The following is a 52,917-nucleotide window of genomic DNA, read 5'->3' on the forward strand; positions in this document are numbered from 1 at the left end:
CACAGTGCAGTGGTTTCCCTGCGAGGCTCCTGGGTTATTCCCGATGATTTGCTTTGCTGCCCAGCACAAAGGCTAGCATTTATAGTCACTCTCCAGAGAGACCCCTAAGACCCAACTAAAGCAGAATCACAACAGAAGCCTAGAGAGGTTGCCTGGCAACGACTCCCTATTGTGCCTATTGTGACCTCGTCTTCCCCGGCCTCCTGCAATGCCCCTGTGCATTGCCACTGTCATCGGCCTGAGGTGCATGCCAGTATGGGCCTTCCCACAGTTCTGTGCCCTGTCCCCTTCCTCCCAGGGACTAAAGACCCTGGAGGAGCTTGGAATGCCAGGCTTCCAGAGCCTGACTCCTGCCCGTTACACACTGCACAGCAAAGTCCGGGTTCTATGTTCCATTGCCGCCTGGTCACCTGGTCCCTGCCCTGTTGTTCCTCTTTTGCAGGACTTGCCTTGGCTCTCTTGTCCTCAGTCTACGTCTTGTCTCAAACAAAGGCCCTCCCCAGACACAGTGCGCTCCACAGTAGTGACATGTGAACAACTACACATCCCTGATTTCCAGGAACACTTGTGAATTCACGTATTCACCCTCCATTTTAAAAAGTCACATTTCCCATGCAGTGCTGGGTACAGCATTTAAAGCATATCTCCCGGACTGCTGTGTGCTCTGGGCAGCTGCCGGAGACCATGGCAGGATGTGTGCCACTGTCACAGATGAATAACCCCTTCTTAGCATACTTTGCAATATAATCAAATCCCATCATGCTTGTTTGGTGATGTTAATTCCAGGATTCTATTCTATTCTATTCTATTCTATTCTATTCTATTCTAGTAAGAACACATGAGATCTATCCTCTTAAAATGCTAAGTGTCCACTGCAGCATCATGACTATGGATGTGATGTTCTGCAGCGGATCTCTAGAGCTCATTCATTTGGCTTAATTAAAACTTAATGCCTCTCATTTCCCCTCCCTGAGCCCCTGGCAGCCACCTTCCCACTCTTGGGTTCTATGAGTTTCACTGCGTTAGCCAGCTCGTATAAGTGGAATCCTGTAGGATTTGTCCCACTGTGACTGGCCTGTGTCACTCATCCGTGTTGTCGTGGTTTGCAGAATTGTCTTTGGTAAGGGCGAATAGTATTTCACTGGCTGTACGCACCATGCTTTCTTTATTCGTTCACGTGTAGATGGACGTTCAGGCTGACTCCACATCTTAGCTGTTGGGAATGAACGTGGGAGTGCAGACATCTCCTGGAGAGCCTCATTCCAATAATTTGGATAAACACCCAGGATAGACTAATGCAGCTGTGGCAGGGGTTCAACAGCAGGCTTGGTGGGGCTGGGGGCAGGATTCTGCGTAGAGCTCCAGGGCAGGCACAGGGCACGAAGAAGGAACGTGGGCGGGGGGTGAAGAAGCAGCTGTCTGAGGGTAGGGCTCTGGTTACACCTGGTCCCCCAGCCTCAAACCAGCATTGTTGCAGGCTCCTCCCAAGTCCAATGAGCCACAGGCCTGCCCTGGATGCCGGTGTCCATACCATCACCACTGTCTTGTTCAGGCTCTTTAATTCCTTCTTGAAAGCATTGCAGAAGGCCCCCACCTCCAACCCCGCTTCTAATCTCTTCCTCTCCTTTGACCTTCCACAAGGAGAAGGCTTGTGGAAGCCTCAAAACCTGAACATGTCTCTCCTGATTGTGAAACTCCACCCAGTGTTCTTGTTACCCAAGGGGAGTCCAGACCTGGGCACATGTGCACAGAGGCCCCTACCTGTCCATCCTCAGCCCTCACACCAGGTCTCCAGCTGGGCCCCAAACCCTCAGGTCCAGAGTGTCCTCTAAGCCCTATGCCAGGCTTTCCATCTAGAACTCCCGTCCCGATGTCCATTCTTTCAAGTATTCACTGAGCACCTGCCATGTCCAGGACCTATCTTAGGTGCCAGGGATACACCATGGAACTGAAATTTGGGTGAGGTAACTGACGGTAAACAAAGACACAAGAACGCAGCAGATATTGGTAAGAGCTACAATGAGTTATTCAGGATCAAGATGGGAAGAACTGACTGAAAGAAGGAGACATAAGAAGAACAAAGAGGAAGGATGTCCCAGGTGGAGAAAAGAGGCCACACAAGGCCCCTGAGCAGGAGGGAAGGCAGAGAACAGTGCAGCTAGAGGTGGTGAAAGGGACAACAGGCATGGTCTGGGGCTGGGTGCTTCCTGCAGGAGGTAAATGAGGGCTTGCTCTAGGGCTCAACACCTGTGGATGTCCACAAGCATGGAGACTCCATGAGGGCAGGAATCTCTGTTCTGCTTACTGAAGTATCCTAAGGGATAGAACCATGCATACAGTGTGTGTAGGGGGTGCAGAACCATGAGTGATTGAATGAATGAAGACAAATACATGACTCTGGATTTGGTCACACAGAGGCCACTGGTGACCCTGACAAGTCGTGGAGACTCCAGAAGACTGATTGGCACTCGGGAGGTGAGATGCAGACAGGGACACATAGGCCTTGAAGGGAACTCAGCACACTGTGTTTAAAGTGTCTGCATGCCCCTTGGCTGGTGTGCTCCTTCGGGTTGGGGCCTGAGTCCCATGCCTCTCTGCACCCTGCCAGCCAGCATAGCGTGCAGCCACCACTTGGTACATACTCAGTGAATATTCATCAAATGCAGGTATCACGTTGATGAGCAATCAGGAGCTGACCAATGTCACTTCTCAGAATCCACCAGCCACCACTGGTCACACAACCTACCTAAGGGCAGGAGGCTGGCCATGTCACTATCATGACTGCCCTGTGGGGAGGGAGATGACCCAGAGAGAAGCACAGAAAGTCTCTGCTGCTCTCCTCAAAAGCAAATCCCATTCCACCCGCAAATACCACAGGAGCCCTCACTTGGGGCCAGGTGCACACTGGCCTAGAAGCTCACGGTCTAGAAGTAGAGACAGCTAATAAGCCAACATTCCAGCCCAGTGCTTTAACAGAGGTGTGTCCTGGGCCCCCAGGTGTTGGTGGCTGCTGCTCCAGTTGAGGGGATCAGAGAGGGAACTACAAGGCAGTAACACTTGCCTGTGGCCCAGAAGGATGGGCTGCAGTTCTCCAGGCCACCTGCCCTGGAGATAGGACAACGCTGGAGCCCTAGCGTGTTACTGACTTCTAGTATTGCCTAGTGGTAACTGCCTTGCCCAACTGGAGGATCAGAGAAGGGCAACAGTAAGGTCTGTCTTCTACACTGTAAAATCCTTCCACAGAGTTCTAGATTTTGCATGTAAAACCTTCTGAGTCATTAACATATTAGAAATCTCTGAAAGATAATTTAGAATTTCCTGATTATCAAAGAATCTACATCTCCCCTCCATTATTACAACCCAATGGTCAAGTTTTAGATCCTCACTATAATTCAGTAATGATTTCCACGACCAAAAATGATTTTGAGATTGTTAACTGAGCGAGTATCATTGGGGTTAACTCAGTGAAGCCTCGAGCGATTCGTCTCAGTATTGCTGATTGCCTTCAGTCACGTGCTGCTGGGCCTGTGCTCCAAGGGGCTACAGTGACAACACAGAGCAGATCTACAGTGGGGATGACACTGGAAACCTCCCGTTCAGATCCTGTGACGCGTCAAGTGAAGCTTCTTCACTTCCAATACAATTAATATCAATTCTTGGGCCTGAAGGCATTTCAATTTCAAAGTGCTTTGCAGTAGTTCAACTTTGCTCTGTGATATTTTGTCTTTTATAATATATTTGATGTAATTTTTGCTTGTTGATGGTCTTTTGACATTTTTGCACATATTTGGTCCTATTCAGAACATCTGAACAATGTTATTCTGAAGGGTAGCTTACACTTGATAAAACAATTGGTGTTTTTTTACCGTAGATTTATTGTCATGGTGGCCACCTAGTTGTTTCTTTGGTTGTTGTTGTTTTTGGTACCTGAATCGAGGATAGGCCACTCACTGTACTGGCCAGTAAAAGACAGTGAATGCAGAAATGGGGATTTTAGTTTTAACAGAGAATTCTGCTGAACTAACTTCAAGCCCAGGAGAAAGAACACAGGGCTTAATTTTAGAATAAGTATTACATTGCTGATAATATAGTCTAGTAAGAATACTACCTTGATAACTATGCCACCATAATGAAATCAAATAAGCACTCCAGTCCACTGATTGCAAGGAAAAAACTAAAGTTAAAAAGGAAGTCAGATTTCATAGAGATGTTCAGATGTTGTTCTCCCTTACCGCCCTTATCACATGCCCTAGTCATCTCATTTTTCAAACTTAGTTGATTTTTATAAAGCACAATTTGGGGGAATATTTCCAAGAATCATTTGAAAATTCCAGACTTAGGCTGAGCGGGGTTGCTGATGCCTGTAATCCCAGCACTTTGGGAGGCCAAGACGGGAGGATCACTTGAACTCAGGAATCCAAGAACAGCCTGGGCAACATGACAAAACCCTGTCTCTACAAAAAATGCAAAAATTAGCCAGGCATGGTGGTGCACGCCTGGGGTCCCAGATTCTTGGAGAACTGAGGCAGGAGGATTGTTTGACCCAGGAGTTGGAGGCTGCAGTGAGCCATGTTTGCACCACTGCCCTCCAGCCTGGGTGACAGAGTAAGACCTTGTCTGGGGAAAAAAAAAAGAGAAGAAAGAAAATTCTAGAGTTATTATCGTCAACAATATGTAAAACAAATTGAATATGCAAACTTTGTGAAACCTCAGAAGACATCACTGTGGTTCTTGATCATTGGTCTTCACCAGCTAACAATTTTTAAAGTGCTGCAACATCAACAATCGGCCTACCTCAGAAAGAAAGCATAAAGAGAACTCAGTTTCTATTTTTAGACATAGTAATTTCACAGATATCAGAGAAGCAGACAGTGTACCAAATCAATTGAGTCACATTTAAAAGGAGGGGTTGGGGGACGGGGAGAAAGTCTCCTCTATAATGGAGAAAACAGATTAAATCATTTGACCCAGTTTTTGTGAGAGGGCTTTATAAGCAAACCAAGTATAAGTTCTATAATGTTTTATTAAATCTAGTTCTAAAATGGATGTTTTAATTCAAATTTGAGGGTGTATATTTATTAAGATATTTAAATGTATCAAAGGTATAATATAAGCATGCCAAATATAAAAAATAGATTTTGGAAATAAAAAAGCACAGTAAATGCTTTTTAAATCAAATTTAAACACACATTCACGTCTTTCTCAATAAGGTGATTCATGAGTCAACAAGGTTGACTCTTAACAAAAGGAGTAAAGCTCTAAACTCTCCAAGATTTAAAAACAAAAACAAACAAAAACCAGCTATTTGTTGTTGTTGTTGTTGTTGTTTTAATAGCTTTCGGATCAGATGATTTAGTGAGCACTTTTCACCACTGATGCATTATGTGTGCAGGGGCCCATGAAGCTTGATGTCCAAATTGAACAAACGGCCTTGGCTGCCCTGAACACTGTGGGAAGGAAACACCGCCGTTTGCCTTGCAGATGCACCATACATGCTGCCATTTGGAAAAGGCCACCTAGACTAATGCCTTCTGGTGAGTTCACATTGCCCACAATCTGATGTCCCAGCCTGTGAATCCAGAACAGCCACTGTCAGCCCGCTCAGGCCTGTCCAGGAATCAGCAAAGCCTTTGTCTGGGGCAAAGCTGCCTCCGCTTTCTTCGTGGCCATTGCATGGAAGGGGGTAACTGATGGACTCCAGTGCTTGTCCTCGTCAGGCCCTGGCCGAGGGAGCTCAATGCACTGAGAGGACCAAAGCCTGGCACCACCATCTGCAGGCTCAGGCCAGCTGGATCTGGGTCCCTGGGAGAGGCAGAATAGTCTCCCCTCCTCTGTGCCTCATAACCTTGAGCGCACACGTGTCTCCAAGCATTTACCACTTGTATCGATAGTTCCTGTCATGTCTATTTCCAGGAGACAGAGCTGGTGCCATTTCCTTGAGGGTAGAGATCATCTGGTAGTCACCTTCACAGTCCCAAAGCCTGGGGCCAGGACACACACGAATAACAATGATGAAGACAGGAGGAGCAAGACAAAGATGGTAAAAAGGTAGGCGTGGTCCACCTCCCACGTACCTCACTCTTTATGGAATAAATAACACGTAAACAAATTCACTGATCAGACACAGGACTTGGCGTATGCAGCCTTCTGCTTCCAGCCTCCTTTCAGCCTCTTCCCAGCTGCACAAACCTTTCACCTTCCCGAATGATCTAACCAAAGCACTGTGCTCCACGTTCACCACTTCCCATTTAGGAAAAAATAAGATAAAGGGCTGACCAGTTAACAAATTCTACCATACACATCTGAAATGCTTTCAGAGCAGCTGGCTATATTTGGAAGGTCAGGGACACTGACAGGGACACTGATGTCAAATAGTTCCAACTTCCCTTCCTCCACTTCCCAGCTTTTATGAGGCCCCCTTTCCTGGTGTTATTCCTAAAAAGCAGGATCCCAGTGCAAATGAGATCACAGTCGAGGACACGCAGCAGATGCTTGTAACAACAGAAGCAGTCACTCTTCACCCCACTTCACAGTTTTGGGGATGTGGAATCCATCTTTTTTTTACCAAAGGACGCCCATGGTGCAGATCTGAATGCAACGGTCCTCCTTACCTTTCATGATAGCAACTTAAGGAATAGCACATAAGAATTTTCTTAATTCATACAAAGTTTATAATCATATAGAATTACTACTATTATAACACACACACACACACACACACACAGAGTCCTCTCCCAATCTTAAGACAAAAGGGTTTCTTAGAAACTTGTGTGGATCTAATGCAATGCAAGTAATATTTGTGGCATTTGTATGCTGAACTGGAGGGATATCCTCCAGGCATTTGCCCTTTAAGAATAAGGATGGAGTGACCAGAAGAGAGAGGAAGAGGCAATTAGGCCCTTTGGAGAAAACCAGCACTAATGCTTCTGGCTGGGAGATCCTTAAGCTTAGTACCACTTTTCTTTTATGCTAATGTTTACAGACGGCTTCTCAATTATGAGAACCCAGTGTGATCAACACTCAATCCCACCCAACTTCAACTATGCTGAAGAGGCACTATGACTCAGGACACTCCAGTTCTGAGTATGCGGAGTGATATTCACTGTGAAGGTGGTTGTTGGAAACCATTTACACGGCAACCCAATGTGTTCCTATTTCCTCACTTTCCCCACTTCCCATTCTCTTCTCTTTTCTCTTTCTCTGTTTCACATACCTTTCAAAGGCCTTCCCATGCTGCTACATGCACACAGGAATACTGTTCTTATCTGCAGTAGGCTGAATAATGACCCTTAAAGATATCAAGTCCTGATCTCTGAAACCTCCAATGTTACCTTATATGATAAAAGGGTCTTGCAGATGCTAATTAAATTAAAATATCTTGAGATGGGGAGATCATCCTGGATTCTCCAGGTAGGCCCTAAATGCCTTCCCAAGTGTCCCTTTATGAAAGAGGCAGAGAAGGTCAGGTGTGGTAGTGCACACCTGTAGACCTAGCTACAAGGGAGGCTGAGGCTGGAGGATCACTTAAGCACAGAAGTTCAAGGTTACATGAGCTAAGAGTGCACCACTATACTCCAGCCTAGGCAACAGACCAAGACTAGGTGTCTAAAACAAAAACAAAAACAAAACAAAAGAAAGAAACAGGTAGAGGGAGATTTTACAAACAGAAAAGAGGCCACGTGAACACAAAGGCAGAGATCAGAGTGATGCAGCCACAAGCCCAGGAATGCTGGCAGCCACCAGAGACGGAAAGCAAGGCACTTTCTCTATATCCTCCAGAGGAAATGTGGCCTTGCTCACACCTGGATTTCCATCCCATAAGACAAATTTCGGACTTCTGACCTCCAGAACTGTAAAATAATAAGTTTTTATTGTTTTAACCCACCAAGTTTATAGAAAGTTATTACAGCAGCCACAGGAAACTAATGAATTTTTTAAAGAGATATACCACCCAACCCATAGATTGGGCAAATTTGGACAGCCAGGTATCCATTCCAATGAAGTGATGGTTAAGAGAATCGCAGCTGATTAAAACTTCCCACTTCCAAATATGCAGAAGCAGATACATTAAACCCCATATAGACTTCCCTCCCCCAAATTACGAAAGGGCTGTTTGTGTTTGTTATAAGAAATGCAAACCAACTGAGTCATACCATTAACCCTGGAGAATCAGCTACCACTGTCACAGTTTCAGAGAGAAAACTCTAGCTATCGGGAACAGATGGCCCAGGACACAGCCCTAGCAACAGACCCAAAGCTCCAGGCATACACAAGTTAACAGACATGGACTCTGTGCCAAGGGGTGTACAAACTAGTGGAGAAACCAGCCTTTGAGCAGATGGGAATAGGTGAAATAGATGGTACAGTGGAGTCACTGAAGCACAGAGGGAGGCAGCCTCGGTCTGACACTTGAAATTGGATTTGCCTGCAAATCGAATAGGAAAAGGCCATCCTAGGAAGTGCCTGTGCCAGGCTACACGGCTAGAGTGGTTGGCAAAGGCAAGGCAAGCAGAAAACAAAGCCACCTTGGCAGCACTGAACAGGCCATGCCCAGCACTGAGGCCGTAGGCATCTGCAAGCCACATGGGAGGATGGGTGGGTATACAGCACCAGAGCAAGTTAACCCGATCAGCATTTGGAAAGATGAGTTTGACTGAAAATGGACTAGACTGGGAAGAGAAGGAAGCAAAACTGAGGCAGGAACTTGGTTGCAATGGCTACAGATTGGACAGAGATGCTCCAGGCCAGAAACAGCTGAAGTAAGGCTGGTAAGGACAGGTTTAAGTGGCATTTAAGAGGCAGATTGATAGGACTTAGTGACAGTTGAATGCAGATATTGAGAAATAACCATCAAGTTTCTGGCTTGGGTAGCAAGGCAGACAGCAGCATCTTTAACTAAGTAGGACACGGTCAAGGATGGAAAAAATGATTCAAAGGCAGATAGAATGTCAATAGGAAGTCCAACTGTGAGCTTGCTGTGTGCACAGCTGTGGGTTGTCTGCAGGGTGTCTAATGAGGTGGCTGCATAAACAATGTGCATTTTGTATAAAAGAACATATGTGTCTATGGTGTGAGAGATCCTGTTTGGGGTGCTTCAGTGTATGGATAACACCAATAAAAATGTGTGGAGCTCCTCCTATAGTCCAGGCAAAAGGAAAGAAGTAGAGGGAGATTTGACAGACAGAAGGTGGCCATGTGAACACAGAGGAAGAGATTGGAGTGATACAGCCACAAGCTCAGAAATGCTGGCAACCACCAGAAGCTGAAAGCGGCAAGGAATTTAGACCGAAAGCCAGGCATTGGGCAGGCATAGGCAAACAAGAAACCTGTTGGGGGGATGAGAGGGTCCTGGCTGGCAAATCCAGTATCACCTACACGAGTGGTGTCAACAAAACCTACACCAGGTGCTATGGGAGCACAGAGGAGGGAGCACCAACCCTAGATGCAGCTGAGAAGGTGCCAGTCGGGTGGGGTGGGGAGGTGGTGGAATCCGGGAGGAAGAAGCACCAATCAAGATAAAATTATCCCGTTAAAATAGGGTATTAGTGGTAGGGGCGATAGCTCAGGCAGAGGGGACAACACACTTGAAGCCCAGAAACCCAGAGGCAAGAGACAGAACAAGACTAGAGGCATGCGTGTCAGAGCGGAGGTGGGGGAGAGATGGTGGAGGCTGGGCCAAGTCCTCAGGCACTTGGGCATTGTGGTTTGAACTCTCACCTAGGCAATGGAGAGTCACTAAACCCTAAGCAAGGGAGTGGCATGATTCCTTTTGCTGTTTAGAAAAATCGTTTTGGCTGCAATGTGAGGGTGGATTATAGGGGGAAACCTGGAGGCTGGGAGAACAGTTAGGAAGCCATTCAGGCGGGGAAGAAGTGGTTACATTCCCAGAGAAACATTCAGGAGGTCAGACAGACAGGACTTGGGGATAGACCCAATACTGGAAATGAGGGAGGAGCCCACTATGGTGCCCACATTCCTGGCTCCAGCAACTGGGCATATGTTCCAGGCATGGATGAGACTGCATAGGGTGTGTGTGCCAAGAAACCCAGTGCAAGCATGGGCAGGGGCAGAAGGGCCAACACAGCGGGCCCAGGAGGAGCAGTCAGCCAAGAGGTGGGAAATCCAGGGAATGAGGCGTAACTGAAGCAATCAGTGCTGAAGCAATTGGAAGCGTGTCACAAATCAAAGAGAGCAACTGAAAGATGCAACGGTTTCTGCCAGATTTGGCAGTTGGGTCAATTCCAGTGAAATGGTGAGGCCGAAAGCCTGATCATATAGCTCAAAGCAGAGACACCAATGCGTATCGTCCTGAGGAAGGCTGAAAAAACAAAAAACAAAACAAAACAAAAAAACAGCTAAGCAAGTGGCTACAAACGGATCGCTCAAGGGAGGCTGCTTCCAGCATGTGGTAAAGCGAGTACTAGTTTTCTCACCTATGAAACTAGGATAGCAGCACACACTCCCCCAGCCTAATCACAGGGGATCCTAAAACTCAAGGTTCTTTGAAAACTTATAATCACTGTTGCCTTCTACCTTCAGAACAGAGCCACTTTGTGCTTTTCCATCATACAGTTCAAAATATAGACACTCTTTAGGCTGGGCACGGTGGCTCACACCTGTAATCCCTGCACATTGGGAGGCTGAGGCAGGTAGATTGCTTGAGACCAGGAGTTTGAAACCAGCCTGAGCAACATGGTGAAACCCCATCTCTATCAAAAATACAAAAATTAGCTAGGTGTGGTGGATGCATCCATAGTCCCAGCTACTGCGGAGGCTGAGACGGGAGGATGGCTTGAGCCAGGGAGTGGAGGCTGCAGTGAGCTGAGATCATGCCACTGCACTCCAGCCTAGGGGTGACAGAGACTCCGTCTCAAAAAAAAAAAAAATTTTTTTTAAGTTTTTTAAGGTTGTAGGAGAAAATTTTTAGGTACAAGATCCTTTATGGAAGACTAACAGTCCTCTTAAAATTAGTCAAACTAATAACAATCGACAACAGAGCTGTTAATTTGGGAACAAGTTTTTAATTTGTATCAATCTAATGCTCTTTCACATACTTCCAAACATTACATAAATTATTTTACCTAGTGCATACAACTTTCAAAAACTGTATTTGGGAAGTAACACTCTTGACAGTTATTAACAGGGGTTTTATATCCCGGAGTTTGAGTGTCTACGGGAGAACCCGTCCCTGCAGGAGGCACTCCTCCTCCACCTGCGACCCAGGCTGGGAGAATACACGAAGGGCTCTGTTGAGCACTCTCCGCCAGCGAGGCTTTCCTCCCGGTCGGTGTTGACAGTGTGGCATTTCTGTTATCTAATTTCTGGTTCTGACTGAAAGCGAAGTGAGTTTTCTCATCAGTGGACTTGTCACATTTCTGCAAAAAAACTGACCACAGCCCTCCCAGACACCGATGAGCGGGGCACTATGGAAAGTCTCGGGCTGCCTGCCGGCCGCTGTGGACGCCCCGACGGGGGTCAGGGCCTGCCAACAGGAGTCACCCTCGGACCGACCCCCATCTGAGAGGCGAAGGAGCCCGGACGCCCCGGCAGCGGCCGCCGGGTCCCCGCCCAGGGGCCAGGTGGCCAGGTCGCGTCGGGAGAAGAAAATGGAAGCGCTCTGAGCGACTATCGGCCGGCGCCGCCCCCCGCGGCCTTCCCTCGCGGGCAGGGACCGTCTGCCGCCGACCCGAGGACCGCAGGGCCCCGCTCGCCGCCCGCGCCCGTCAGGAAGCCGCGCGTCGCTCCCATAGCTGTCAAGGTAGTCGGCTCGGGGCGTCGCCCACCGTCCACCGGTGCATGGGAGCGCGTCCTCCCCTCCGAGGAACTAAGCGGCCGCGCCACGCATCCCGCCGCGCCGGAAGCGGGGACTAGGGGCGGCCCAGCCGGGCAGGACCGCGGCGGAATGACCTGGGGCGACCCCGCGGCAAGGGCGCCTCCGGCAGGCGGCAAAATTCCCTGAGAATCGGCGCGCTACTCGCCGCGACGGACTCCACCTGGCCGGGGCGCTCGATCTCCTCGCCGTGGCCACCAGCCGAGCCGCCTCCCCTCAGGGCCGCCGCAGGCTCCCCTCAGGGACCGAGGGCGCGGGCTTGCAGCGCGGCGCCGTCCGTTCGGCGAGCGGCTGCCGGCAGGCCCGCCCTCCCCGGCCCCCAGCGCCGCGAGCCCCTCCCGCCCCGCCCTCCGGCGCCCGGCGCCCAATCAGAGTGCCGCGCACGTGACGAGCGCTGCCTGCGATGACCTCATCCCTGGTGTGGGATGACGTCAAATTCAAGATGGATGGAATCACAGCGGCAGCGGCGGCTGCGGCGCGCGCGAGCCGAGTGTGAGCGGAAAGGGGCCCGGCGTCTGCCTCGGGGCTGAAGACCGGTGAGTAACTGTCACGCCCCTCGCTCTAGGAGAACTGCGGGGCCCCCTGGGAGGCTACAGCCTCCCCGCAAAACGCGGCCTTTCCTGACGTAACTCTGAGGTGATTTCTCTCCTCTTTTTTCTCCACCAGCGGGTTGCGGGCTCCGAGCGCTCCTGCGCGTGCGCGGGGCCTGGGCGCTCACCGAGCATGCCCCGGGTTCCCACGTAGCCGATTGTACCCTCACACTGCGCATACTCCCTGCCCGCACTTGGCCTCGCCCTCGCGAATGCGCATGCTCCATTCCCTCGCGGGCTTCACTCGTCACCGTGGCCGAGCTGCCCCGGGGTAGGGGACTCGCTTGGCCCAGGCGCGCGCGCCTCGCGCGGAGCGGTTGAAATGCCTCGTGGAGAAGGGCGCGTTCTCCCGTTCTGGGCAGGGGTTGGGGGCCGGCGGTCCGGGCCGCGAGGTGCGTGCGGAAGCTGGCCGGTGGCCTTGGGGACCCCGCACCTGCCGCGACCCGCCGCTCCCTTCACGGTCCAGGACCCAGCCCCGCCGCCCCGTCCTCGGCGTAGTGGCCGGAGCGTGACCGCTCGGTGCCCGCCGGACGCTCGCTCCCCGCCCCCGGCCCGCCTCCCCGCCCGGCCCCTCCCGCGGACGCTTGGACCTCGCTGCGCGTTTCTTCCCCTCCAGACCCCCTGCAGACCTTGTCTGGGACTTCTCGGCGGTCCCGCAGAGCACAGCACCCTCCGCTGGCCAGGAGCTCTGCTGCTCGGCCGGCGACCGTCTCCCCGCTGGAGGAGCCCCTTCCCCCGGCCGAGGTCTGCGGCTGTAGGGGCAGGGAGTCAAGACGCAGCCCGTGCCGGCCTTAGAGACCCTGCGGCAGCGCCGCCACATCTCTTCCCGGCTTTTCGGGAACACGTCCAGTAGTCCATCCTCAGAGGCTCCTGCCTTTCCATCCTAGCACACCCCTGGGGGCTCGCACTCTGCCCCCGGTTGCTATGCGCTTCCAGCCACGAGGGCTCTGCGGTTCAGGAGAATTCCGCCAGAGAGCGCGTTCGGAGGCGGGGTGTGTTTAGACAGGTATCCCGGTGGGATTGCCTGAGCAAGAGGAGGGGGAAAGTTAGACTTCACACGGCCTGGGGTTTTTCCTTTCGTGCAAGCACTCGCAGCCCTGGCACCGAGCCTCCGAGGGCACGCGTGTATTACAGCATAGTCCAGCGATTGTTCACATGATGACCCTGAGCGCTCAATTAAGCAGCTTACATATGGTCTTCATACCTTGTTTAAGAAGACAAGAAAGTGGGTTAATCCATTTTAGAAAGATTTCTCTTGGAAAATTATCTTTTAAAGCTTTCCTCATGTACTTGAAGGAGTAAATCATGATCTCTAAGGACTAGTAGTCATTAAGTTTAAGCACCCCTAAATATCGATGTTGAAAAGAAAGTCGAAATTTGAAGTGCTGGTTTACTTAAAAGTAACTTTTTGTTTATTTTTCCTTTTTAACACTATTGAAAGTATAATGTGTTTCATTCTGTTGAAACAGAAATTGAAGAAGATATAACCCCTGCCCTCTAGTAACTTACACTATTTAGGAGGGAATATTAGATGTGTACACTGGTAAGGAAAAATTGTAAATAACAAAATTGGGGTAATTAAGAAGGTCTCGATGGAAATGAGATAATTAAAGGGACAATTTTTTCTTTTCCTTTTTTTTTTTTTTTATTTTGACGGAGTTTCACTCTTGTTGCCCCAGGCTGGAGTACAATGGCATGATCTCGGCAAATACAATACAATGGTATTTGCCCATTATGAACTGAAGTAGTCAAGGAAGGTATGTTAGTTTGCCTGGGCTGCTAGATGAATTGTAACCGCCTTCTGGGTTCAAGCGATTCTTCTGCCTCAGTCTCCCGAGTAGCTGGGATTACAGGCGCCCACCACCACACCCAGCTAATTTTTTTTTTTTTTCCTAGTGGAGAAGGGGTTTCACCCTGTTGGCCAGGATGGTCTTGAGATCTCCTGACTTCGTGATCCACACCCCAGTTGGCCTCCCAAAGTGCTAAGATTACAGGCATGAGCCACTGCGCCCAGCAGAAGGGACAATTTTAGTTGTCCCTAAAGCCAATGGAAGTAGAGAGAGCAGATCGTAAGCTATTTAAGAGCTACGTTTGACCAGGTCGCAGTGATAGGCTATAAGGGAAAGAGAAGAGATTTCTGGTTTTGGAAACTTAGGGGCTGGCAACACACCAAAGTAAATCGGGAATATGTGAGGACAAGCAGATGTGGGAGCAGGGACGAGAGGTGTGGAGTTTAAGTACCATGCTGGACCTGAGGATATACTGTGATGGAACTGTTCAGTAGGTACCTGAGAGGGTGGAGCCTCAAGAGTCTAAGCAGAGATACAGATTTGGGAGTCACCGTCCAGTAGTGATTAAAGTCACAAGGTCTGATAGAAAAAGCAAAGAATACTGCCCCGTGTTGGGGCTCAGTAACGGATGCTGGAGAAATAAAGGTGAGCTAGTCCAGGTCTTGAGCCTCAAGTTTGATGATTTCTCTCTTTGCCCAATACCTAGCTTGCTAGGCCTTGTGCTGGGCATCAGGGATACAGGCATGCAAGCAAGGGTTCTTTCTTTAGGGAGCCCCTTGAGGGAGACACATGTAAAAGCAGATCAATTGAAGAAGTTGTGGTGGTATTACAGAGAGATGAAGTATTGTGGTTTAGATGACTGAGCTGCTGGCTAGGGGCAACTACAAAAGCTTTGTAGAGTCGGTGACATTTCACCTGGATCTTTCGATAGAAATTAACCAAGTAAAGGAGAGGGAAGAGAGATCTTGGGTGGCAGAAGCTGGATATGCAAGTTTGTAGAGTAGATGGTAAGGAGTGTCCAATAAGGGTGGAGAGATGAATTGTAACCAAAGTATGAAAAGTCTTGTATGCCAGTCTATAGTTTGGATTTTCTTTAGAAATAGAAAAATCAGTACAGTACTCCAAAGCAGGGCAGTGATGTAATGTGCTTTACTTCAGCAAAACAACTAACAGCCATAATTTTCACTCCTGCATTTAATTGGAGTGAAGAATATAGAAAAATCAAATCTTTATTGTTGTGGAAGATAACGTGTTGAGCATTGATAAGAATGCCAAAAGATATTAAATAGATTATCAGTCTTTAAATAGCTTTCAGTCCTCTTGGGGAGACACAAATGACTAACAATAAAGGCAGTGAATAAACATGTAAATGGTGCTGAAGTTGAAAGGAGGTATTTGCCCATTATAAACTGAAGTAGTCAAGGAAGGTATGTTAGTTTGCCTGGGCTGCTATAACAAAGTACTGCAGACAGGATGACTTACCAGATTTATTTTCTCACAGTTCTGGAAGCTAGAAGTCCAAGATCAAGGTGTCAGCAGGGTTGGCTGCTTCTGAGGCTTCTCTTTGGCTTATAGGTTACATCTTCTTGTCCCTACTTCGTCCTTCCTCTGTTCATGTCTTTGTGCTAATCTTCCTTATCTGTAAGAACACCAGTTACATCAGTTTAGGGGTCACCCTAAAGCCCTCATTTTAACTTAATTACGTCTTAGAGACCATGTCTCCAAGTACAGTTACATTCTCCAGGTGCTGGAGGGTAAGTCTTTATCATATAAATTTGGGGGGGAAGAGTGGGGACACAATTCAACCCATATTGGAGGATTTTATGGAGGAGCTGGGACTTGACCTGAGCTTTGAAAGGTGGTTCATGTTCTGAGTAGTGTGCTGGGGGGGGGTTTAGGTGAGTTCTAGGACTTTCCAGATTGGGGAATGGAAGAAGTCAGATGTGCAGGTTAGGTCTCAGAGACAGAGTATCTGGAGCAGGAAGGTATCACTAGGGAATAACTAAGGGAAAGAAAAAAAAATTTTTTTTTTTTTTTGAGATGGAATTTCACTCAGGCTCAGCCGTCACCCAGTGGTGACTGGAGTGCAGTGGCACGATCCTGGCTCACTGCATCCTTCACCTCCCAGGTTCAAGCGATTCTCCTGCCTCAGCCTCTCTAGTAGCTGGGATTACAGGCACCCGTCACCACACCCAGCTAATTTTCATATTTTTGGTAGAGACGGGGTTTTACCATGTTGGCCAGGCTGGTCTCAAACTCTTGATCTCAGGTGATCCACCCACCTTGGCTTCCCAAAGTGCTAGGATTACAGGCATGAGTCACTGCGCCCGGCTCAGAAAATTTTAGAAGTCATTTGAAACCACATTTTATAGAGCCCTGTAGTCATTGTTTTAAATATTTTAGCCTAATGGAGAACAATTGTTTTTATTATTTTATTTTTAAACAGGATCAAAGCTGGTTCTCTTCATTCAGATCTTAGATCTCAGCTGAAATATTCCATCAAGGTATTTTCTGACCATCCTCTCGAGGCACTGCATCCAGCAATAGCACCTTGTTTATTTCTACCATAACACTTAGCAGAATCTGAGGTTATCTTTTTTATTTGTTTCCTTATTTAGCATCTGATTTGTCTCACTAGAAAGTGGGGGTCTTGTCTGTTTGGTGCACCCCTATATTTCAGATAAATCTAACCATGCCTTGTACAGAATTGGAATTCAGTAAATAAATTGAATTAATAATAGGAGTATTTAATGTGTATGTTGGGTGAATGATCAAAGCTTTGTTCTAAGAAGCTCAGGCTAGCAGCTGTATTAGGATGGGTTTGGAAGGCATGACAGGAACAGTGAATACCACGTGGAAATGTATTAGGGTTCTTTAATAACAAGAACAGAAAATGGCTGGCTTGAATGGAAAAAGTAGTTTATTGTAAAGATACAGGACTTAAGAGCTAAAAAACTGGGCCAGGAAGAAGGACAAAAACCAAGCTAACTCCAGGAATCTATGTAGCAGGCACTAGCAAGGTTGCATTTTCAGGCCTCCGCTGAGATAAATCAGCTTCATTTATTTATTGCCTTTGTCATTCTTCTCAGGATTCATATTCCAAGGACAAAGTTTCTGATTGATTTGGCTTCGGTTGTATGGTTAGCCCAGAGCTAGGGGAGAGGAGCACATCAGGCTGTGTAGCACATCAGGCTGTAGCACACAGTGGGACAAGAGCAGTTCTTCTATAGCAAAATCATGGGGCTGTTAACGGGATGGAATGGCTGTGTAGTGGCTGGAAGAAAACAGCCAAGGCTGTGACCAGAGTCTGCTAAGGTGCAAAGGAGCTTGAACTATGTTAGAGTAGGATCATTCTGCTGAATGTGGCAGAGAACAAACCATCAAACCAAAATCAAACCCCCTTGGTAGAGACTGAAAGTGTGGTGAAATGGAATACAAGATAATAACATAACTCTTCTTGAAGGATTGGATAAGCTAGTCTAGGTTTGAAATCTGAGGATATTTGCATTGTCACCAAGTGAGTGATGATAAGACTGAAACTCAGAGGCAGCTTCCTATCACCATCGAATAGTAAAATCCATTGGTAGGTGTTATGGCTAAATCCTGAGGTTAGGGTTTGGGGATAAGCAGTCTGTGTGTGTGTTTATATTCCAGAGTCAAATGTAGATGCTTTGTTTTTTTAACTAGGTGTTTGCCCTGTGTTACGTGCATTCCCTCTCTTTTCTAGTATCATGGTTAGGACTATAGAAGCAATCCCCAATATCCAAAGGACCCATGTTCCCAGAGTTGAATTCTAGGTTGATGCTGGATGTAAAGAGACATTTTCCCTGTAGAACTGGTAGTAGCAGTTTTGTGGCTAGTCTGGGAGCCAACTTAATTTATAATGTACCTTTAGCTACGACACTAGTCCAAGTAGTAGGTGAGACTATTTTGATCCCTTTCCATCTCTCTCTCTCAACCCCTCACTCACCCCCTGGTACCCTTCTGAGTGCCAGCTCATGCTTTGCTGTCTTCTGCTTCTATCACTAGAATGCTCTATATTCAAAATTGCCTACCTTCCCCCTCCCTCAAAAATCTTTTCCATACAACTGATTTAACACTCTATAGAGGAAAGTATTTGCATTGAATTAATTTATGTTAAGATATGAGGCTGGGCGTGGTGGCTCACACCTGTAATCCCAGCACTGTGGGAGACCGAGATGGGCGGATCACCTGGGGTCAGGAGTTTGAGACCAGCCTGACCAACATAGTGAAACCCTGTCTCTACTAAAAATACAAAAATTAGCCAGGCCTGGTGGCTGGGGTCCCAGCTACTCAGGAGGCTGAGACAGGAGAATTGCTTGAACCCAGGAGGCAGAGGTTGCAGTGAGCCAAGATCGTGCCACTGCACTCCAGCCTGGGTAACAGAGTGAGACTCCATCTCAAAAAAAAAAAAAGAAGATGTGAGATATGAGTCCCCCACCCCCTTAGCATTTATTACCTGAGGAATTTGAAGTGATGGTATGAAATAATCTTCTGGAATCCAGTTCTGAAGGGTTTTGTAGCCATTCCAGGGAATTGGAAGTTGAGGCCAAGGCAAGCCCTTGCAAGGTTTTAAGCGCCAGCAAGGCCGATGAGCATTTCTGAAAAGTGTCTATGGTAGAAATGTAAAGAATGGAACCTTTAGTATTATAGGTTGACTATTCCTTTCTGAAATGCTTCGGACCAGAGGTGTTTCAGATTTCAGATTGATTGGGATTTTGAAGTATTCGCATTATACCCGGTGATTCAGTATCCCTAATCCAAAAATCCAAAATGCTCTAATGAGCCTTTCCTTTGTGCATCATGTCATTGCTCAGAAAGTAGTTTTGGGTTTTTGGACTAGAGATATTCAGCTTGTATTATAATTGTCAAAGGAGTGATGAGTCCCAAGCCTTCCTTAGGACTATTCACTCATAGTTAATAGTGAGTAGTTCCCACTATTCACTCATCCACCATCCTACCCCCTGGCCAAAGTAATTGCTTCCTGGAATCGGTATCCCCATAGCATTCTTCACATCCTTCATTAATTGTTGTCTGTCCTACCATGGAAATGTGAACTACAGGAGAACAAGAAGCAGGCCAGTTACTCATCTTCCCATCACCAGCACCTGTTGTGATACATGGTGGGTAGCAGGCCCACACAAGCATCTGTGAGGGGAAGAGGAGAAGGAAGGAAGATGTGCATGTGCCACATGGGAAGTGCTGAACGTACTGGGGCTTTCGAACATGTTGCCTCTTCTATCTTTCATAAAAATCCTATGTGGTGGGTAGTGTTAGCCATGTTTAACAGGTAAGGAAACTAGTCAGAAAGATTGAGTCATCTTTAGAAGGTTACATGCCTACTAGGTGGCAGAGCCAGGATTTGAGACAAATAGACTGATTTGAAAGGCTTTTCCATGGAACTGTAAGGTCCTCCGTGAATTGTTAACCATAAAGATTCTCTCATTTTGAAATTTCAGAAGACATGAAGTAGAAACAATCCAGGCAGGCTTTGGGAACCTATTTGTGTGCGAGGATCAAATTGGTAAGCAAGCTGGCCCTGTTTCAGAAACTGGTTTTCCTGGGGGGTTTTCCTTTTAGCTTTTTCTGTTGCTCATAAATAGACCTTTTCTTCCAAATTTCACCCACTTGTCTTTTAAGAGCTCCAAGGTTTTTCCGCCATGACTGAAGTGGCAGAACTTCTGCCGTGATGAGTCAGGTGGAGATGAGCCGTGGAAAGGAGGGGCGTAGATGATGGTGGCAGCAGTGCATGTTTATATGTAAGATGCACTGCTTCTGTAAGTCGGAGGCCCTGATTACTCATAATGAAAACCTGCATGGAAATTTGGAGTGATGTGCCAGCAAACTTACCGGTCTAGATCTGAAAAATACACTGAGGAGAAAGTACACCCAGCAACAAAGTTCGCCTTATCTGACAGCACAAGAGCAGAGAAATCAAAAGTTTTTGAGGATTCGGTCTACACAGCCACCAGCCACAAACAGTCTTGCTGGATTATCTCGTGATTGTCAGCAGTTGTGATTTTCCCCCTTTTACTTACATTCTTGATGGAGCATTTTGTATTTTTAGGTAATTGTTAAACTCAAATATACTGTCATTAAAACACAAAAATTCAGTATGTTGTCTGTTTGCAGCCAGAGTAGGAAAGGGTACATTGTTTTCAAAGCTTAATTGAATTAAAATGTAAAAAAAGCAAGGGCCTTAATATAAAGGTGAGGGATCTGCATCTCGTTCTAGACATCTAGAGTCTCCAGATCCTGGGGTACTGGGGAGAATGGACAATGTTGCTTTCCTGTGCAAGATCCTCAGATAACATATTTTAGCCCCCAAGGCACTAATGCCTCCCTCTTCCTCCAGCCTCATGGGCGTTTCCTCCCCCATGTGTACCTTTACCTTTCACCAGACAAAGCCACCTGTGGTTCCCTTGGATTCCTCCTGCTCTGTCTTGTCTCTGTGGTGGTGCGTGTACTGCAGCCCAGCCAGCTGATATGAATCCTGCCCTGCTACTTATTATCTGTCTGACATTGAGCATGTTACTTAACCTTCTGTGCCTCAGTTTTCTCATCTGTAGAATGGAGATAATAATAGTACCTAAATCCTAGGGTTGATGTCAATATTGGGTTGATACATAAAAAGTGTTTACTTTTGTGTATGTGGCAGAATAAGCACCCAAATTATAGCTGTTATTAAGTACCTAATTACTGTTCTTCTGAATGGAATGAAAAATAAATACTTATCCCTTGAAATGCCCTTCATCCTTCCTGCCTATCTCTTCCCGGCATCCCTATAAAACTTTCTTCGTATAACGCCCTTCCTGGTCTCCATCTCACCTGGCTCTGATGCCTGTCATCCATACTGCATCTCTACCTCTACAAACATCCTGTCTGCTGCTTAGCATACTGGACTAGGCTGATGAATTGACCTGTCCTCTTCCTGCGCAAGACCTTAAGCTCCATAAGGCAGGGCCGTACTTGTTAAATTGGTATCTTCCATGTCTAGAAGGGTTCTAGCACACCCTAGACAGATGCTTGCCATAAGTCTATAACTGTCTGGATAACCTTAGGCAAATGACTGACCTCTCAATGCCTCAGTTTTCTCATTTGTAAAAAGGATTGATGACACTCTAGTTCAGAGGATGATACGAGAATTGGAAGAGGAAACTAGAGGCAGTGTCATGTAGGGGTTAAGAGCTTAGCCTCTGGAGCCAAGCCAGCTGATGCGAATCCTGCTCTGCTACTTATTATCTCTATGACGTTGAGCATGTTACTTGACCTTCTGTGCCTTAGTTTTTCTCATTGTAAAATGGGGATAATAGTACCTACCTCCTGTGATTGATGTAAATATGGAGTTAGTACATAAAAAGTGTTTACTTTTGTGTATGTGACAGAATAAACACCAAATTTTAGTTGTTATTAAGTACCTAGTTACTGTTCTACTGAATGGAATGGAAAGTAAATACTCTGTAAAGTTGTCCTGCAGTTGTGTATCAGGAATTTGGACATCCCAAGGCACTTTTCAGGCTGGTGTGATGGCTCTAAATGGAGGTTATAGGAAAGTTAAGTTTTAAGTCCCCAATAATTTTCAGGGACAGTGAGTATTTCTCTTACAACTTAACTCTGAGTGACTTTATTATTGTCCCCTAGTTCATAGATGTTTTCATTCAAAGAAGATAGAAGTCTGTGATCCAAGAAATTTGAAGCAGTGACTTAGAGCAGAAATAGGGATCATGATACTTTGAATAATGCATAAAGAAGGAAACCTTTCTAAACAAAGAACAGGGACACAAATACTGCTTTTTTGGCAACAGGATGCATACGGTCTGTGGAATATCATTTGCTTCAGGTCCAGGGATGTAGAAAACTCCCCTTGGTTTAGTCTTCACACTAAAGAGCCAGGACAAGCCCTTGGAAGGGAGGTTTGAAGTGGTTAGCCTTTACCTGTGCTTCAAGTTCTGTTTGTGTCTTAGTTTGGATTCCCCCAAAAGTAGACCCTAAGATAAAGATTCAGATTTAGATGTTTATTTGGGAAGTGATCCCAGGAAGCACAAGAAAGGAAGTAGGGACAGTAAGGCAGAGATGGAGGCTCATAAAGGGTACACTGATGAACAGGTTTGCTGCTCACATGTAGGATATCAAAACTGAATTCTTAAAAAAAATCAGAACTCCTGTTTTTTCTGTCAAACCTCGTCTCTCCTAAGGATGCCCTTCCAGTTATTTTGGCAGAATGCTTAACTCCACACCTTCTGTTTTCTCCTGCAGTCTGTCCACTAGAAATCCTAATGACTCTGCCTTTACCTCCATTACTACCACCCTAGTCCCAGCCACTATCCTCTCTCATCTGAGTCATTACAGTGGACTGCAAGCCGGCCCGCAGCTTCCATCCTAACCTACCCTCTGTTGTCTACTCTCAACAACAGAGCCAGAGCAATCCTTTGGAAGCATAATTCAGGTCTTTGTCATTCCTCTGCTCAGAATCTTCAGTGGCTGTCCATTTCATCCATAGTAAGAAAGAAAGTTCTTCTGGAGGTCTCCCAGCCCTTGACAGTCTTCTTCTTGCCTCTCAGATGTCATCTTGCATGGTTCCCAGCACACACTGCTCCAGCCCTTCTGTTGCCTTAGCTTCTCCTTTTGTTGTGATGTTCTTCCTCCATTTATCTCCATGGCTCATCCCTCGCCTCCTTCATACCTTCTCTGATCCCATTTTGATGAGTAAATGACATGAGAAGTTCCTGGTACATTTTATAGTGTAGGTTCCTGTATAGTTAGGTGCTATATAAATGGTAGCAACTATTATCTTATTTAATTCCCACAATAGCATTATGTGGTAGCTGCATTATCCTTATTTTATAGCAAGGTAAACTGAGGCTCAAAGAGGTTGGTTAGCCTAGAACACTGGCTCTCAAAATATTTTGACTGACCCACAGGAAGGAATACATTTTATATCTCAATCCAGTCCGTGCTTGCTTATGTGAATATGTACATATATATAATAGAAACAAAAGTTTCTCAAGCTCGTAATTAACCTTAAGACATTTGATGCATTCTGATATTTTCTGCTCTGTCCTAGTCATTTATTTTTTAAATGCTAATTTTAAACCACCAAATTGAGTTTAAGAACCCCTTTTGACAGAGACTATCCAAGCCTTTAATTCTGTATCGTTAATTCTGTGTTACAGCTTTTCCCTGTGGCAACATCTGAACTAGCTTTGTCAAAAATTATTAGTGCTAAAAACTCCTCAGTACCCAGCTGAGTAATACATGTAACATTATAAGCTTATGTCTTTTTCTGCTGACCTCTGTAAAATATGATAAGGGTTTCTTTATACAGATAGATGTAAAGAACGTCTGGTAGGAATAAGGAAAATTTGAATGACTAACAGAAGAAAGAGGAAGGGAAATTATCTCTATCAAGTAGTCACAAATAGAATAATTTTTAAAAAATAGAGGAATTAAAATTTACCATTTACTTTGAAAGGATGGTAGGCGGGAATGGATAGAAACTTGGTACAGTCTGACCAAAGCAGTTGTTTGTGGACAGGCTAAAGGCATCATCTCTAGAAGCAAAGTCCTGTGTTGCAGTCAGTTAAATTGAGTCGCATCTTATCAGGGAGTCAGAAGGAATTGTATACTGCATGTGGCCACTCCCAGGTTGACAGCCTAGGAGACTCTGGGCTCTTCTGAAGAGCCTGGTGGCTGGGGTAACCAGCAAAGGCCAAAAGAGAACGTACAAATGTGCTGGGGTCAAGTTTGGTTCATCTACAGTTTGCCCTCTAGAGAAAGATAAAACCGTCACAAATATTCTTAGTTACTTGGGATACATTTAATCTTAGAAATAAATGTCTTAACAATATTTGAAAGAAAATACGGCATTATAAAATGAAAGGGATGAGCCAGGTGCATTGGCTCACGCCTGTAATCCCAGCACTTTGGGAGGCTGAGGCAGGCAGATCACGTGAGGTCAGGAGTTCGGGACCAGTCTAACCAATATGGTGAAACCCCATCTATACTAAAAATACAAAAGTTAGCTGGGCGTTGTGGGGCACGCCTGTAATCCCAGCTACTCAGGAGGCTGAGGCAGGAGAATCACTGGAACCCAGGAGGCAGAGGTTACAGTGAGCCAAGATTGAGCCATTGCACTCCAGCCTGGGCAACAGAGCGATACCCCGTCTAAAAGAAAAAATGAAAAGGATGAGGTGTTAGAGGAACAGAAGCCTAAATAAAGGGTCAGATACACAGAGTCAAGCATTGTCTCCGCATGAAATGGCTTTGTCTGCATCGAGAATATGGTGGGGTTAATCTGCCCTATTTCTTTGATACCAAATAGATGCCTATTAATCCTGCAATTTCTGCAAGTTAATTTGTTGAGTTTTCTTTAGATGAACTCTTTGCAACAACCCTGCAAGAGGAGGGCACAGTTGTCATTCCCATCTCACGTGAGGGACCTGCCACACCGAGAGGCTAACAGAAACACCCAAGGACAATCAGCCAGCCTGCAAGGAGCTGGCATCTCAACCCAAGTGTCTGGCACCAGAGCTTGCACTCTACCACTTGGCCTCCTCTTTTCATGTTTAGATTTGAAGAGCATTTCAGTGAAATCTCAGTTTAAACTCTTTAATTAAATTTAGAACTGGACTAAAGTTTCCTTTGTGCTATTGTTGAAAATGTGATTTGGTAAGAAAATAGTATTCATGAGATTGCAAGGCAAATAGCATTAAGAAAGAAAACAAACTTCTTTTATTCTTTAACACTTACAATCTTTTTTTTTTTTTTTTTTTTTTTTTTTTTGAGACAGCGTCCTGCTCTGTCACCCAGGCTGGAGTGCAGTGGCACAGTCTTGGCTCACTACAACCTCCACCTCCCAGGCTTAAGTGATTCTCATGCTTCAGTCTCCTGAGTAGCTGGGATTACAGGCGCATGCCTCCATCCCTGGCTAATTTTTGTATTTTCAGTAGAGATGGGGTTTCACCATGTTGGCCGGGCTTGTCTCGAACTCCTGACCTCAAGTGACCTGCCTGCTTTGGCCTCCCAAAGTGCTGGGATTACAAGTGTGAGCCACCATGCCCGGCATAAACACTTTCGTTAGTAATTAGCAAATAATTTTTCTCTTTCCAAATTCTTATCTATTTTTAAAGGTCTCTTGGCCAAGCTCAGTGGCTCATGCCTATAATCCCAACACTTGGGGAGGCTGAAGCGGGAGGATCTCTTGAGCCCACAAGTTGGAGACCAGCCTGAGCAACATAGTGAGGCCCCATTTCTAAATAAAAAAAATTACCCGGGTGTAATTAGTCCATTTTCATAATGCTAATAAAGACATACCTGAGGCTGGGTAACTAACAAAAAGAGGTTCAGTGAACTCACAGTTCCACGTGACTGGGGAAGCCGTGTAATTATGGTAGAAGGCGAGTGCCGGGCACATCTCACATGGTGGCAGGGAAGAGAGAACTTGTGCAGGGGAACTCCTCTTTATAAAACCATCAGCTCTCCTGAGATTTATGCATTATCTCAAGAACAGCATAAGAAAGACCTGCCCCCATGATTCAGTTGCTTCCCACTGGGTCCCTCCCAGATGTGAGGAACTGTGGGAGCTACAGTTCAAAATGAGATTTTACTGGGGACACAGCCAAAATATATCATTCCATCCTGGCCCCTCCTGAATCTCACATCTTCACATTTCAAAACCAATCATGCATTCCCAACAGTCCCCCAAAGTCTTAACTAATTTCAGCATTAACTCAAAAGTCCACAGACCAAAGTCTCATCTGAGACAAAGCAAGTCCCTTCCACCTATGAGCCTGCAAAGTCAAAAACAAGTTAGTTACTTCCCAGATACAGTGGGGGTACAGGAATTGGGTAACTACAGCCATTCCAAATGGGAGAAATTGGCCAAAACAAAGAGGCTTACAGGCCCCATGCAAGGCCAAAATCCAGCAGGGCAGTCAAATTTCAAAGCCCCCAAATTATCTTGGACTCTGTCTCACATCCAGGTCAAGCTGATGTAAGAGGTGAGCTCCCATGGTCTTGGGCCGCTCCGCCCCTGTGACTTTGCAGGGTATATCCCCCGCTCCTGGCTGCTTTTATGGGCTGGAATTGAGTGTCGATGGGTTTTGCAGGCACACAGTGCCAGCTGTCAGTGTATCTACCATTCTGGGTTCTGGAGGATGGTGGCCCTCTTCTCACAGCTCCACTAGGCAGTGCCCCAGTGGGGACTCTATATGGGGGCTTCAACCCCATATTTCCCTTCTGCATTGCCCTAGCAGAAGTTGCTCCATGAGGGCCCTGTCCCTCATGGAAGGGACACAGCCCTGCAGCAAACTTCTTCCTGGACATACAGGTGTCCACATGGAAACTGTCAATGCTTGGAGCTTGCACCATCTGAAGCCATGGCCCAAGCTGTACCTTGGCCCCTTTCAGCCACGGCTAGAGCACCTGGGACACAGGGCACCAAGTTCCTAGGCTGCACACAGAAAGGGGTCCCTGGGCCTGGCCCACGAAACCATTTTTTCCTCCTAGACCTCTGGGCCTGTGATGGGAGGGGCTGCTGCAAAGGTCTCTGGCATGTCCTAGAAACATTTTCCCCATTGTCTTGGTGATTAACATTCGGCTCCTCGTTACTTAGGCAAATTCCTGCAGCCAGTTTGAATTTCTCCTCAGAAAATGGGATTTTCTTTTCTTTTTACTGTTAGGCGGCAACTTCTCCAAACTTTTATTCTCTACTTCCCTATAAAACTGAATGCCTCTAACAGCACCTGAGTCACCTCTTGAATGCTTTGCTGCTTAGAAATTCCTTCTGCCAGATACCCTGAATAATCTCTCTCAAGTTAAAAGTTCCATAGATCTCTAGGGCAGGGGCAAAATGCCACCAGTCTCTTTGCTAAAACATAACAAGAGTCACCTTAGCTTCAGTTCCCCACAAATTCCTCATCTCCATCTGAGACCACCTCAGCCTGGATTTCATTGTCCATATCATTATCAGCATTATGGTCAAAGCCATTCAGCAAGTCTCTAGGGAGTTCCAGACTTGCCCTCATTTTCCTGTCTTCTTCTGAGTCCTGAACTGCTCCAGCCTCTGCCTGTTACCCAGTTCCAAAGTTGCTTCCACATTTTTGGGTATCTTTTCAGCAGTGCCCCAGTCTATTGGTATCAATTTACTGTATTAGTACATTTTCACACTTCTAATGAAGACATACCCAAGACTGGGTAACTTACAAGAAAAAGAGGTTCAGTGGACTCACAGTTCCACGTGGTTGGGGAGGCCTTATAATGATGGTGGAAGGCAAGGAGGAGCAAGTCACATCTCACATGGCAGCAGGGAAGAGAGAACTTGTGCTATCATGAGAAGAGCATGAGAAAGAGAAAAGAAAGAAACCATGATTCAGTTACCTCCCACTGGGTCCCTCCCACGACATGTGGGAATTGTGGGAGTTACAATTCAAAAGGAGATTTGGGTGGGGACACCACCAAACCGTATCACCTGGCGAGGTGGCATATGCTTGTGGTCCCAGCTACTCAGGAGGCTGAGTGGGAGGATTGCTTGAGCCCAGGAGGTTGAGGCTGCAGTGAGCCATCATGGTGCCACTGCACTCCAGCCTGGGTGACAGAGAGATACCCTATCTCAAAATAAAAAATAAGGGTCTCACAAGACCTGCTTTGCAACCAATTGTTAACAGTTCACATTATGTTTAAGTATATGTAGTAATAAAGCTGATTTTCTGTCAAAATTATAGACTTCAGGGGTTTTGATAATTCATACTTGTTTTCTGAATTGATAAGGAATAGTGCCAAGCATCAAATGGATAAGGACCCTAAATAATAAACCTTTATTTTCAAATATTGCTTCCATATCCACCTGCCAAGTTCTGGCAGCCTTTTTGATGGTATACAAATGCCTATGTTATAGTTCCTGCAATTCTTCTGTTTTAATGAGGACCTACTTAAACCACGAGACTTATTTTACATTTTCACCATTATTTAAATAAGATTGTTCATTCATAAAGCTTCTGTCAGCCTACGGTCTGCTAAATATTGGTACCTTTGCAAAGACAGCTGATGTTCCCTGCTCTTGAGGAGCCCTTCATTCCAAGGGAACTTTTCACTGCAATATCTGTAGTAATTTTACATTTTGTCTTTTAGATAAACTCAAGCCATGGAGGGATTACTGCATTACATCAACCCCGCACACGCCATTTCTCTCCTAAGTGCCCTGAATGAGGAGCGTCTCAAAGGACAGCTGTGCGATGTGCTGCTGATTGTTGGAGACCAAAAGTTCCGAGCTCATAAAAACGTCTTGGCTGCCAGCAGCGAATACTTTCAGAGTTTATTCACAAATAAGGAAAATGAGTCACAAGCTGTATTTCAGCTTGACTTCTGTGAGCCAGATGCTTTTGATAATGTTTTAAACTACATTTATTCTTCCTCTCTATTTGTTGAGAAGAGCAGCCTTGCTGCTGTGCAAGAACTTGGCTATAGTCTTGGGATTTCCTTTCTGACAAACATCGTTTCTAAAACACCTCAAGCCCCCTTTCCAGCGTGTCCTAATAGAAAAAAAGTGTTCGTAGAAGATGATGAAAACAGTTCTCAAAAGAGAAGTGTCATTGTTTGTCAAAGTAGAAACGAAGCACAAGGAAAAACTGTTAGTCAAAATCAACCTGATGTAAGCCATACTTCCCGGCCCTCTCCTAGCATTGCAGTCAAGGCTAATACCAATAAGCCACATGTCCCAAAACCAGTTGAACCGCCTCATAGTTTGTCATTAACTGAAAAGAGTTGGCCGAAAGATAGTTCTGTGGGATATGCAAAGTCTCTTGAGCATTCTGGATCTTTGGATGATCCTAATAGAATCAGTTTGGTGAAAAGAAATGCAGTATTGCCTTCAAAGCCTCTGCAAGACAGAGAAGCTATGGATGATAAACCAGGTGTGAGTGGTCAGCTTCCAAAAGGAAAAGCTCTAGAGCTGGCTTTGAAGAGACCACGGCCACCTGTTTTGTCTCTTTGTAGCTCATCAGAGACTCCCTATGTATTAAAAGAAACTAACAAAGGAAATGGTCAAGGTGAAGATAGAAACTTGTTGTATTATTCAAAGTTAGGCTTAGTGATCCCATCCAGTGGATCTGGTTCTGGAAACCAAAGCATTGACAGGAGTGGCCCACTTGTTAAGAGTCTCCTCAGACGGTCTTTGTCGATGGATAGCCAGGTTCCTGTCTATTCACCTTCCATAGATTTGAAATCTTCCCAGGGATCATCTTCGGTGTCCAGTGATGCACCAGGGAATGTGTTGTGTGCTTTATCTCAAAAGTCATCTTTAAAAGATTGTAGTGAAAAAACAGCCCTAGATGACAGGCCTCAAGTGCTACAACCGCATCGCCTCAGGTCCTTTAGTGCTTCTCAGTCAACAGACAGAGAGGGAGCCTCCCCTGTGACTGAGGTGCGCATAAAGACCGAGCCCAGCAGCCCGCTGTCGGACCCCTCGGACATCATCCGCGTCACTGTGGGAGATGCGGCAGCAACAGCAGCTGCCTCATCTTCATCGGTCACAAGAGACCTGTCTCTGAAAACAGAAGATGACCAAAAAGACATGAGCAGACTCCCAGCAAAAAGGAGGTTCCAAGCGGACCGAAGGTTGCCGTTTAAGAAGTTAAAGGTGAATGAGCATGGGTCTCCTGTGTCAGAAGATAATTTTGAGGAAGGCTCAAGCCCTACTATCCTTGATGCAGATTTTCCAGATTCTGATTTGAATAAAGACGAATTTGGTGAGTTGGAGGGGACGAGACCAAACAAAAAATTTAAATGCAAACATTGCCTTAAGATCTTTAGATCAACAGCAGGTCTTCACCGTCATGTTAACATGTACCATAACCCAGAAAAGCCCTACGCTTGTGACATCTGTCACAAGAGGTTTCACACCAACTTCAAAGTGTGGACACACTGTCAGACCCAACATGGCATAGTGAAGAACCCATCACCAGCCTCTAGTTCACATGCTGTTTTGGATGAAAAATTCCAAAGAAAGCTGATTGACATAGTGAGAGAGAGAGAAATTAAGAAGGCCCTGATCATTAAGTTAAGGCGCGGCAAGCCTGGTTTTCAGGGACAGAGTAGCTCCCAAGCGCAGCAAGTCATCAAGAGGAACTTGAGATCTCGAGCCAAAGGAGCTTACATTTGTACTTACTGCGGAAAAGCATACCGCTTTCTCTCTCAATTTAAGCAGCACATAAAAATGCATCCAGGAGAAAAACCCCTTGGAGTAAATAAAGTTGCTAAACCAAAAGAGCATGCTCCTCTTGCAAGTCCAGTAGAAAACAAGGAGGTTTACCAGTGCCGTCTCTGTAATGCTAAGCTCTCTTCTCTCCTAGAGCAAGGAAGCCACGAGCGGCTGTGCCGGAACGCGGCCGTCTGCCCTTACTGCAGCCTCAGGTTTTTCTCGCCCGAGCTGAAGCAAGAACACGAGAGCAAGTGTGAGTATAAGAAGCTGACCTGCCTCGAGTGCATGCGCACCTTCAAGTCCTCTTTCAGCATCTGGCGGCACCAGGTTGAAGTCCATAATCAGAACAACATGGCACCCACCGAAAACTTTTCTTTGCCCGTTTTGGACCACAATGGTGATGTAACTGGTTCTTCAAGGCCCCAGTCCCACCCTGAGCCCAATAAAGTAAACCACATCGTCACCACAAAAGATGATAACGTGTTCAGTGATTCTTCAGAACAAGTTAACTTCGACTCGGAAGATTCCTCTTGTCTCCCTGAAGATCTTAGTCTTTCCAAGCAACTGAAAATCCAAGTCAAAGAGGAGCCTGTGGAGGAGGCTGAGGAAGAGGCACCCGAGGCCAGCACAGCCCCCAAAGAAGCGGGTCCTAGCAAAGAAGCCAGCCTGTGGCCCTGCGAGAAGTGTGGGAAGATGTTCACAGTGCACAAGCAGCTGGAGCGTCACCAGGAGCTTCTGTGCTCTGTGAAACCATTTATTTGTCACGTGTGCAACAAAGCTTTTCGCACTAATTTTAGACTCTGGAGTCACTTCCAGTCGCACATGTCTCAGGCTTCAGAGGAATCGGCACATAAGGAATCTGAGGTGTGCCCTGTTCCCACAAACTCTCCCTCTCCACCACCTCTGCCACCGCCACCGCCACTGCCCAAGATCCAGCCTTTGGAGCCTGACAGCCCCACAGGCCTGTCCGAAAACCCAACTCCAGCCACAGAAAAACTGTTTGTGCCCCAAGAATCAGACACCCTTTTTTACCATGCCCCACCCCTTTCAGCAATCACATTTAAAAGACAGTTTATGTGTAAACTTTGCCACAGGACATTCAAGACTGCATTTAGTCTTTGGAGTCACGAACAAACACACAATTGAAAGACCAACACTTTTTACCTATGGGAGGCAGTCCCCAGATTTCAACCGGAATTGTGAAATGTGTCATAAGAAACAAAATATTTTTTAAACAAGAATAATAAAGGTTGGAGATTGTTACGCTTGAAATTAAGTTTGAGACAAATTGATAATTACTTAGTAAAGTCTTTAATCAACTTTAGAAATACACCTTTTAAAATATTGTGATTCTGGACCTTACAAGAACAAGATGGTTTGATTTCGTTAATGTTGAAATTGGATTAGTCTTGATTGTGTGCATGGTTCCTCATTCCATGGTGTCAATATAATCATTTAATTGAGGTTTTTGGTTTTTTACTGATTTGTAATTAGTGGAATACTATCAAAGTATTCCTTCTTTTGATTATTTTAGACACTTGAGTTCTAGTTAAATCTTAACCATGTTCTTAAGTCCAAAATATATCAGGAAGAAGTGGAGTAGTTTTCTGTATTGATTTGTATCTTAGACTACTTTAGCAATAAAAGATAAATCTCAACTTTGATAAGTTATCCTGACACTTGATAAAAATAAATATTTGGTATTTTGTGGTCATGTAGAACTTCTTTTTGTATGACAATTGTGAGAAATTTAAATCAGCAATAGTAACACTTAGATCTTTATAAACTAACAAAAACTTGCTTTCAGTCAATATAATAAACGATAAACTCTAAGGAAGACCTGGGAAATGAACGCAATTTATGGAAGTCCCCTACAGTCAGTTTATAAGGGTTTCAGTAGTGATAGACATTGTGATAAAAACTTGTACCATGTTACATGTACACTGCACCACAGTCTAAATTCAGACCAGCATTTGAAGGACTGCAGATGTTTCATTTCCTCTGATTTATGCTGTCACAAATTGAAAATCTGAGTGTAGTTAGGACCAAAAACAAAGCTAACCATATGGCACTAATTTTGATTTTAACATTAGTCTAAAAAATAAGGTCAGGACATATATTTAAATAGATCCCAGATACTCAAGAGTTAGCACAGCTGATCTAAAATTCTAAATTACCATTTACTTCTAGATAATTCAGAGCAGAGGAGAAACATCTCACTGCAGTTTCAACATTCTTTTCAAGAACAATATATACAACATTTACATTTTCCTGCCTCTCTTTTGTGACAGTTTCTGTTAGAATTTTTTGGTGGTCTGGTGGTTAAAATCAGCAAGGCCATTCTCTACATCATTGCTTAATATTTCAGAAATAGATATTAAAGCACTATCAGTGGTCCAAAATTAGTTTTCGCTACTTATTTTGGTCTGTGGGTTTTGGGCTTTTCAGAGAATACTATGTATAATTTGTAATTGAAAGCCTTTCAATAGGATATCCAAAGTTCAGTGTGGTGTTTCAAAAGGGAAAATTTTTACTTGTAGGGGTGGGAATTAGATGTATTTAAAAAAATGAAACTATAAAATCCTTTTAAGAAAGTAATACCAATTTAGACTCTAGTTTGTGTTACAAGGTGTTCTTTCAAAATTTTTTAAAAAGTCGACTACTATCATTAAGAAATAACTTTAAATTTGTGCTGTAGCAGAAAATAACTCCGTACCCATCAGTCTTATTGCCAACATTCCATCCCACTGGGAGGAAAGAGAATTCTCATTTTTTTATTGAACCAGACATTTTTATAAAATACTGATTGACTTTGTACATTATAGATATTATATATGAAATTTTGCCTTGTATTCTTTCACTTGAAAAAACTCCAAAATTCCACATTTTAGTAGTTACTTCCTATTCTTTCTTAAATTTGATGGAGAAGGGAAAATAAATTGCAGTTATTGATTCTTGCCATCTTTGTTTTCCTAAAGAAATCTATGCATTTTAAGGATAAAACTAAAGCATATGGCTTTACATGAAACATCAGGATGGATTATTGTACATTGAATTCATTCCCCGTATAATGTGGTATTTCTTACTCTGACCATCTTAGTAGCTGTCACTTCAGAAGAAGACAGTTTCCCTGAGTGATCATCACCTACATGGCCATTAGAGTATCTATTGGTGATAATTCCATGATACAGAGTATCTTGGCATTATAAATTCAGTATCCCAGGACTTGAACCTTTATGCTACATTTTTGAAGATTTTTAAAAAATAATATTGTTAATCAGTAAAAAAAAGAAAAAAATATTTTTGATCTAAACATAGGTTCTGCATATCTGTTAGATTTTAAAAATGACTGGTGTTTTGTCTTCACATTTTTGTCTAAGCAAGGAATATAAGATTTCAAATAAAATTTTGAACCAAAAACATTTATAATGCCGTTCTGGTTTTTCTATTACTTTTTATACTGTACTTTAAAAGCATTAGGCTGAAAGAGTTTATTTTGGTGGTCAAAAAAAATATGCTTCCACTCATGTAACTATTTTAAATGTTAAGAAGTAAAATAATGAAAGATATGTTAATTACTTTATTCAGTAAAGTTTTTTAAGAATGTTTATCTCAGCCAGTAGGCAAATACTTGGTGTAAAACAAGTTGGTCTTAAATTGTTGCAACTCATTAGCTAGTGAAGATATTCATGTAAATATCTTTTAGGATTGTAATTAATTTTGAAAATGTAGAAAGCTCTTTATTCCATGTAAGTATGCAGGATGCCTGCTTTTTTATGCAGTTGTGGAAAGAATGTAAAATGTTTTAATATATTCTTTGTTAATCTGAGAACTTGATATTGAATCATTTTCTTTATGTGGGAGAAGGAGGGAGTAACATAAAACGTGTTTTTATCACTCAAAGTAAGCAATGGAGGTAACAAATATTGTGCATTTTAACAATAATATTTGAAGATTTGTAGAATATTCACCTTTAAAACTAGTTAGTATGCATTTATAATTTTACCAGAATATACAACTAACAATTCAACAGTGATGTTCTTTACATTTGTGGGGAGATATGTGATGTTCTTGGTATTCTGGTTTGGAATGGAATGTTTATAGCCTTGCCAGTAAAAATATGCCCCAGCACTTAATTAGTGACCGTTTGAATCCATATGTAGTCCCATGGTGCTAATGAGAGTAGCTGCTGTGAAACAGGAATAAAATGTGTCTGTTCACGGAGGTGCAGTGTGGCTGCATCTACAAAGCCAACTGTCTGATCAAGGTGAGGGGGAGATGTGAGAATTAACAGATCTAAAGTTGGCCTTTGTTGCCTCAAATTGGGTTTGTACACACGTGCATGCGTGCGTATATACAACTGTAATCTGGAACTTTAAGAAGTAAAATTATTTGAAATTTCTTAGTAAAAAGTAATTAGGTATAATTCCAATAGATTTCTGTATAAATTTTATCTAACTGGATTACAAGTCAGTTTGTCAATTTACGATGTCTCAGTGATGTTTCTGCAATAATTGTGAAATGCATTATTGATTTAAATAATGCTAACACATTTTAAAAGTGTTCTTTAACACTGACTACTAAACTTTAAGTTTTAAAAAATAGGTTTTCATTTATGGCTTTTTGTGGTTTTAGCACTTTAAGAAGTTTAATTTTTGTAATTTTTAATATGCTCTTTCAGTGCATCTCAGCAGGTACTCCAGCTTATGGCATTCCCATGTGACTCGGGGGAAGACAAAGTCGGTGTTTAGATTCTGGAGGAGAAAAAATGAGTTACAATGTCAGGTGTTTTTAAAAATTCCTTTTAGAGACAGTCTTTTGGGAACCAAAGCATTTTACTGTAAATCTTTAAAATAACAGAATTCAGTGCTCTTTCATCATTTGTTAGTGCTGTCCAGATTTTTCACACAGTTATACTCAGTTATTACTAATTTTCAGAACATTAGTCCAAGGCTATTTCAAATTTTCCGTTGAATATATGCTTATGGTTAAAAGAAAAACAAATGAATGGTTTTATAATTCTGTATATTTTGTCATATGCCTTAGCAGAGTAAGTCATTTTTCAGTTTTACTTAGGAATAAGCTTTTTCGAACTGAAAATTCATGGTAAAGTAGGATTTCTATCTAATGTTAATCCATTGCTTATTTGTATTCAATTCTTTTGTCTGTTTACTTTGCTTAAATGTTGACTAAGAATGATTGGAGTCAATAAATTTGTACTGTATTTTGCTTTGAGTCAGTCTCAATGGTATGCTCTGTACTTTGATAGTAACCATGTGTAGCATTTACATTTATGAAAGTAAAGTTAAAATCTTCTTATTTGGGTAATGTGAGTAGCCACTTATGAGTTGTGAGAGATTTAATTTTCCCCCATTCCAGGTTGCTTATCGAATTAAGGTTGTATTAAAGCTTTAGTTATTTGGGCACCACAAATATATGATGGTTAAAACCAGATAGGCAACCATCTTTGCTCATCTGCCATTTCCTTTACTACTCACACTAGTAGTTTTTAAGGTGATGGGGCAGGGGGGTAAATGCAGAAAAAGAACATTTTTAAGTACCCTGCATTAATATTTCTGCATAGCAATTGATAAACCAGTTTTATTTGATAATCTAAAGAATTTAATGTCATAGCTTTTTTTTCCCCATTGTAATGAGGCTTTTCTGTAAAACTGGGGTATATCATTTTTTAAGTTTTATTAGCTCTCCCCGTAACGTGAACAGCTGAACTGTAGATAATCAAATTAATGCCACCAAGCTGACTGGAAAATAAGGAATTAGAGAGAAGGTACAGAGACCCACAGTGGGTTGATCAGTGCTGCTTTTCACCTGCTTGGACTCGCACTTCTTGGCTTCTGATGGTTCTGTTTTCCTTTACTGATATCCTAAACTAGCCTTTCTCGGGAGCCTCTGCCCAAAGTGTCTTGAACACACTGTACCAGGAACAAATTATATATATACACACATACACACACACACATATATACACACACATAAATTTTAATCATCTGCTTTAACCTTTTTTGTTTTTTTATTTTTATTTTTTAGCAATAACAGGCTTTATGAGATTTGGGATTGCTGCACTCCTTTGCATCCTCTTAATCTTTGGCACATACTCAAGACAGCAAATAGTGTGGTAGCAAAATCATGTCCCCAGTGTTTAATATTTTCCCCAGCCAGAGGCAAGATCTTGGCTCAGTTCTTACGAACGTGAGCTCTATGAACTTGGAAAGTTGAGTGGCAGGTGTTCCTCATACATGGTGTATGTGTGAAGATTTGCCATATTGTCATAGAGGCACTTTACAAATGCAGCACAGGGAAACACTGCTGCAGCATTAATTTGGGTATCATGCTATTGATCATCAGTCCGTGTCCTCCACAGGAGAGTCCTTTGTCAGTTCATCCCCCTCATGATAATGCAAGTCTGCCTTTTGTGCAGTGTCTTAAAACCCCCTTGTGGTTGGCATCATTTCCTCCAGAAAATACTTCCCGGCCCCTTTCCAGGTGCTCTTCACCCCAGCCCACAGCAGTTGCTCCTCCTAAGTGTTGCCCATAACACCCTGATATCAGCCTGTCATTTGACTTGCTACTTTCTATTTCATCTGCATGTGGTTTATCCTGCTAGACTAGGAGGGACCCAAGGATAGGGGCTATTCCTTGCGTTTCCAGGACCTGGCAAAGGGAAGGTGCCTATTAAGTATTTGATAAACAAATACAGCAAAGAAATTTTGTCCAAGGCAGCAGTCAACCAATTTGTTTTTAGCTGATACGGGAAAGTTAGTGAAGATCTCTGCAAATAGTCTCCAGAGTTTGATTCACCTACACAGTGAGAGACCCATAGCGTATTTTAATTTTCATATGATCCTCAGTATGCTCAAGGGAAAATGAAAATGTTCGAATGGCTGGTGTTAGATTGACAAGTTCCTGGAATTTTATGAATCCCAGGCGCTCTGTGCTGCCATGATTGTTTTGGATGTGTGACAATCCATGTGCATCACTGGCACTGCCAAGGTCCCCCCTTACGACACCCGAGTGTGGACAGTTGCCTAACAAACTCATCAGTAAACCTAAGAAAAGGAATAGTAACTAATTCTGAGTGCTTATTGTGTGTGAAGCACTGTACAGGCATGTGGTGGTATTTGTAAACCATTAACAGACTTGTTTTTCTTAACTTTTTACTCCGATTCCCCATTCTCAGGTATCCCAGTCTCCTGCAGTCTGGAATATTCCTTATTCTCTCTCTGGCTTTTATGGCCTTGATCATTTGGAAGACTGTGAACCAGTCATTTTGTAGAGTGTTGCTTAATTGGAGTTTGTCCCATGCTTTCTCGTGGCTGAACCATCACTATGCATTTTGCGGTCAAAATATGCAGAATCTGTATTCTCTTCATTTCAACCTATGGATGGCATCTGATGCCTGTATGCCCTGTTGCTGATGGCATTCATTTTAATCCTTTGACTAAGGTGGACTTCTGCCAACTTCACTATGTTTGCCCCCATTTGTAGTTAATAAGTATTTCGTGGGGAGATATTTTGAGACTATGTAAAGTTCTCCTCATCTCAGTTCTACCCGCTAACTTTAGCATCTCTTGATGTTCCTTGCCTGAATTAATTTATTTTTGCAGTTGTTGCCAAATGGAGGTTTTCTCGTGCCATCATTCCCTCTTCATTTATTTGTGGGCTTTCTACTGCAAGAAAAAAAAATTCTGTAAGTCCCATTAACTTACTCATTTACATGTATATGTGTTGTGGATTCATAGATTCCTATTCTGTTCATTGGTTTCTAATCAGTTCCCACCTGTTTCATTTTTTTTTGATGTTCAAATTTTCCTAAATTTAGTAGTAGGAATTTCAAACCGGGCTGCTGCAAGCTTTGACATGTCCTCTTGGCAAAGTTTGACATGTCCTCTCGGCAAAGTAAGAAAAATGCTCAAAGAGCTTGAGTTTTTTTCTTAATTTCTGCTACAACAAGATGTTCCAGACTCATCTCCCTCTTTCCCTGCCAGAGCCCTGAAACCAGCCATTTTATTTTTGCATATGTAATAAGCTCCAAAATACATCGTTATTATTTTTGCTTTAAATAGCCAATTGTCTTTTAAAGATATTTAATTAATAAAAAAAAAAGTCTTTATAGTTACCTATTTAAGTTTCCATTTCTGGTACTCATTATTTTGCCTGCAGATTCAAGTTTCCTATGATACCGTTTTACTTCTGCTCAAAAGACATTAACATTTCTTTCAGTGTAGGTCTACTGATGTTGAATTCTTTCAGCTCGTGTATATCTAAAAAATATTTATTTTGCCAACCTTGAAAGCTATTTTTGATGGGCATGGAATTCTAGATAGCTTTTTTTTTTCTTGTGGTGCTTAAAATGCGTTACTCCCTGTTTCTAGCTTTATTTCCAGTGAGAAATCCTACTGTCCTTACCTTTGTTCCTCTGTATACAGTGTGTCTTTTTTACTCTGGCTGCTTTTTAAAGTTCTCTTTATTACCAGTTTTATTGCAATTTGATTATGATGCATAACCTTATATTAGGCCATTTGAAATTGTCTCAGAAATCTATTGTTCTGTTGCATTGTTCTCTTTTTTCTCTCTATGTTTCATTCTGGAGAGTTTCTATTGTTATGTCTTCTAGTTCACTAACCTTCTGCAATGTCTAATCTGCCACTAACCCCATCTGGTGTATTTTTCATTTCAGACGTGTAGTTTTCATCTCTAGAAGTTTGATTTGAATCTTTTGTATATATTCTACGTCTCTACTTAACACATTCCATCTTTCCTCTGGCTTCTTTAACATATGGGATACAGTTAGAACACCTTTATAATGTCCTTGTCTACTAATTCTATCATCTACTCCATTTCTGGGTTTGTTTTAAATTGATGTATTTTTCTCCTCATTATGGGTGACTTTTTGTTTCCTCTTGGCGTGTCTGGTAATGTTTTGTTGAATTGCAGACATTGTGAACTTTACCCCATGGTGCTGGTTATTTTTGTATTTCTAGAAATATTCTGGAGCTTTATTGGGGGGATGTAATTAACTTACTTGGAAACCATTTTATCCAGGTTTTGCTTTTAAATGGTATTAAATGGGATCAGAGCAGAATTTAGATGAGGGCTGATTTTGTTCCATTACTAAGGCAAGTACACCCCCTGGACTCAATGCCCTTGAATTACTTCAAGCACTGTATGAACTCCAGGGATTGTTCCTTCTAATGCTTATGTGTTTTGTTGAGTTTTTTTTCTTTGATTTTTTTTTTTTTTTTTTTTTTGACCAGCTTCAAGATGTTTCCTTACATGTTGAAGAGTCAAGGGACCTCTCTGCAGACCTCCAGAGTTAGTTCTTATTCATTCGTGCGCTCGCTCGCTCGCTTGCTCGTTCTCAGGCTTTCTCTTCTCCAGCACACTGTGCTTAGAGCCCTAGCCGCCTTTCCCTCCCTGGGCTCCCAGCTCCATCTCCTCAACTCAGGAACACTGCTGCTTTATCTCATCTCTTTCTCATCTCCCAGTGATCACTGTTCTTTGTTGCCTTATGTTCAATGTTTTGAAAATCACTCTTTCATATGCTTTGTCTGCAATTTAGTCATTTCATGCAAGATGGAAAATCAAGTCTCTATGATTTCATCTTGCCCAGAAGTGGAACTGAACTTGTTACTTTGTTATGGATAAGTTAGCAAATATGGTCTAAAGCACCTAGCCCTGTATGTCTGGGGATGCTATGCCAAAAGTTTGCCAGTGGAAAATTCTCCCAAATTCTAAGCAGCTCATTTACGAAAGAACTCAGTAGAGATTTTCTCAAACTTAACAAAAAAAAATTACACACGTCTCACTAAATTCAGACTAACTTTATCTCCTCCTCAGCTCCGGAGCCTTTAGTCAGGTCTGAAAAAGCCTATGGTCACTTCAGCAGCAACCATCATGAAAGGAATTATGGAAGAGAAGATCAGGATGGAAAGAGACAGGCATCTCTCTCCTGTTTGGTATAAGCATGGTCACAGTTTTACAAAGCCATAAAATATTACAAATTATAAAATAATGAGATATTTATGACCTGGAAATGTCCTGACAGCTGAGGCACCTGGAGCTTCAGCTTCACAGTAAATCTGCCTATTTTATTCATTCACAGTGAAAAACCTTGGTCACAATCCAGTATGTGGATTTTATAAGCTGTTAATGAGTCACCATCTGCCATTAGACAGCCCTTTCCCTTGGCCAGGTCTTCAGATGACCTGGGTGGCAAGGATGGACTCTGCAAAACCAGGCTGGGGTGGTGTCCAGCTTGCTGGCTGGAGGAAGAGCCATTGCTTTGGGTTCTCAGTGTTTTTGGTGACAGATGATATGTAGTAAAATGGCAGAAACACTAGATCTTTTCTATCGTGATAAAGACATCAGGAAGTCAGGATGCAATCTTAATTTCTACCACTTGAAACAGAAATTGGTGTGTAAGGAAGCAGAGATTTTGTTCTGAGGGTCCTCATTATTATTTAAAAGTAGGTTTTCACGGGCCTGAAAGTTAGGTTTCCAAGTGGAGTTCATGGAACAAAAGAGCCAGTTTCTGTTCACAAAACCAAAGACCAAAGATAGATTACTGAATAATGTATAAGTTTGGTGTTATAAAAATAACATGTCTGTCTGAGTTTTTGTTAGGTAAAAGCATTAAGTACAAAATAACCTACTAGCCCTTTAAATAAAATGATTTACATCAACTGCTGTTGGGCCTCTAAGAAGTGTTAGCCTTCATGTCCAGCCCCTACACAGCCATATTATTTTAGAAACCTTGAGTGGGAGCTTTTCCTGATTTGTCAGAGTGAATAGTTTGGAAAAATCTCTAGCCTGTCACTAAGAAAAGGCTACCAACAATTGAGGAGCTAAAGCTCTTTCGCTGCAAATTTACTTGATGATCCAAAGAGTTATAGTTGAAGAGTTACCAGAGCTCAGGAAAAATATTAAAATTTATACAATTTGGAATCTGTTAGTTCTGCTTTTGGAATAACCGTATTTCCATTGCCAATGCTAGGACACAAGCCTAGGAGCATATTATGTCCCCAGTAAGTGGTTTTAGTTTTTTTTTTTTTTAATACCTTGAAGGCAGGATCGCAGCATAACTTTTGTGGGCCCTGGACACTTTGGGGACACATTTCCTCCACAAAATATACACAAAATTGTATCTTGCAACTACATTGATATAAGGGCAAATATAATTCAGGCTCTATTAAAAATAAACTTTTCTTCAACCCTAACAACTCATTTTTTTCCTTCTGATTTTAAAATAAACTCAAACATTGTTGTGGTCCATTAAAAAAAATTTATATTTCCCTAAAAGTACCAGGGGCTCTAAGCACTTTGTCTACTGTGCCTAATGAATAAGTTGGCCCTGATTAAAGGAAGAAATGAAGCAGGCATGCAGCCAAGCAGGGAGAAACAGATTCTAATACAGATAAATGGAAACTTGGGGTTCTAATGTTTCTGTTGGAAAAGTTGTCCAGTGGATGACAACCTCCCAACATTCGTGTTTATTTTTTAGCCTGGATAACTGTGACTATGAATTCTTATTGACACTTTTTTAATCCTCTAAAAAAAGGGGGGGCTTTTATAGCTGACTCAGGATGAATTAGGTGCTCTGAGGAGCACTTAGATTCTTGATAAGACACACTTTTTGATGAATGCCAGACTTTGTAGGGAGTTTTCCAAGCCCTTCCTCAACTTACCTCCAAGAAGCCAACAAAACTCATGAGCTAGGCAGAGCTCGGTGACCTAATGGTGGACACTCCTAGTGTCTCTGTCCAGGCACACTAACAAAGTAGGAGAGTTGACCCTGTGACTCCCACACTGAATCGGGACCCTGCAGGGTGGGTGGGGACTGACAAGGTGTACAGAGAAGAGTAACCACAGCTCTCCTGGGAAAGAAGGCAAGGTTAAGTCTGGCCTAGCATCTAGGAACTTGGATTTTGGGAGGTTCTCACCATCCCTGATAAACCCAGTGGCTTACTGCACCTAAACGTGTGCAAACCATACACTTCATGCTCAACAGCCACTTTCCTTCCAAGAGTCTGGAATGTTGATGCATCCTGGGCAGGAGACACCTACATGACTAGCCCCCAGTAACGACCCTGGCACCAAATCTCTCATGAGCTTCCCTGGGGGCAACGTCTCATTCATGTTGCCACAAGTAGTTCCTGAAGGAATTAAATGCATCCTGTGTGACTTCACTATGAGAGGGCTCTTGGAAGCTTACTCCTGGTTTCTTTCAGATTTCATGCCTTTCTTTTCCTTTGCTGATTTTGCCTTGTGTCCTTTTACTGAAATCAGTCACACCCATCAGTGCAACTCTCTACCAAGTCCTGTGGGTCCTCCTAGCCAATCCATGAACCCAGGGTTGGTCTTGGGGTTCCCCAACTCATGGTTTCAAGTCCATGACACCAGTGGCTTGCAGTGAATTCAACAACAATTGTATTTGTGAAAGCACTACAAATTTAGACTTTCATGATTCCAGCAGATCAAGGCAACGGCTCACACTCAACACATGAGCAGGCAAGCAACCCCTCGAGTGAGAGTCAGCAGAAACAACCAGCAACAGAACTAGACCACCAGAGACTGCTGGCATGTGCCGGGTACACAGCATATACTTATGAAATGTTTAAATAAATGAAACGTGAAACAGTAAGATGACAAGTAATTGGACATTATCAGTACTGAACAGGCAGATTCGAGAAAGGAACAAATGGAATTTCTAAAAAAGAAAAGAGATTTTAAGTAAAAAATCTCAATGAATGAGTTAAAGAATAGATTGCATATGACTGCAGAGAACTAATGAAGAAGCAGATATATCAGGGAAAAAATTACACGGAATAAGCCGAGACAGGATTGAAAATGTGAAGGAAAAGTTCGGAGTTATGGGGGATTTCTGCTCTGACCAAGATAGAGTAACAAAGACTGCATATGCCTTTGTACCTAAAACAATTAAAACAGCAGATAAAATATATAAACCAATAGTTCTCCAGGCAATAGGACCCCAGGCAATGAAGTGACAAATTTTAAATTATTTTATTTATTTATTTATTTTTGGAGACAGGGTCTCGCCATGTCACCTGAGCTGGAGTGCAAAGGCTAGTCACTGGTGCAGTCTTACTGCATTTCAGCCTTGAACTCTTGGGCTCAAGTGACCCTCTTGCCCCAGCCTCCCAGTGTTAAATCATTTTAATGTTAGTAAAACTGTAAATATTTAGTATTATTTAATATTAATATTTGATAATAGTTAATGTTAATGAGATAGCCACTTGTAATATCTCTTAATCAAGTGACACTTCAATTTTTAATGCTATTAAAATACTTCATATTTAATGTTTTTAATATTGAAAATAATATATGAACTTAAAAGGATTTGAGATCATCACTTGGTCAGGAGAAATTATCAAATATAGCAGCTCTCTGAATTGAAAATGAGGTAAGTGTGGCTGGGTTTATTTCACGCCTGTAATCCCAGCACTTTGGGAGGCTGAGGCAGGTAGATCACCTGAAGTCAGGAGTTCAAGACCTGCCTGGCCAATATGGTGAAACCCTGTCTCTACTAAAAATACAAAAATTAGTCTGGTGTGGTGGCACACATCTTTAATCCCAGCTACTCAGGAGGCTGAGGCAGGAGAATCGCTTGAACCCAGGAGGCAGAGGTTGCAGTGAGCCGAGATCACGCCATTGGACTCCAGTCTGAGTGACAGAATGAGGCCTCATCTCAAAAAAAAAAAAAAAGAAAAAAAGAAAAAAGAAAAAGAGAAAAGAAGATGAGATACGCAAAGAAGTAGGTGTTGAAAATGCCATTGATGAGTTTGTTTCCATTAAAGCCAGAAAAGCAAAATTATAATAAATTTGTTTATAGTGTTAGTAAAATATTTAAACTTGAAACAATTTTATGACAATGTTACCTACTTTTCCATTTTTCAAGATTTTTCAACTTCTTTAATGTTCTAGAAAAAAACAAAACCATTCAAAATATAAAACATACATATAGGGGTGTACATCTTTCCTTTTGCCTGTGATCCATTTTAACTAAAGATCTAGTCTTTAGTTAAAATGATGGAGTTTTTTTGTTCATAATGGATGTTTTGCATTAATTTTGATTTTTTCTAATATTACATTAAAATATTTATCTTGATTACTGAGTTTCTGGCATCCTCTTCCATTTTACACCCAGACAGGTACCTCACTCCCCTCACCCATCTCTGTTTGGAAGCATCAGCCTCCTGGAAGCAGGGAGCCTGGGCAGGGTATCCCACCACAGTCCATTCCCTGACCAGATGCCTGGCGACTCTTGGGCCAGCGCATAAGGCAGTGTTCTTCAGATCTCTTGAGTGTGACTGAAAGAAAGTGAGGCAGAACTTCAAATACCCCACAGCTCCCGCTGTCCTGGAAGAATGCAGGGGCTTCTGGATGTGGCCATTTGTCATTCTTGGATGGCAGGACACAAAGATAAAGCAGTAGCTGCCGCAGTGACTCGGTGGTCTCTGAACGTGGAGCTGACGGGAAAGGGCCTCAGGTCACCACAAAGGTAAAGGTTGTGTCCAGCAGGTGTGGTGGCAAACCTGGCTCTACATAAAGTCACTAGGGGAGCTGTTGAGACACAAGTCGCCATATTCATAATAGCCCCACGGTGCCAGCCATCCAGTGCCCATCAACAGCAGTACAGAGGGTAGAGAGGTGTATTCACACAACGACTTCTGCTCGGCAGGGAGGGTGGATAAGCCGCAGTCACATGCTGTCTCCCACACCTAGTGAGCAAAAGACCGACACAGAAGACTGTTGACTGTGTGATTCTGTTGTGTAAAGAACAAAAACAGTCAAAAACACATATGCCATAAGGAGTCAATGCCTGGTTATCTTTGGTGGGGGCCAGGGGTCTCGACTGGAGGCAGTATAGGGGTCCTGGGTGCTGGTCACCTTCCCATTCCTGATCTGGCTACACAGGTTTGACTGGGGAAAACTCACTGAGCTGAGCACATGATATGTGCCCATATCTTTACGTATATTATACTTAAATAAAATACCTTAAAAGTAAATATAGGGTATTTGTGTGCCCAGCCTCATTGCGGACCAACCAGAATTTCTCAGGGTGAGCCCCAGGCATGAGAAAATTTTGTTAACTCTTTGGATGTTTCCAATAAATTTTAATATACAGCCAAGATTGAGAACCGCTGATCAGTCAAGGCCTGTTCTTAAACTTCCAAGTGAATGGAACCCCCGGGAGCTTGCTACAGGGCAGTTCTGCTTTCCTAGGCCTGGCCAGGGCCCAGGAGCCTGCATTTCTAACAAGTGCCCAGGCCAAGCCCAGGCTGCTGGAAGCAGACCCGCTCTGAGCAGCCGTGTTAAATGATTCACTGTCCCCTGCAAGGAGAGACTGGGAACTGCTCTCCATTTTTAACCAACACCTTGGTTATTCTTAGGCAAATTTGAAAAACACTGATCAAGTTACAAACGGCCTCATCAGATGTGAGGAGTTCCATAACATTCACTGTGTTTCTTCACATGAGAAAGTTGGCTTTTCAAGGATTTCAGAAACTGCTTTAAAAAAATAATAATTTTACGGCTGGGCGCGGTGGCTCAGGCCTGTAATCCCAGCACTTTGGGAGGCTGAGGCGGGCAGATCACGAGGTCAGGAGATCGAGACCATCCTGGCTAACACGGTGAAACCCCGTCTCTACTGAAAATACAAGAAACTAGCCGGGTGTGGTGGGGGATGTCTGTAGTCCCAGCTACTTGGGAGGCTGAGGCAGGAGAATGGCGTGAACCCAGGAGGCGGAGCTTGCAGTGAGCTGAGATCGTGCCACTGCACTCCAACCTGGGCAACAGAGCAAGACTCCATCTCAAAAAAAAAAAAGGAAGAAAAAGAAAATAATAATAGTAATAATTTTTAAAAAATCAACAGGTGGAGGCCCAAGCACATGTTCCTAGCTGGGAGGTGGCCGAGAGCCGCAGGGCTTGGCAGGCGCTGCCCACGCTGGCCTGAGAGAAGCAGAGGACAGGACCCTGCAGAGCGGCAGCTGGAGCAGTCCCAAGGGCAGCTGGGCCCCCATTGCCTCAGGAGGGCCCCACAGGGCTCCAGGATGATGGAGACTTGTCCAAGATCCTAGGACCAGCTGGAAGTGACCAGGACTGTCCCGTGCCCAGCACACAGCACATGTGTCTCCTCAGGGTCAGGAGCTTGGAGGCAGCCATCCTCAGAGCTCAGGCTTCCATCCTCCATTCTGACTTTGCTCCTAATCTCCTCACTAAAGACAGCAGTGCACAAGGTAAAATCAGTCTGCAGGGACCAGAGCGGGACAGAGACTAGAGAACCGGGATGCCTTCAGACGCTGCTAGGGCCAGGCCTTTGGGCCCAGGTGGACCTGCAGGAAATGCTGCCAGAGCTTGCAGGTGTGGCAAGCTTTCCCACCACACAGCCGACCTTCCCCTAGAGGTCAGGTGAGTCATGGAAAAGCATCCCCCAGCCCCATGTCTCCTCGGGACAGGGGCTCTAATCACCCATCTCCTGGCCTCCAGTGACCCTGGGCTACCAGGCTCCTGGGGAGCGGGTGTGGCTCTTGGATTGGCAAATTCTGGAAGAATATTTGATGGGCATGGTTAGGAATCTGCTGCCTGCAGAAAGCTCGTCAGCCCCATCAGCCCTGCCAGTGCTTGAGTTTCGAGATCTACCCAATTCACAACCCAACTTTACCAGGAGATCTCAGGCCGCATCCTCGACTTACCTTCACAGGACAAATAGCGACTGTTCACTCCCTGGGTACTCATGACTTCACTCAGCTTATTCAACTTATCTAATATCTAACGTCTCCAGCACCCAGGTGAGGAAGAGGGGTGTTATTTACTGGGACCCCATGCAGGGACCTTAATATGAATTGCAAATGAAAGGGGAAAACATAAATATCCCAATTGTCTACAAGATGACTCCAGAAATTTCAGTCTGGTAATGATGACAGTGATCCCTAAGAACATTCTAGACCTAATCATTAAGCAGATGGTTTGTAAAGATTTGGAAAATAGTGAAGACTCAAGGAAGCAAGGATTCACTAACATCACTCCCGGTGAACGTCTCTGGTTTCCTATCTCCATGGACACCTCAGATGGGGCAGCCCCAGGCAGAGCCCATCGCCCCCTCCCCTTTCCCCCCTGCCCGGCCTGCATTTCCACGAAGCACGTCACCCCCCACCCACGGATGAGACCTGGCAGTGTCTCCTGGCTCCTCCCCCTGCCTTACCCTCACCAGTTCCCAGCAGATGCTATGAGTCCTTCCTCTCCTCTCTCGCCAAAGACCCTTCCCTTACAGAACTCTGCTGCCCTGCCCCAAGCCCAGTCAAAAGCATCCTCTGCAAAGTGCCCTAGGACAGGACTTCCCAAATTTTAATGTGCATTCAAACACCCTGGGCTCTTAATGAGAATGCAGGGTTTGGTCCCACAGATCCAGGGCAGAGCCTGACACTCTGCATTTCCAACACGCTCCCAGGTGGTGTGGAAGCTGCTGTCCTGGCCCACACACTGGAATAGCGAGGCTGTAGGGGACACACAAACTTGATGGCAGTTCTTCCTCACTTGATCCCAGGGTGGGGGTTCCTCATCTGCTCTGAGTAAAACTGAATTCTCTCCAAGGTCACTTTGCACTTTGACCAGGAAATGCCTTCAGTTCCAAACTCATCTCAACCAGGTCCGATCAAACACGCTGGATATCCGGCAGATCTACCAGAAGCACAGGGCCCAGTCTCCTCGGAGCCCGGCCTCCTCACGTTTCCTGGCCTTTGAACTCACTGCGCCTGCAGTCTAGAGTGTTTGTCCCGCCCTTCCCCACTTCCTCTTCAAGATTCAATTCAACCTTCCCCCGACCTGCCCCAGGGGACCGGGCTGGCTTTCTTCGTGCCACAGACTCTGGGAAATGCCTCGTGGCCCTCACCACGTGGGTTGAGATGGTTCCTGGGTGCCTGACTCCATCTCCCTGCACTGTGAGCTTCCTGTGGCTGCCTTAGCTACTTTCCTCCAATAACAAGAGCTTGTGGCCTAGTGGTGAGTTCTGGGAAGTGATTCCAGGAACAGGTCCGGACTGGGAGGAGGAAAACAGGGAAGAAGGGAACCCGCACTGGATTACTAGGCTGTGGGCAGTGGGGATTCGCTGCCTCCTGCTGGGGACCCTGGAGACCCACAGGGAAGCCTCTGAGAAGGGAGATACAAGCGGCAAGTGTTTGTCCTTCGTCCTCCATCTCTTGTCACTCACTGGTCAAGGTTGGCCCCAGGGAATTAATGTTTCATCATTTCAAGATCTACCTGTCCCCCAGCATGGTGACGCCAGCCCCATGCAGGGACAGTAGGGAAACCCGAGGCAAGAGCGTAGGCACAGGGCTGCCAGGTCCTTCCTGTGCACCGCCAGGTGACAGAGCAGGGCTGAGGCAGAAAGGTGGGTCAGGAGGACACGAGGTGGGGCCTAAAGCCTCCAACAAGAGGTAAGGATTGCAGCTCTTCTCAGGTGTGGCCCAGAACAGACTGCCTCTGCGCCCCATGGCTGCTGGCTGCACTCCAAGGAATGCCGAATGAACGAAGGAATGAATGCACGAGCAAAAACAAACAGCCTCCTGTTCTTTATGGATGCAGCTTCCAGACTGATAACCCAGGAAGTGATCGTCGTTTTGCAAGCAGAGTCCTGATGCAGTGGCGGGTGGGTGAAACCTCATGCAGGAGGCGTTCAGCTCTGCACCTCCCGGCCCCCTAAAGAAACAGCCTTAAGAACAGGGCTGGGGATGACGTCCTTCTCAGCCAACTCTCTTCATCTTTCCCATGCCTCATCCAACGCCAGTGTCTGTTTCTTGACAAAGACTTTGAAGTCATGCTGATGCTGATCAAAGTTGATACTTTGGGCAGATAAAATAAAAGCTGGAAGAATACCAAGTATCTCGTGGGCAAGGCCTAAGTTAAAAAGAAAAAATAACTTAGTGGAGAAGAGGCTCTACTTCCAGAAAAGACTCTACACAATGGCTTTACATGCAGCCTGGGAAGTTAGGGTTGGCTGGCTGAGACCCTGGAGTCCATCTGACCCTTAGTGTGTTCAGGCACGTGAAACACCTTCTCAGGTGCGTGAGAAACAATGTCTTGGCAGAGATGCAAGGGGCAGGCTGGTTGGGGAACACGCTTGAACTGGGACGAGAAAGAGTAGGAATGCAGTAGGCCAGGAGTGACCAGATGCCGGTGACAAGTGCAGAAAGGAGAGCAAAAGTGGACCAAAAGCAAAAGATGGAAACATGAATACGCGAAATGAAAAACCAAAGTAAACATTGCTTTCTCCCAGGTTTGATTTTGAAGAGCATTGTTGTGGCGCTGTCCCCTAACCCCCGGCCCCCGGCCCAATCCCACCATCTCCCTCTCCCAGGGCGACAAGAGAAGACTGAGCAGCAGGGTGCAGTCCCAGCTTGGCCGGTGATCCCTGAGGCTCTGGCACAATCTCTAGAGCTGGAGGGTTCCTGGCACTCCCTTTATCAGCCAACATCTGGCTCTTACCTGAATTTTATTTTCGTAATAATCCAGATGCTTTGGTTTACAGGTCGTATCCTTCTATAAGGAGCCTTATCAAAGTCAACCAGATATAAACCAGAACAACTAAAAATCCAAGAACCGACTGGGCGCAGGGACTCACGTCTATAATCCCAACACTTTGGGAGGCTGAGCCGGGGGATCACTTGAGGCCAGGAGTTCGAGAGCAGCCTGTCCAACACGGTGAAACTCCGTCTCCACTAAAATTACAAAAATTAGCTGGGCATGGTGGCACACACCTGTGATCCCAGCTACTCAGGAGGCTGAGGCAGGAGAATCACTTGAATTCCAGAGGCAGAGGTTGCAGCGAGCCAACATGGCACCACTGCAGTCCAGCCTAGGCAACAGATCGAGACCCTGTTTCAAAATAATGAATAAAAATAAAAATAAAAATCCAAGAGCTGATCAAAACCAATCAGGAGCAGGCCCTTGAAACAGAACAGCTGTTGATCAAGAGGCATCTGGGGAAACTGCCTCATGGTCACCCAATCACAGTGACCTCTAAGGTTAAACTGGGGAGACAAACTCCAACTAATATTAAAGAAAGAGTCTATTATACATTTTAAACCAAAGGGGCCTTGGTAAAATAACAAAGTCTTTTAATACCAAAATATTCTTCACACAAATCATCTTTATACTGGACCTTATTAAAAGCAGAAGGTATATCATTCATATCAGCTCAGGGAAATTCTTCCCATGCGGCACTGAAATAAGGTTTGGGTTTTTCTCCTCATCATCTAACGTCATGTAAGTCTTTGTCAAGAAACAGACGCTGGTGTTGAATGAGGCATGGGAAAAATGAAGAGAGTTGACTGAAAAGGACGTGGTCCCCAGCCCCGTTCTTGAGGCTGGTTCTTTAGGGGGCCAGGAGGTGCGAAGCTGAACGCCTCCTGCATGAGGCTTCACCCACCCGCAAGTGTGTCGGGACTCTGCCTGCATAATGTCATTGCAGGCCCTGGAAATGCCCTTGTCCCCCGTGTGTCCATCTCTTGGATGCCAGATGTCCTCCATGGGCCTCTGCCCCTGAGGTCTCACCGCACTCCTGGTGGAATTCATTGACTGGGGCCTACGGAACCCCGTTCTGTGCTGCATTTGCTCGCGGGAAAATGCCAGCAAGCCCCTCCCCTGCCTGGCTAGCGGCAGGCACTTCCTCCCAGCGGGGATTGGGGAGCACTGGCTCCTGCTCCTCCTTGCAGGGCCTCGGGGGAGATTTTATGGGAACAGAGGCTCCTTTGGCCTGGGCGCTTCTGCAGGGCGTTTCCAACTGGAGGCAGCTCCAGCTCATCTCCTCTGCCTTGTCTGTCTCCATGGCCTCCATCTGTGACCCTGACCGGGTTATCTCTGCTCCTTTTACCCAGCATGGAATAGAGCACAGCTTTCCCAAGCCCCTCTCTCCTGAACACAGCTTCCCCGAAGTCGGCTGACAGACCACCCAGCCCCAGTTTCTCGTGCATCACTGGGGGTCTCAGACTTCATATCCAGCACAGCAACCTCACAAGCCCCTGAGTGCAGTGCCATGGTACTCCTGGGAGGACGAGGGAGCCAGGGCTGCCACCAGCCGGACAGGCCCTCTCCTGCATCAGAAAGACACCCCTTCCTCCAGGCAGACGCAGCCTTCCACCAGGAGGTACACTGGCCCCACTGCTCCTTCTGCCAGGTGTCCTTGTGCAGTGAGAGGCCTGAGTAACTGAACACAAATGTGGTAGCAGTCATGAGAGCTAAGAGACTGCAGCCTCCAAGGCCACTACTGCCACCTCTGTGCAGTGCAAAAAGGCATGAAGCAGGTGTCAGGAGTGGGAGACCTACAGCCTCTAACTCCAAGAAAAGAAATGGGAGCAAGAAGAAAGAACAATTCCTACTGTGGTACATCTAAGCCAAGGACAAAAGAATATCTAGAAACAGCTAACTATAGGCTGGCACCTTTATTTTAATCATTTTCCATCTTTATAGATGTAAAATAAATGTAATATGTGGAATTTTGCTTTTGATGTGTGTTATCCACACTGTAGCAAGATGAATGGCCTGAAACTGCCCGGATGAAGAGGCTTCCTACCTCCAGACACAGCAGTGCCATGACCCGTGATTTTGAAGCCAAGATTGTATTTATTTTAAAGAGAAGCATATTGAATTGGGGAACACATTCTAACATCCCAGCTCCAGCGGGTGGAGGAATTCTGCTCTGCAAACCTCTCTCCAGGGCTGATTTGCTGTTGTGTCCCCGCTCTGTGGAAGCCACGAGGAATGGTCATGAGGATGTTGATCCTGGGCCCCCTCGGTGTGCTAGTGACTGGCAGCAACAGTGAGGGACAACCAGCTGTGTGTGTGTGTGTGTGTGTGTGTGTGTGTGTGGTGTGCTCGCAGGCTGGAGCCAGCCAATACCAGGGTAGCTGTGGGCATGCATGCATGTTTACATGCGTGATCTCAGCTTTGGTTCTGCTTGAATATTCCTGACAACTGCACACTCTCCTTTCTGCCCTTCACAAAAGGGCTGTCACTCAGAGGCACTGGCCAGGAGACTGAAAGCAGCTTTTGTCCCACTAACCCCCTGCCCTGAGTAAGATGTAGGAGGAAGTTCATATTTTGCAACAACAGGGTGACTAAATTCTGGGACACCAAATAAAATTGCACTTGAAAACCCAGCCAGGCATGGTGGCTCATGCCTGTAGTCCCAGCACTTTGGGAGGCCGAGGAGGGAGGATCACAAGGTCAGGAGATCGAGACCATCCTGGCTAACATGGTGAAACCCCGTCTCTACTAAAAATACAAAAAAATTACTGGACACGGTGGTGGGCGCCTGTGGTCCCAGCTACTCAGAAAGCTGAGGCGGGAGAATGGCATGAACCCGGGAGGCGGAGCTTGCAGTGAGCTGAGATCGCGCCACTGCACTCCAGCCTGGGCGACAGAGCGAGACTCCGTCTCAAAAAAATGAAAATAGAA

General features: G+C 44.8%; 1 protein-coding gene across 4 annotated transcripts; it reads left to right on the forward strand.

Annotated features, from left to right (window-relative positions):
• The first annotated feature begins 12,187 nt into the window (after window positions 1-12,187).
• On the forward strand, window positions 12,188-35,658 carry ZBTB21 (zinc finger and BTB domain containing 21). Of its 4 annotated transcripts, XM_050785688.1 has the most exons (3): window positions 12,188-12,366; window positions 28,359-29,974; window positions 30,578-35,658. In XM_050785688.1, exons 2-3 carry the CDS (start codon window positions 28,372-28,374, stop codon window positions 31,570-31,572), a joined length of 2,598 nt encoding a protein of 865 aa, XP_050641645.1. In that variant the 5' UTR covers window positions 12,188-12,366; window positions 28,359-28,371; the 3' UTR covers window positions 31,573-35,658. The 4 variants fall into 4 exon arrangements, with proteins under 4 accessions (XP_050641645.1, XP_050641641.1, XP_050641642.1 ...); XM_050785684.1 differs by having other exon boundaries at window positions 28,359-35,658; XM_050785685.1 differs by lacking the exon at window positions 12,188-12,366 and adding an exon at window positions 13,028-13,426 and having other exon boundaries at window positions 24,605-35,658.
• Window positions 35,659-52,917: the final 17,259 nt, after the last annotated feature.

Source organism: Macaca thibetana, chromosome 3 (genome assembly GCF_024542745.1).
Source record: "Macaca thibetana thibetana isolate TM-01 chromosome 3, ASM2454274v1, whole genome shotgun sequence".
NCBI lineage: Eukaryota > Metazoa > Chordata > Mammalia > Primates > Cercopithecidae > Macaca > Macaca thibetana.

Excerpts from the sequence above, each read along its gene's own strand:
- ZBTB21 (XM_050785684.1), top strand. The coding sequence starts at position 28,372 with ATGGAGGGATTACTGCATTACATCAACCCCGCACACGCCATTTCTCTC.